Below are 72,089 nucleotides of genomic sequence, written 5' to 3' on the forward strand. Positions count from 1 at the left end.
TCCTTTTGTCCTTCCCTCTTTTCTCTCATTTTTCTTTGGGGAACCTTAATCATAGCGTCTCTCTCCCTGCCACCTTCCTCACCCAATTTTAAGGAAAAAAGAAAAACTCTTGTAAAAAATTGTCCGATAAAACATTCTCACAATGGCCACATTAAATAAATGTATGTCTTAGTCTGCACTATGAGTCTATCATGTCCCTGTTAGAAAGGGGGTAGCATGTTTTATCACGAGATCTCTGGAATCATGGTTGGTCTTTGCACTGACCAAAGTTCCTAAATCTTTCAAAGTCTTTTGTCTTTATAATGTTATTATTATATAAATTGTTTTCCTGATTCGGCTCACTTCACTCTGCAATGATTCAAGCAAGACTTTCCAGGTTTCTCTGAAACTATCCCCCTCATTATTTTGAATAGCCTAATAATCTTTCACTACATTCATGTTCAGACATTAATCAATTGATAGACATCCCCTCATTTTCAGTTCTTTGCCACTGCAGAAAAAGAGCTTCTTCAAATATTCATATACGTATGGGTCCTATATGGGCGTAATAATGGTGTACATTCAATTAAAAGATATGCACAGTTTAGTGACTTTGGTGGCACACTTCTAAATTGCTTCCCAGAATATGTGGATACATTTCTGCCCAAAGTACATTAATGTACCTATTTTCCCACAGCCCCTCCAACATTTGCTATTTTTTTTTTTGTTTTGTCATCTAAATCTGATGGTTGTGAGGGGAAAGCTCAAAGATTTCAAGATTTGTATTTTTTCCAATTATTGGTGACTTGGAACACTTTTTTCCTATGGCTATTAAAATTTTTGATTACTTCCTTTGAAAATAGCTTATTCATGCTGTTGGCCATTTACCAATTGGGGAATGTCTCTTGTTCTTACAAAGCGGAATCAATTCTTTATATGTCTTGAAAATGAGATATGTATCAGAGAAACTTTTAGCAATTTCCCCCACCCCCCAGTTAATTGTTTTCCTTGTAATTCGAACTGCTTTGGTTTTCTTTGTTTAATGGGGGGTCTGACATGTGTACTGAGGAGCTCAGATGGTGTCTCCATCCAGAAAACACTAGGGAGCAAATGGCATTTCTCCGCATGGATGAAGTTAGGGAGTTGCTTCTGGGAGAATCAAGTAAGAAAGTGCCTTGGAGAAACTGGAATATGTATAGACATTCTGTAACTGTTTATAGTTGGCTAACAACATGAGCAAGAAAAAGCATCTTTGATAGGCTGCAGAGTCATTCAAAAAGGCCTGTCATTTTCAGCTTCCCCTTTGCTACATCACTACTGGGGGATCTTGATGATTTGTGAAAGGAGTGCAGTCTATGACTTTGTAAGTTCAAATGGGTCCAAAGGGCTCTGAAACATCCTGTCATTCTAGCGTTTGGATCTGCAGTCAGCACAGAACTAATGTCCCTGATGAATTAATGGAGCAGAGCCTCAGTCAGTATCCCAGCGTTCCAGAGTTCAGATTTGTAGTCAGGGCAGCATCAATGCAATGTAAATCTGGATACTGATAAAAGCAGAAGTTTCTCCTCATCTCATCACCAAGATTTTATTCCTAGGAAGGCAGGGAAGATAGTTCATGGGGCCAGCAGAAACTATAGGTCTCCAGGGCCCTGATGGAATCTATCTACATTCATCCATGTGTTTCTGCTTTCCTGCCCCAGTCTGAGCTGCTTAGATAGAAAAAAAAAAGCCATGTATGAGGCACACGTTAGAGTTGGTTCCTGATGAATTAAAGACCATGCTAAGAACCAGGGTAGGGAAAGAGAGGACAGTCTTAATAATGCCTTATTATATTATGAAAGGGATGGGTAGAACATCCAGAAAAGGAAACAGTGATTACAAAGAGCCAACATGTCTTCAAAAACAGGCCACATCAGATGAACCTCATTTCCTCTTTTGACCTGGTTACTAAACTGGTAGATCAGGGGAATCAAAGCCATTCTTTGCAATGCTATTCATTAAGTCTAAAACAAGACTATATGTGAAGCTACTGAAGCATTTCACCAATTCATGATATTCTTTTGGATGTTGCTAGAAATTGGTGATGGTAGGTGATTTTGTGGTTAATTAAATGGCTGGACCCAAAGATTATTCATTGGGGGGGGGGTCACTGTCAATTTGGAAACTTTCTAGTGGAAAGATTTAATGATATGTGCTTGATCCTCTGTCATTTAATTTTTTTCAATGACTTATATAAAGGTATAAGTAACATCCTTATTAAATGTGCTTATGAAATGAAACTGGGGAAGATGGCCAAGGAGTTGCTTCTGGAAGAAGCAACTCCAACATGTTGGGTGCTACCCTGGACCCCAAAAGATCTTGTAAGCCTAGAATGTTGAAGAAAATCTGATAAGAGGAAATTTATTTTTTATTGGTTTAATTTTACTTTTTTTCAATGAACAAAAATTTATCTTTTCTCCTTCCCATGTCCCTCCCCACTCCCTTTTCAAAGTCTTTCTCTGCACTCCTGGTCATTAAGGCTAAGTAAGGCTTTGAAGAGATGGAGCACTCCAAAACACACCAGCCCTGTAGCATTGCCCAAACCCAATCAGCAGACATTTAAATGCAAAATCCAAAATGAAGTTAGAACCAGACCAAAACAGGAATCCTGGGGACACATTTCACAGAAGCTTTCTAAGATGCAGTAGGTCAGTGCAGCCCCATGCCTATGTTTTCATTAAAGCTCTTCAGCAAATCAGTCTTCAATCACATTATTTCATATTCACACCTGATCTCATGTTACACAGTAAATACACTGGAGGAAATCCACATCTTGCAAAGGTAATACTAAATTGACACTGATTTTGGTCAAAGGCACAAAATGTGTGTATACCCAATAAAGGACACCCATGCATTTGGCCAGATCTCCCTAAAGTGGGCAGATCTGTTCATATTTCTCTGTATCTTAGAAAATTTTACCTCATCCCAGCCTTTGCCTCCCAACAAACTAGGTGTAAAAGAGCTTCCCAAAGAACAACTTCTATACCCAGAGACCTTATGTCTTGTGCAAAGTGAAGAGTACATGGGTGGAATAGGGGAGGGTGACTCTCTCAGAAAGTAGGGGAAAGTATAGTTTTCATTATACTTTCAATATACAAAATTCCATCATGGCCAAGGCATTCTGGGATCTCTAAGACTCCTTCAGTGTGCCCAAGGTACAACAAAGGATCATAGATTTGCAAATGAAAGGCACCTTTGAGGTAATTTAATTCAAACCTTGCATTTTATATTTGAGAAAACTGAGACCTAGAGAGGTTACATTAATTGTTCTGGGTTAATGAATCAATCAAGAAGCACTTATTAAGCAATTACAATTTTCCAGGCACTATGCTATGCATGAGGAATACAAATACAACACCCCCTCTGGCCTCACTCCCCCAATTCACATGGGCACTGTCAGGTTGAGTCCTCAGAGGGGCACTCCAAGGGTAACCCTCCGAGTAACCTTATGGGTAATATGACAGCACATGAGCCTCCACTGTTGTGCTTCCTCTTAATAATAAGCCAGTAGACTTATCTCTGTGGCAAAGACATTTAATGAAATATTCCAACAAGATCAGTAGTTATAAAATGTTCACCTCCAAATCTGGGACACAATCTTCCATAAATATATGCAGAGTCCAGGGAGGTGGTAGTAGAATAAGAAAGTACAACATGAGGCACACATGTAAGGAACATAGGTGGCCAAGGAAACTCATCCCTCTGGAACTCAAGGCCTTCATTGTCCCTTCCTTTCTCCTAAGGGTCCTCTTGAAGCTTGCTTTGGGTATGATATCAAGGATGAATGAGTCCTTCTACTGCTAAGCTGGGCTGGTTTCTCTTCTGGATGAGGAGATAATAAAATTGCATTACACAGTATCTATCTCGATGAGTCAATCCATTGCTAGGATGGGTCAAGCAGATCATCTGGCTGCTGAGAAGACTCTTCTCTGGGCTTAGCTGTTGATGGCCTAGATCAGGCAGGTCACTTGACTCATGGATAACTAATGGTAGACTGGGCTGGACAGTCCACTTTGCCATTTGGACTGCTAGGTAGATCACTTGGCTGTTGGGCTCATCTAAAGAGTGGCAGCTCAGCTGGACGGGTCAATCTACTATATTCGTTTTGCCCATCATACCATGATCAACTGAAGTCTTTCACGTCTCTCAGTCACTGGATTGGCTGGTTAACTGGTTACTCGGGGATGATGTTCCTAGAAAACGGTGCAAAAATAAAACAAGTGAATGTTGACAGATTAAACCTATGGGAAATAGGAGGCTAGGTTCCCACTACCACCAAAAACTGTAATCTTTTACTAGAGATTGCTGAAACTATACCTTTCTGCATACAATTCTTTATAATAAAACATTAATTCTGTTAATATGTATTTTTTGGGGGCCAGGGGGTGAAGCAATTGGGGTTAAGTGACTTGCCCAGAGTCACACAGCTAGTGAGGGTTATGTGTCTGAGGTCAGATTTGAACTCACATCCTCCTGACTATGGGGCCAGTGCTCTATCCATGCGCCACCTAGCTGCCCCAATATGTATTTTTTCCTAACCATGAAATAACCCATTAAGTGCAGTACACAAAATAAAGTTGGCATAATTTGTTTTCTTTCCAGTAATTCCCTAGAATTCTGTGAGCTGTTGTGTTGACATTTCGATAAAATAAATTAATTTCAGACAATACTCACTTTTCATAATACATTAAATCTACAGTACATAAGTACTGTACAACAAATAAAATTCTTAAAACTAAAACATTTTTTAATCTGAATCTTATCTTCCTCTGTGTCAGATGGCAGTGTGACAGTGCTATACAATATACTCTACTGCTGTAAACCTCTACCTTGGTGGCCTTCTGAAAAGCAATGGAGAGGTTGCTGGGACTTGAATCGCTGGCTGCCGTCAGAAGACACCAAGACAGGGGAGGTTTCCACATCACCTCAGATGCTCTGTCTTTCACAGTTGGTGGGTGTTTGCCTTGGTCTCCTGACCTATAAAATGAGATGGAGAAGGAAATGGCAAACTACTCCAGTATCTTTGCCAACAAAATCCTAAATGGGGTCACGAAGAATCAGACATGACTTTGATATCTGAACAACAAAGTGACTTCTACTGTACATTTTCTCTAGTGTAAGGAAGATCCCTGGACAAGAGAACTGACTCTGAACCAGTAATAATTGCCAAACAGAAGAGGCTAGACCTCTCCTAGCTCTTGCCTGTAAGGAACACACCTCAGAGCTAAGACTCTGAGGGAGTCAAAGAAGAGAGCCTTCTGCTCATCCTAGGCTAAGGTTTATTGCTCTGTCTAAAACAACAACAACAGGATAGCACTAAAGAGAGCACACAATCTCAACATTTGTGCATTTAACTTTCATGACTTCAAGAATTCTGGTGATTTTATTAGTAACCTCATTTTCACTTTCTTGTTGGCAGTCACACACATTCTTGGCTATGTGCAATAGAGAAAAAATCAAGAGGCGTGATACATGCAAGTTTATGCAGTGACTGCTGTCCTAACAAGGCTTCATTGGTGTTGTTCATTTTACCATCGTAGAGTAAAGAACTCCCCATTAATTCAATGCATATTTTCATTGTTTGCCTTTTAAACTCAAATTTTGTGTTACAATTGTGCCCCCAAACCATCGTCTAAGTCCTTTTGGTTCTAAGCCGAAGGAAGCATGCAAAGTCAGTGATGTAGCTTAGTGAGAAAATAAAAGTGTTAGATAAAGTTAATGCAGAATGTCTGCAGGCATCAGCAGGTGCTATTGCATGGAGACCTGTAAGGATTTCACATAGAGCACAAAGCAGACTTCATTATGATCTCCAAGTATGTTTATTTTATTAGCTTTTTATTGGCATTTCCCTCTTGCTCATCAATGAATGAGTGATGGTAGCTTTGTCCACAAAAACAAAACTGAGTTTAGAAAGGGACCTTCCCTGTAGCTATCACTATAAATATGCTGCTATGTAGGGTGAGAAATCAAGAAATTCTTGCCAATAGGGCCACAAAAGACTAAAGCTTTGGTGAAACAATTCCTTGGATTTCATTTGTTCCAGTGATACCCATGGTCAAGTGTTCTTTGATTTACTATTTCTTGGATCCCAAATCAAAGGTGACCTGTCTATCCCACCTCCTCCTTTACCTCTCACACTAGTAATTACAGTGGTACATACAATGGTACTTCTGTGGGAGATAAGAGAGACAAGAAGTGTGGTAATGTAGGAAAAAATCAACTTTCATAGTTTGGAAGAGAACAGTTAGACAAATATTTCCTCAGTGATGGATTTAGCTAAATTTCCACAATATCAGGAGAATCCAATTTTCAAATCCAAAATGCTATGGAGAGATGAATGATAAGCATGAATAGGCCACCATGTATTGCTGACAATGATTTTCTCATAAGAAGTGGCATAAAAGATAACATGGAGAACATGGGAGATAAGCCTGTCGTACAGTAAGAATGAGAGACAAAAAAATGGATGGTGCGTTAAGGATAAATGCCTCTAACCTGTTAGCGGATTAGAATAGTGCCTGGGACATAAACATAACCTCTTTTAAAATTATCTATCATCTATCTATCTATCTATCTATCTATCTATCTATCTATCTATCTATCTATCTATCTACCTATCTATCTATCTATCTGTCTGTCTGTCTGTCTGTCTGTCTGTCTGTCTGTCTGTCTGTCTGTCTATCTAATCCATCTACCCGTTGGTCTGTCTGTCCATTGGTCTCTCTCCTGGGTACACCTCTCTGTGAAACTTTTATGAAAAGACAGAAGAGATTCACAAGGGCTGGAGAAACCACAGTCATAAGACTGTACATTAGAGTTATTTATCCTTCATTTTCAAAAAGGACAGGTGATATCTTATCTAGTTGTTGTTGTTGGCCCGTCATTCTCAAAGAGGACCATGGCATCAGGAAGATGATGCCATGATTTGAAAGTGAATTGGATTTAAATGGGGGAGACTGTGTAAGGTCACCAGCCTCACTTTCTCCTCTGGAACCATCTGGGTCCAGTGACAAGATATAGATGAGGACAACTGGAGATGCCTCCCTTTGTCTTGTGTGTGAATTGGATTTAAGTGAGGCAGAGTTTCACAAAGTCATCAACCTCACTTTCTTCCAGAATCATTGAAGCCCAGTTACAAGACAAAAGTCAAGAGGACTGGTGATGCTCCAGGATTCAGTGAATGACCTTGGCATCTTTGATATCTGACCAGGCTCTAATGCTCCACAGCATTTGCTTCAGCCACCTTCACAGCTATTGGAACAAATTTTTCTCATCCACCCATTCTGCCAGGGGAAGTCTTCACCTGCTTGGGATAGACCTCACCCTAACTCATGAACAGGTTTGAGGCCTATCCATTTACTTTCAACCTGTTTAGCCTATCTGCTAATCCCCATCAATGTGATCGCTCATACCAGTGAAATTACAGAGCTATCAAAATATCAAAGCCGTGCATTTAATAACCTTATGCAAATTCCACAAGCTACTTTAAAAGTCAACAAGCCAATAAGCATTTATTAAGCACTTACTATGTGCCAGACATGCTGGGAATACAAACACAAGCAGAAAGAAAGATAGCCCCTGCCTTCAAGGAGCTTACATTCTAATAGGGAAATACAACACATAAATGAGAGCTGAAAAGCAGTGACAGATGGGCATATGAAGATAACCAGCATGAGAGCATAATAGAGAAAGTCTATTAGGGAGAGTTAGGAATGCAGCATTTCTACTCGAGGAGATAAATTATGCACACTCAAAATGGCTAAAACCCATTAATTATCAGATAATACATCACTAAACCAGTCTACTGTGGAGAAAGACAATTTTGACCAGGCCAATTCTGGAATACTATGTTTAGTTCTTTGAACAATGACAAGCTGGGTTATGTAAAAGATGAGCATGACCAGGCTGTTGAGGGGTTGTGAAACTATACCATCTGGAAAAAGCCAAAGGAACTACAATATTTATCCCAAAAAAGTAAAAACTTAGGAAGACTATGACAGCTGGCCAGAAACATGTAGAAGGCTGTCATGCAGAATAGTGTAGAATCGTAGATTGAGAGCTCAAAAGGAGGTTGGGGCAACTGAGGACAAGGGAAGTAAGCTGACATGCCCAAGGTCACATAGTGTCAACACTTCTGATTGGAACCAGGATAGTTATTCATATAATAATAACAACACCGTAAACAACTTTGAAAGACTTAGGAACTCCGATCAACACAGTGACTAAACATGATGCCAGAAGAATGATGACGGAGCATGCTATTGACCTCCTGACAAAGAGGTGAAGTACTCAAGGTGCAGATTGATACATAAATATACACACATACATACACTGATTATATATTACATTGATATATAAATATACACACATACACCCATTGATTACATATTACATTGATATAGAAATATATATATGTTGATATATAGATATATTCATTGATATATAAATATATACATTGACATATGAATACATATATACATTGATAGATGTATGTATACAAACATATATGCATATATACTATACATAGCAAATGATTTCTTACAGTGGGCATTTATTATATGTGTGCATATATGTATGTATCATAATACAGACAGAGGTGTATTGTACATATAGGTTTAATATATGTATAATATAGATATATATTGTACACTCATAATACATATATACACTTACATATGTAATACGTATACACACATCTATCTATATTGAACATGGCCAATGTAGAAAATTGTTTTACACACACGTTATATATACACACCTACATATATATGTACAATACGTATAGACACACATATACATATAGTTGGTTGGTCATCGTCCTTTGTTCCCAAAGAGGATCAAAATGATATTGCTATGCTAGAGTCCAGTTTCAGTGTGTCCGACCGTGGCTGATCAGACCAACGTGAGCTTGGAATGTTCTACCACTGATTGGGCACAAATAGTCCATGTGAACATTTGGGGTGGATTCCCTAAATCTGTGCATCTTGTGTTTCTTTACAGTTATTTCAATTCTGCTTTGCTCATAGAGCACAGCACCTTCTCTGATGTGGGCACACCATGCTGGGCCGTCCTGTTCCAGTGTCTCCCATGTCACACAATCAATTCCAAAGTTCTTAAGAGAGACCTTGAGAGTGTCCTTGTATCGCTTCTTCTGACTGCCACGTGAACACTTGCCCTGTGTGAGTTCCTCATAAAATAATCTTTTAAGCAGGTATGTGTTTTGCATTTGAACAATGTGGCCAGCCCATCAGAGTTGCGCTCTCTGCAGGAGAATTTGAATGCTTGGCAATTCAGTTCAAGAAAGGACCTCAGTGTCTGATATCTTATCTTGCCAGGTGATCTTTAGAATCTTCCTAAGACAATTCAGATGGAAGCAATTTAGTGTCCTGTCATGGTGCTGTCATACTGTCCAGGTTTCACAGGCATACAACAATCAGTACAATGGCTCTGTAGACCTTCAGTTTGGTAGTCAGTCTAATACCTCTCTTCTCCCACACTTTCCTTTGAAGCCTCCCAAACACTGAGCTAGCTCTGGCAATGCATGCATCAACCCCATTATCAGTATGTACATTCCTGGTAAGTACACTACCAACGTAAGTGAACTACAGAATTCAGAACTCCATTTGTTGCAACCAATGGTTCCACGTACAGATGATGTGGTGGTGGCTGATGGAACCCCTGAGTTTTCTTGGTGATCGATCTGTGCTTTGTTGCATCTCAGCTTCAGAGGTTGTATTGAATGCAAAATCATCTGCAAACAGAAAATCATGCACCAACACTCCCTCTACTTTGGTCTTGGCTTGTAGCCTATATGACATGGCCAATATAGGAAACTGTTTTGTTTTGTTATGCATATTTGTTACAGAGGCTTTCTTTTTTCTTTTTTTTCTTCAATTGGGGATATATCCCCCTTCAGTGAAATCAGGGACTTTTTCTTGGTTGATCTGATATCTACTGAGTAGATAGATAACTCATTTCCAGTGGAAAAGTTCATTCACTCATTGTGTTTTCTAGCATGTTCTAATCTGTATGAATTCTCTAATTTCAATTTACTAGCTGCTCAGATAAATGAGTTCACTTATTATTCACTGTTTTGATGGTCTTTTGTGTAACTAGCATTTGGTGAGGAGTCATGTTTTTAGATATAAGCTTGGGGCACCCCTTCCTTCCTTAAGGGATAGAAACCAGAAAATCGCTTTGAATTTAAGGAAAAAATTATTTCTCCTTAACTATCTACATTTTAAGGAGGAGACAGATACAGTTATAGTCTAGTACCTCCTCTCATTAGAACAGAGTTCCAGACTCACATCCACTCCTTCTACCCTCTAGGCAGGAGCAAAATCTTCTTTAAATTGGTCTGGTCAAGATGTCTGTCAAAGCTGTCCCCTTGAACTTTATTTAGAAAAACCCATGTGGAAATAATCTGTGTTGGCAATGCCATATCCTATATGTTTCTTTTCTTTTCTTTTCTTTTCTTTTCTTTTCTTTTCTTTTCTTTTCTTTTCTTTTCTTTTCTTTTCTTTTCTTTTCTTTTCTTTCCTTTTCTTTTCTTTTCTTTTTTTTTTTTGTAGGCAGTTGGGGTTAAGTGACTTGCCCAGGGTCACACAGCTAGTAAGTGTCAAGTGTTTGGTCTGAGGCCCCGGATCTGAATTCAGGTGCTCTGACTTCAGGGCCAGTACTCTATCCACTGTGCCACCTAGCTGCCCCATATATCCTATACTTTTCAAGAGTGTTGCAATAAGAGATAGCCAAGTATCTCCTGAAATGATGTTTCTTGTTGCCTTTGGAAGCACAATAAAAACATCTGTCTTCCCTTTAAAAGGAGAACATGTGAGCCACATTCCTTATACCTTCTAGTTTCATTTTCTGGTAAGAATGTCAACATTGATATGATTACATAAATTCCTAATACACTGCATCACCTTCATCACTGGATGCTAAAGGAGGTCACTGTCAAGGATCTCCCATTTATAGTACTAATGACTAAGTTAATATTTCTAGACAGTATAAAATAGTGGGATTCTCAACATCCTATGCCCCCTTTTCTACCACTTTCCCACTATCACTGCAGGAGTAGAGGGGAAAGGGGGAACACACAGGCCTGAAGATCATCTGGAATTTTTATTTCTTTCCTGGCTAAAGAATTCATTAAGAAGTAACCAGCCCTTGGACAGTAGGGACAGTCTGTCAGTGGACCTATATTCAAAGCTTTCCGGCATGGGGGAACCTTGCTGGCATACCTGCACTGAGATATCAGAACAGCACTTCTGGGAAGTAAAAGAAAACAAAAATCCAAAATAAAACCTGAATCAAAGCCCATGGTTTAAATACAAATATTCTTTTTCAAAAAGAGAGTTGGGTGTGGGATTGGATGGAGTAAGTACTAAATAGCATCACACAAAAATAAAATTGACCTGTACCTTAATAGAGAGGAAATGACTAGTTCCCAATAAGGGAGACATTTCTGAATCAGTTGTCTGTGTACAGTCAGAGTATTGAACGTTATCTTCTCATAAAACAGCAAGAAGCAGTGTAGAGGAAAACAAGTTTACAGAAAGCTTGGCAAGAGACTCATCTAAGCAAAGTTATCCTGAGGGCATTTAAAGATGAAATCAGATGGAGAGCAGCAAACAAATTGGAAATAGAGAAGTTCTGTAAGATTCTTATAAGAAAATCTTTTCACCATCAGTGACAGTGGACTACATTTACACTCTAACATCCCAGGCCTTGATGTTCAGTATGAAGAAGTAGAAATGGCATTAAAAAGAAAAAAAAAAGATGGGGAAGGCAGATAGATTGGACCCAGTTTAAACAAAGAAGCTCCATGCTGGAGATCACGCAATCTTGAAGGCTATGAGATATCAGTTGTCAAGGCATCTGTAAGATGGGAGGATGCCAAAGGGGTGATCGATCACAGACTTTATTATTACCAGCAATAGATAAACAAGAGAATATCAATAACTACCAACCCATATGACTATTTCCCCTTCTCTACAATATTGTTGTGAGAATAATCCATACATGCACTGAGGGCACCCTTGATGAAGATTTGACAAGGAAACAGGCAGGTTTGGAATGATACAGCCATATAATTGTCCCAAAGTGAGGAGAATAAAATATCTCATTATATTTGTTTGTTTGTTGACTAGCAAAAATGTGTTTTCTCCTAGGTCAAGTCAACAGGCATTTATTAAGCACTTTCTATATGCCAGACACTGTGCTAAGTGTTAACAAAAGAATGACTTTCTTCTACAAGATGTTTCTCACGCATCTGTGGAAATCACAAGAGGTTCCTTGAAAGATATAATAACAGATAACTGTTCAATCGACTTTTGGTGTTTAGTATCAAGTGAAATATAGGGAGATATATGTTCATCAAGAGTGCTTGATAGGACCTCTAGGACATTTCTAATATGTTACACCAGGATCCAAACAAAAGAGAGATTCCCTATAGTTAATACGGTCCTTCAGATATTCCTGGATGACTGTGCCAACCAAGCCCCAGAACACAACAGAGCTTCCCTAATGAGCTATATAAACATTTAAATGCGTTTGGCCTAACTATCCACATAGGAAAATCGAAGTGGATAAAGATTATCTATCTTCCAGACAATGAAAAACAACCTCTAAAAATGTCTCAGCAACACATGCATCTTAGAGCAAATGAACAATGAAAACTGTTGGGGGAAATCTCTTGGGATGGATTCATGGGAGAAGATGGACAAGAGTCCCCCCAACAAGGTGAGAAATTGTAGATAGGTTGTGCTCTGTACTACTGGATGGAATGACCACATTGATGAGATCATGAATCAGTAATTTAAACCAATTCTACAAGTTCATAGGACTATAAGACCATAGGCCTAGTGCTGGAAGGGGCCTCAGGGATCACTGAGTGCAACCCTCTAATATTACAGATGAGGAAACTGAGGTCCAGGGAGCTAAAGTGAGCTGCCCAAAATTGCATATGAGAGTTGTAACTTTAAGGAATAGAAGAGATTGTGAACAAAGGCAAAGAGCCTGTAAAGTATAGGGCATTTTGTAGTTCAGTTTACCCAGAGGTTAGTGTGTGCAGCAAGCAAAATGAGGGTGAAAAGATAGGGGTTTGAATGCTTGGCAAAGCATTGAAGGTGATTTTTTGAGTAGAGTGACATGACCAGATCTATGTATGAGGAAGGTTAATCTGGCATCCGCAGGGGAGATGGGTTGAAGCAGTGGAGAAAATGGAAGCAGTGAGACTTGTTGATATACTTCTGTCACTATGTACAATGAGTTTCAGACTGCTTTGGGCAAGAGAGGCAGGGATATGGAAATCATTCAATATTTATCTAGTATTTTACTGAACAATTTCCATGTTCCTGATTCCATTAGCAGACTAACCTTTATGTTTTTTTGCTGCCAGATGCTATATTGGGTTTCTTTCTTTGTGTGTGTGTGTGTGTGTGTGTGTGTGTGTGTGTGTGGCGTGTATGTGTGCACGCACACACATGTGTGTGTTTGTGCATGTGCACATGTATTTAAGTGACACAAGGCTAATGTGCCTTCTACAAAGCGAATGATGTGTGAAAACTATGCAAGGCTATAATCATTTATCTTTTAAATGATGGGAATTTGAAACACTAGATGGTGATTGTATATACACAGCCAAAGCATAGCATGTTAATGCAATTATAGTAAATCTGGATAAGTCAGACCTCAGAGCCCTGCTGTTGAGGGCAAGAGGCCTCAGGGGCTGGAATTCCTAGTCTACCTCCCTTCAGCGATCAGACTGTCTACCTCAACTCTGTACCTCACTTTTCCTGTAGAGACAGAGACCCTACCTTAGGTCACAGATTTACCTTTCTCAAATACAGAAATAGCTATTTCAATTAGTAGTAAGGCTTAGAAACCGCTAGAATACATTGCCTTGTCCTCATTAAATGAGGATGGATTTTTTTTTTAATCTCCATGTTTTTGGGTCTGGAAGGCCTGGGTTCTAGTCCCAGCTCAGTTGCTAATTAGGCTTGTGATCTTGGTCAAGGTGGCAGTTGTACCAGATACTGGAAGATGCTTTCTAAGATTTCTCTTAGCTCAAAAATCCTGAGGCTTTCTCATTTAGCTGCACTAAAAACATTTGGGCCTTTTGCCCAAGGAAGAAATGCTGGTAATTCTACTGAACCATGAGCTACTTGAAAGCAAAGACTATCTGCCTTTCTTTGACTCCCCAGTGATTAGCATAGTATCTGATACACAGTAGATGCTTAATGAATGCTTATTGATCGACTGAGTTTTCAACTGCCAAACACCCAACACAGGATTTGCTCTTCAGATCAAACGGCATTTGCTTAAAGGGTTTAACAAATCATAGATGGAAGGGCAAATATCCTGTGCCTTTGTTTCAATGTTTAGAGTAAACGGGGCTTATTTATAATCACATTAATTTGCTATTTTTTAATGTGCTATCAGTGTCACAGGATTTAGAGCTAGAAGGGACTTTAGTGATTATGTAAGTCCAATCCTCTCATTTTAGAAAGTCATAGATAATTCTTAGGGAGTTGTCTTAGTACAAGTGATGAAGTGACTTGCCCAGGGCCACGAAGCCAGGAAATTTCACAGGTGGTATTTATGCTCAGTTGTTTCTAATGCCAGGCCCAGTAGTTTCTTCACTATATCAGATTGCCTCATCTTACCCACAGGGAAACGGGGGCCCAGAGAAGTGGCCTCACTCAAGGTCACTGGACTAGTCTGTGGCAGAGCTTCATGTCTCATCAAGTTCCTAATAAATGAAGAAGAGTATGTTGAGACCATTAGCCACAGATGCTAATTTAGTAACACTATGTGGTAGAAATGGCCTAGTGGATAGAGGGCCGACCTTGAAGACAGAGAGATCTGGGTTCAAGTTCTGCCTCTGAAACCACATGTGTGATCACAGTCAAGCCATGTGGTGTTCTAAGCCACTCTCTAAAACCAAAAATTATCGATGAGTTGCCAATTTATGTTGGTGGTAGGATTCTCCATACTGGAAATTATCTTCTTCTGTCTCCTCTAATCTTCCTATCACTTCTCAGAGTGACAACTATACAGTCTCAATAAGATGGCAAGTTTTTTAAAACATCCATGGGGGAAAAAAGAAAGTTACATGATAACATTACTATATATTTAAAAGAAATAGCAAGTTGTATATAATAGATCTGCAATTTCATGTACAGTCATCTTTTTTTCTATTCTACTATGTTATGGAAATGCTTGTTTAATTTCTTAAGTTCAGAATAAAGTAAATTTAATTTAAAAAAACCACACATGAACACATAGTGTTATTATTTCATTGGCTAAATACATGAAGAAGAAAAGGAAGATTTTTTTAAAGGATATGTGTATGTATGTATATGTATGTATATAGATACATATTTAAGATTTGCAGAGCACTTTACCAATATTATCTCATTTTATCCATATAATGACTGTGGGAGGTAGGTGCTGTTATTATCTCCATTTTATAGATGAAGAAACTGAGGCAGACAGAGGTTAAATGACTTGCCCAAATTCACACAGCTAATAAGTATCTGAGGCAGGATTGGAACTCAAGTCTTTCTGATTCCAGGTCCACTATGCTACTTGGCTTCTATACACCATTGAGGCAGAGTTAGACTTACTTAAGAAGAAAACTTGAATTGATAATCAAGTGCCAAATGAACCCAGTTACTCAATGTATTCCTAAGTTTTTTTTTCATTTATTTATTCATTCATTATTCAATTAATCAGCAAGCATTTATTAAACACCTACTATATACTATATTCTGGGAATACAAAAAAAAAAAGAAATAATTCCGGCCTTCAAGGAGTTGTCATTCTGTGGGGAAGATGTGTGTGTGTGTGTGTGTGTGTGTGTGTGTGTGTGTTTAATGAATAAACACATATAAATAAACACAATTTCATTCATTCATTGAACCTTATTTAAGCACACACTCTGCTCCTAGCATGAGACTGGGCATTTTAGGGGATTAAAAAAAAAAGCAAGAGACAACATGTTCTATGAGATCAAGTCTCTCATGATCTTCTCCCCTGGAGAGAAGAGACGTGCACGCGTGGAATAGCTTGGGAACAATTGCTCAGGAACAAATAAACAGGTGCCAGGTAATTCAGTACAGATTGCACACGCGGGTGCTGAGGTTTACGGCTAGAGGGTGCCGCCAGAGTAGGATGTGGTGAGCCAGGGTCGAAGAGGGTAAGCCTGGGGTCTAGTCTTGAACGAAGAAGAGGTATGTATTCAAGAAAGGAAGGAAAAGGGTCTACTGAGGAGGACAGGATTGGGGTGGAGAATGGTATGAATTTTCTTTTATTTCTCTATGATCTCAGAAGTGAACTTGTAAGAGGAACAGGGGATTATTTCCTGCTTCTGAGGATTGGCACAGGGAAATTTCCCAACCCTCTTTGAGGTGGTCACCCAGCCCTGAACTTAAGCCCCCAAAGTCTAATTTAGGAGCGTTAGGCATTTTAACAGAGGAATCACATTGCCTGAGAGCAGCTGGATAAAAGCATCACACACCCATTGGGATTCAGATTCAGACAGCAGTGAAAGTCCTGTAATCTCCTGACTCAGGCCCTGGAAACTGGTTCACCAATGACTCAGTGAGCTGTATATTTCCAACATGTCATTCTGGGTTTCATCACTTGGTGCATTTGGTTCAGCCAGCCATATGGCTGTTTCCGAAGAATTATTTTGTAGCTTGATTGTCTGGGAAGTGTGAGAGCTCTTGTGATTCCATGTGCCACTGTCTCCCTTTTGCTAAAGAGAGGGTCTATAGAGCATACCTCACCCCCTCTCACCACTTAGGAAACACTGAAGAGGTTTGAGGATGATTTTTCTGAACTCTCACCAGTTATCTCGGGGAAACTTTTGAAGGGGTTAGTAAAGCATAGCAGTGTAAGAATATAGGACTATTAGATTTAGAAATGGAAGATCTGCTAGTAATCATTCTACTCTAGCTCTTTATTATAGATTGTAAGCTTCCTGAAGGCAGGAACTCTTTCATTTTTGTCTTTGTATCTCCAGCACTTAGAATGGTGCCTAGCACAAACTAGGCACTTAATAAATACTTGTTGAATTGAACTAACATGTATCTTTCACAGATGATGAAACTGAGCTCTTATGATGCAGGTAAATGGAATAGGTCAAATGAGCCCAAGATAATGCCCATGTAATGACCTAGAGATCATCTAATCAAGTGGACCTCAAACTTTTTGGTCTCAGGACCTCTTTACACTCTGAAAATTATTAAAGACTCTTTAATGAGAGCTTTTAACCTAGTGCCTAGCACACAATAAGTGCTTAATAAATGCTTATTGGTGGACTCTTCCCAAAGAGCTTTGATTTAGGTAGGTTATGTCTAGGTGTGAGCTACAGCCAGCTCTAAACTGGCTTAAGAGCTGATTGTAAAATTTTCAGAGTGAGCATTAACACCTAACAAATCCCCAATCATTACACATCCTTTGTTTTACAGATGGAGAAACTGAGGCCAGAAAAATCAAAGCAGTTCAGATGGGATCACAGAAGTAGTAAATGACAGAGCCAGCTTTTGAACTAAGGTTTTCTGATTCTGGAGCCTATTCTTTGGAAGCTTGACTAATTTTCTAGTTCTTTATTTGACTAATTTTCTAGTTCTTTATTCCTTTAAAACCTAAAAAAGAAAAAAAATAATAAACAACAAACATACTTTCCACCTCACCCCTGATCTCCACCCAGGGAGGGATACTATTTACCTGGAAATTCCACTAAAGGAAGGTCAGGGCTAAAGCTCTAGCTCTCATCCAAGAAACAGGGACTTGGTTCAGAGTGAGGGCAGTTTTATTTGTTCTGCGCAGAAATTTCAGCATCAGCTCTCAGGAAATACTTGCTGACTGCCCAGAGTTGTAAGCCCTGGTATACCAGGCACTTGAAACTCTCATTCATTTTAGCCAGGAGGTGTTTGCCGCTGACCCTTCCCACTGATAATCCTGCAGTGAGCGGTGGAGTCAACTAGAGCAGAATCACTCTGTCCTTCTTCAATTAATGTACTCTAGGTATCACAGCGTAACCCGCTCCAAGGAGATACACTGAGGGCTGCTTAACATCGTTAGAAAGAGTCATACCAGGTGGAACTATATGACACCATCCCTCTGACCAGGTCAGAGCTTGGAGAGCCCATTAACACTCTATCCTCACTTGGATGGTATTGGATGCCCAAATTGTAATTCACCTCAGAATCCCATTAAGAGGAATGGTATATTTCCAGCTGGCTGTGATATCCTTATAATACCTTTCAAGGAACGGGTGATATTGGCTTGAATATGTAGCATGCAGCAAACAATCAAACATTTGTTAAGTGACTGCTATGTGCCCGGCACTGTTCTAAGCACTGGGAATACAAAGAGAGGCAAAAGATTGTCAAGAAGCTCATGATCTAATAGTATGTAAAAGACTATATAAGCTTCAATAAGGGAGTTGATTTTTCAGTTTATAATCTTTTTGTTTGTTTGTTTGAACACAATTTGTCCCCAGAGAATAGATAATGACACTTAACTCCATTCTCACAGCAGAGAGGTAGGGAACTACTACCACAAAATGTTATGTATGTTAACAGATGCAGTAAGAGCATGAGATATTTTTACTTACAAGGAGGGTTCACTTGGGATTTAGCATTTTTTCCTCTAGACATGACTGTAACTTAAAAACAAAAGGTGTCAATAAACTTTTTTTTATAAAGAAAATTGTGATCTGACTTTTAAAAAAAAATCTCATGGAAGGGGAAAAGAATGTTATGATTACAGTGACCTTGTTATTGGTGATACATTATAGGATATACTATCTTTCACTTCTAAACCTAGCAGCTAATCCTGGATGAGAATACAGTATGTTCCCCAAGGAAGTAGCAAAGGCCAGCGATAATAACCAGGTTGTCTCTCATAGGCTAGGACCTCTGTACAAAACGCAAAGCAAATACAGTCATCCATCACAGTTGTAATAGCAATGCAGGAAACCATTAAAAACAGCCTTGAAATATTTTTCTAAGGGCTAGGGCTAGTGGCCTACGGATAGTTTGGGGAGGAGGAGGGCCAGCAGATTAAATGGCAGACTGCTATGGTGCTTACATCTGACCCCTCCTGACTGTGGCCCAAAGCAGCCAGAATTTAAACAGAAGATGGTTCTAATGAGCAAAGCTGCCTTTTCAAGTCCTGCCGTCTTCCCTACCCTTCCCCCCTAACCCCCAAAGGACTTCTGTATCACAGTGCTTCTTACCAAGAGCTCTCATAACACCCCTCCCCCACTGGTATGTGACCCAGAGCAACTGCACCCACTTATCCGAAAATAAAGCCAGCCCTGACATCCAATCGGTCTTTACATTCCTGCAGTGACTTTCTTTACAATTAAATCCCACTTAATATATGATAAAATTGTCATGTTTTCCTCCCCGTGGGTCCCCTTACATATTTCACTCTCATTTTGAGAAGCCTTTTTTAAATGCTTATCTTACATAATTTCCCCCTCTCTCCTTTTTCTTTATCTACTTAGGAACAGCAAACACATTGAAAACAGGCTTTTCTAAATTGAATGTACCTTGTCATTTTCAAGGTACAGAACAAATAGACACTGACTTGGGGAAAGGGAGAACTTGTCAGCACTCGATCATTTTTCTTCCTTTAATGCCTTTTTTTCTTTTTGTGAGGCAACTAGGGTTAAGTGACTTCTCCAAGGTCATGCAGCAAGTAAGTGTTAGGTGTCTGAGGTTGAATTTGAACTCAGGTCCTCCTGATTCCAGGGCTGGTGCTCTATCTACTGTACCACCTAGCTACCCCCCTTTAATACTTTAACAAAGCAAAACACTGCTGTCCTTTTTCACTATCACTTCCTCTCTCACAGAGTCCTTCCTCTTAACAAAAAGTTAAAACCAACCAACACTGACGTGTCAGATACCTTATTTCACACCTCTGGTTCAGAGCTTCTCTTCCAAGACAAGAAAGGCATGTTTCCTCCTCAGTCCTCTGGGGTCAAGATTGGTGATTTTGTTGATCTGAGTTCATGTGGGCATAAGGAGGAAGGGAGCAAATAAACGTTTATTAAGTCCCTACTATGTGCTAGGCACTTTACTAAGCATTTTACAAATATTATCTCATTTGATAATTTGTACTTTAGTGTTGTTTTCCTTGACCTGATTGTGGTCTTTGTGAATATTATTTTCTTGGTACTGCTAATTTTATTTTGTCTCAGTTCATACCAATCTTCCCAAGTTTCCCTGAAATCTTCATATTTATCATTATCATTTATCATTATTACAATAATGCTACATTATATTCATATGCCCCAATTTTTTTAATCTATAACCTCAGGCATTGAGTACTTGCTTATTTCCAGTTTCTTGCTACTACAAACAATACTGCTATAAATATTTTTGCATATGTGGAAACTTTCCCTCTTGGTCTTTTATCTTCTTGGGAAAAATGACTACTATTGGTATCACTGAGTCAAAGGGCATGACTAGTTTAATTGCTTTTCTCACATAACTTCAAATTGTTTTCCAAAATGGTCAGACCAATTCAAAGCTTCATCAATAGCCTCTTAGTATGTCTGTCCTTGCACAACCTCTCCAGCACTTTTTATTGATTATTTCCATGTTTTATAATCTTTGCCAATTTGGAGGGCATAAGGTGAAACTTCAGAGTTGTTTCAATTTTAATTGCTTTTATTAGTGATGTGGAACTTTTTTAAAAAATAGAATTGCTGGCTATGTACTTTTTTTTCTGAAAAAAATGTTTATATCTTTTGACCTTTTGGGGAATAGCTCTTGGTGTTTTCTATCAATTCCTAATATGCCATGCACATCATATATATTTGAAGTGAATAATGTTTTCCTGAACTGACAATTTTTCTTATTCTAGTTACACTGATTTTGTTGATGGAAAAAGTTTCCAGTTTCCTATTGTCAAAATTGTTTATTTTCTCTTGTGAATTTTGCCCCAGGCCATAGATCTGAAAGGTACTTTTCTTTTCTCATTCTCCTCTGGTTCTATGTTTTTTTTTTATGATAATAGCTTTTTTTACATTACGGTCACCTCTATTTAAACCTTATTTTGCTCCAAAATTTTGCTGTCCTCTAAATTTAATTTTTGCCAACACTTTCCTGTCTTCCCTTAATTCTCAGGTAGGAGTTCTTTCTCCAGTGGTTTGAGTTCGTGGACTTACTGGAAGCTGGGTTACTACTGTATCCTATAGCTTTGCAGTCTTGCTTTTCTAATCTATTCCATTGTTCTGATTTTCTGGGTTGTTTTTGTTTTTAACCACTACCATATAATTTTGATGATTGTTGCTTTATTATATAGTTTGAAATCCAGTAATGGTAGGCTTTCTTAATTTATGTATATTTTTATTTCCCTTGAGAAGGTTGTTTTCATTCTGTCAAGTTACATAAAGTCTAATTAGGTGGCACAATGGATAGAGACTGGAATCAAGAAGACCTGTGTTCAAATCCATTCCCAAGTACCTACTAGCTGTGTGATTCTGGGCACTTAACCTCTGTTTGCCTCAGTTTCCTCAACTATAAGATGACGGGTAATAATAGTACCTCCCTCCCAGGGCTGGCTAAGGATCAATGAGTTAATATTTGTAAAGCACTTAGCACTATGCTTGACACATAGTAGGTGTTTAGAGAATACTTATTCCCTTCCCCCAGGTAATTTGATTGGTATAACATTAAGTTTATAAATTAATTTAGGTAGTATCATAATTTTTATCATAGCCCAACCATGAAAAATTAATATCTCACCAATTCTTTGTCTTCCTTTGTTTCTGTAAGGAATGTTTTGTAATTTAATGTTCCAAAATGATCCATTTCTCACCTTGTGTTTTAGTGAAAAATCAGAGAGAATGTGAGCAAGTAAGATCATTTCAATTTTATGGATGGACAAGATGAGAATGAGATCAAAGAACCTACTGGAGGGCTGAATGTCCCATAACTTTATTTTTGCTGGTGAGAAGGAAGAAAAACCACTTGGTAGAGATGCTCTCTTGGATATATTGTGTCCGGTGGGTGGTCCTGTATTGGAAGCCCACACCCTCCTCTCAAGTAGCTTACAACATGCTACTAACAGTACAGTACTTTCTACTACATTCTGAGCCAAATAGATTTTTGTGGACTGGCCTTGTGGGGGACAAACTACCATTTATTACATTGTTCCTATAGGAAAATCACTGGCTGCATAAGAAGCAAACCCAATACCATAAGGCATGTGTCCCCTTTCCAGGCATGGTTGTGACTACCTGGTGTGTAGTAAGGAGGTAACAAAACATGAGGGACACTTCTCAGTCTATGGGGATAAGGGAAGCCCATTTCCACACATGGCGTAACTACAGCTATTTGACATTCATTATTTGGGTGTTTGTAAATCAGCACATACTTATTTTATAAGATAACAAAATCCTTAGGTGTGAAGAAAGATTTTCTCATTCATTTTCTTAAGGTGAGAACCCTGGTCCAAATGAAGGCCAAAAGGAATTCGGAATTCCTGAGTCTCTGTGGAAATGCTAGAATTCTCTGTTGTCATGATTGCTTCTCAGGAAAGGGGAGGTGAAAGACTGTCATCAGTGGGAGTTTGTTTTATGAAGTATTCCAGGAAACATTGATGTAGGCTCTTAGGAAACTCAAGTTTGAGCGATGGCAGGTGGTGTTATTTTGGAGAAGAAATTAGGCATTAATAAGGATGGCTACACTATAAACCAGATGTGCACATCTTATCCTCGATGTTGAAAAGGAACTGGAAGAATGCCAGCACAATGCATGTGCACATCTTGGGATCTCTAAGAAACACAGAACTGTATCCCAAGAGGCCCATTAAGGGAGGGTAGAGTTTGTAAGCCATCAAGCTCTTAACAAGAAGTGAAAAAACTTGTGCAAACTTCAACTATCCACCTCCCTGTAGCTCCTTTCTGACAACAGGATTGGAGAGCAAATGTTCCAGCACAAGATGGAGTTTAACATGAGTGATGTAAAAAAAAAAAGTTTCCCCAGAAAGGCATTAAAACCATCAGCTGGAATGAGCATTATTAAACTTAGTACCTGCATAGCTGGAGTTAGGCTATGGGGGAGGGGGTGGGAAAGGTCCTAGAAAGAGGGTCTTTCGGAGAGGAGGAGAAGTTGACAAATAACACTTTGAGGCTTGCAAAATACCTTATTTAATTATCTCATTTAGTCCTCACGACAAACTTGAGATGTAGATACTATCATTATCACCCATTTTATGGATGAGGAAACTGAGTCTGAAAGAAGTTAAGTGACTTGCTCATGGCCTCACAGCTAGTAAGTATTTGAGGCAGGGTTTGTACCAGCTCTTCTGGATTCCAAGTCCAGCAAGCCACACCAAATGGACAACTCCCATCTATAACAGTCTCAGCATAAGAAATCAGAAGCCAGGAACTTTGCAGCTCTAATGGATGAATAAATAAAATAATGTTATTAAATACATCACCTGCTCTATCAGTAAAGAATCATTTGTTTTAAGAATCTCCTTCATTTTGAGGAAAAGATTAAGAACTTTATTTTTTAAAGTGTTTTATTGATTACTTTTGTCTTTAAATCACATTCACTGCTAGAGTTAAAAAAAAAAATCTCCTCTTCCAGAATAAACCCTCCCTAGTGACAAAGAAAAACAATTAAGCAAAACAGCCAGTTTTATTCCTTTTCAACATCAAGGATAAGATGCATACACCTGGTTTACAGTATAGCCATGTTCATTAATGCCTTATTAATGACCAAATCAGATAATTTCTATATCTGACAACATATACAACATTCTTTCCAGTAGTCCCCCTGTCTCTCTGCTCTGAGAAGGGAGATATACCTCCTTTCATTTACCTTCTTTCATTATCTGTTAAATGAGACCTTCAATGGCTTTTCAATTATTCATAATCCAGCTTCTTTGTAGTAACTTTCCATTTACATTATTGTAGTCATCAGATATATTGTCTTCTTGGTTCTGTTTATTTCACTATATATCAATGGCAGTTGATAAAGAGTCAGCTGAGGAGCCCAGTAGATAAAATGCTAGTCCTGGAGTCAGTAAGACCTGCCTGAGCTCTGACACTTACTAGCTGGTGACCTTGGGCAAGTCACTTAACTTTTACTTGCCTCAGTTTCCTCATATATAAAATGGGGATAAGAATAGTACCTACTTACCATGATTGGCATGAGGATAAAATGAGTTAATATTTATAAAGCACTTTGCAAACCTTAAAGTACTATACAAATGCTAATTATCGTTATCAGTTCCAACACATTTCCCCATATTTCTCCAAATTCTACATTTGTCTTATTATATAGTAACATTCCATTATGTTCATATATTCCAATTTTTCAAAGACATTCCCTCATTGATGGGCATACACTTTATTTCCAGCCCTTTGTTACCACAAATAGTACTTTTATCAATCTTTTGGTACGTGTTGGGCCTTTGTTTCTCTCTTTAGCTTCTTTTGGAGTATATGCCCAATGGTGGTATTGCTTGGCCAAAGGATATAGATAATTAAATAATGTTTTCCTGCATAATTATAAACTGACACTGAGAACAGTTGGACCCACTCACAGTCTATTGGTGTGCCTACCTTCCCACAGCTCCTCCAACATTGACTATTCCCAGGTTTTGTTATATTTGTCGATTTACAGACTGAGATGAAACTTCAGGGTTGTTTGGATTTGTATTTCTCTTACTATTAGTCATTTGGAGCACGTTTTCATGTGCTCACTTAGAGTTTGCAATCCTTTTGAAAACAGTCTGTTCATAGCATTTGATGACTTAGTTATTGGGGTTATAGAGACTGGAGTTGGGCTTTCATCGATACTGGTGAGGAATATCTGCTACCAATGCAGCATGACACCTTCTAGTCTAAGAGAGTTACCAAGAACACTGAGAAGTAAAATAACCTGCCCAGGGTCTCACAGCAAGTTTCTCCTTTGCTTTCAAAGAGGACCAATGACAACACAGGGTGACATCTTGACTTGTGCGTGAACTGGATTTAAGTGAGGCAGTCAGACAAAGTCATCCGCCTCACTCTCTCTTCCTGAGTCATTGAAGTCCAGTGGCAAGACAAAAAATAAGGATGACCGATGAAGGCTCAGGATACAATGGATGACCTTGGCATCTTCAATGCCTGACCAGGCTCTAAATGCTCCAGAGCACCTGCTTCAACTGCCTTCATGGCCATTGGAATAAATTGTTCTCATCTGCCCATTCCACTGGGGGAAATTTTCATATGCTTGTGGCAGACAATCTCCTTAACCATCAAAAGATGTGAGGCCTGTCGGTTACTCTCAAGCTGGTTTAGCTATCTACCAAGTTGGTTTACCAGGGTGTGGTCACTTCCATGCTATAGCTTCTTGGAGCCACAGGTGAGAATTGAGTAAGAGTTGGACACCAAAGGTGGATGAGCAACCCTGAAAAAGCCTCAACAAGCCCTCACACCAGAGGTATTAGTCCTTCCTGAACACCCCATACACCAGTATCTTTGCCAAGAAAACCCCAAAAGGGGTTATGAAGAGTCAGACACAAATAACAACAAAGCAAGTAATTGTGAGAGAAAGGTCTTGAATCTGGGTATTCCTGATTCTGAGGCTAGTTTTTATCCACTATAAAATACTGCTTCTCTTATCTGCTGAGGAATAGGTTCATATATATATTTGTGTCAAATCCCTATATATCTTGGATATCAGGCTTTTTTAGATGTATTTGATGCAAATATCCTTCCAAAGTTTCTTTTCTAAGCATGTGTATCAAGTGCTTACAAAGAATGAAGAGGTAGAGAAACAATCTGAGAAGACTCTCCTAATTAAATCAACATATACTTTGATATTCATTGACTTCAATTCGAAGATCTGAATAGGTGAGGGTGATGAGAAATAAGTTGGGAAAAATAGGCAGGAATAATAAAAGAGAGGCTCAGGACTTGAAGACAAAACAGAAGCTACATGACTATCTATTATATATAATTTCCTAAAGAAAAGAAAAAGAAAAAGGCTAAGTAGGTGATGGATCTGGTGAGCATCAAATAACATTACACGCACACAAAAAGGAAATTACTTGTGTTTTAACAGGGAGCAAACAGCTCATTACTTCTATAGGACTCTTTCTTGAATCAACTGTTTGTCTATGTGTAGTTGGACCACTGACCTTCTATAGCAAATATCAAAATTAGTATAAAGCTAAAAATGAGAATAAAAATGAGAAAAAAAATATGACTTTCAGTCAAAATAGCTCAGTTCCGGCCAATGTAAACAAATTATTGATGAGAAAACTGGATGAAAGAAAATAATAATAATAATAATAATAATAATAATAATAATAATAATAATAGCTAATATTTACATAGTGCCTACTATGTCAGGCATTGTGCTAAGCACTTCATAAATATCATTTCATTTGATCCTCAAAATAACCATGAATGGTAGGTGCTATTATTATCTCAATTTTACAGATAAGGAAACTGAGACAACAAAAGTTAAGTGATTTACCCAAGGTCAGACAGCTAATTTGAAAGTGTGTGGAACTAGATTTGAACTCAGGTCTTCATGACTCTAGTCCTGGCTATCTGTCCACTTCACTGCTTAGTGGCCCCATAGTAACAGACTATAAGAATGTAATACAGAAGTTTGGCTGGTGTGAATCAATTGATATAACAAGACCACAAGAGCCTAACAGTGCCTAAGTGAGCAAACATTTGACTTATTTGCTAAGTGGAGAGTGATGGCAGCCAAAGGCAACACCCATTTGGAATACAGACTTGTTTGAAAACTCTTAAAGAGCAGGATGGCAGAAGATTATGAAGGACATTCTCAAGCAGAAAAAAGTAGAAGGTAAAACCAGTTTAAATAAAGCTTGGCAAGAGACCCAGTGAAGCAAAATCATCTTGAGGGCATTTAAAAATGAAAACAGGCGGGAAACAAACAAAAGAAAATGGAAAACATCTGCAAATGCTTCTTATAATCATTTTTCTCATCATTAAGAGTAATAAAGCAGCCACATGGATTCTGACATCATAACTGTATGTACTTATCAAGGAGTCAGAGAAAAAAGTGGGAATGGGAATAAAAGAGGATGGGAAATGGTACAGGAGAGGAAATCCATGTTGGAAGTGACACTATTGTGAGGATGTTAAAGGTTTGATTAACAAGATATTTGAAGGTGGAGAAAATAGCAAAAGTGTTGGGGGAAAAAATCCCAGATCTTCTTAATACTGAAAAAAAAATGGTAAGCAAGAAAATCACAATTCCCAACCTCTATGCCTACTTTCCTTATTGTTATTGTTGTTCAGTCACGTCCAACTCTTCATAATCCTATTTGGGGTTTTCTTGGTCAAGATACTAGAGTAGTTTGCCATTTCCTTCTCTGGCTCATTTTACAGATGAGGAAACTAAAGCAAACAGGATTAGTGTGACTTGCCCAGGGTCACACAGCTAGTATCTGAAGCCAGATTTGAACTCAGAAAGATGAGTTTTCTGGACTTCAGGCCCAGCCTTCTATCCACTGCACCACCTAGATACCCCATGTTAAAGTCCAATGTAAAAAAGTACGAGAACTAGCCGCACTCAATCCTCAATGAAGGTATTAGTGGGAAACAGGAAGACTTTCACAAGCAGTATTCCACAGTAGACCACATCTTTGTCATTACTTGATTGACTAAAATAAATAAAGATTGCAGCAGTCTATTGTGTTTATTTCTTATTGATTATTTTAAAAAGCATTGGATTTGCTACAGCAGAGTGCTACCTTAAAGATTCTCTTCCAACAAGACGGGGCAATGCATATGTAACTACACCCACAAGCTTCCAGGGAGGAATTTGATAGCACCCTGGGAGTAGGAGTCATTATATTTTCACAAAGTTTGAGTGAGATGATGCGATCTGGCACCACCATGAAGTTTGTGGCATCCAAAAAGAATTGGAGGGAGTGGGTAGAAAAGGTAGATTACATGGCTGGTGGTAGCAGCAGAGACCAGAAAGCTAAAAACAACTGGGCTCCCTCCGGGATGTCCAGAATGATCTTTCTACATAGTCAGAGGGGGCTGTAGGGACTTGATTGGAAGAAAGATGTAATGGGTAGTGTAAGTGGTGATGGAGGGGAGAGGCTTCTTCCTCCTTCACTCTCCTCTCCCTCTGTTTAGGCAGACTTGGGAAAAAATAACCCAATATGTCCTATTTTGGTATCCACTACTGCTGGTGACATTTTGTAAACCCGATTCTCTTAATAAATAAGTTCATTCTCAATCATTACTCGAGATCAGAGAGTACATGGAAAGATGGTCCTGAAAGATTTCGTATTTCACAAACTATCTGAGCTAGGACCTTGCAAGTGGTTATTTAAGACCTTCCTGGGGCTAAATGAATCCAATTGAGTTTTATGAAGGATCCTATAACTCTTCTAAGCAAATCCTAAAATCTGAAATTGGGACTCAGATTTCTCCAGGAAGAAATGAGCCATTGGAGCATGGGACCACCGAGAGTGTGAGCACAGGTACCAGAAATAAAAGAAGGTGAAATGAGGAGAGCACAGACCCTTGGGCTCCACAGAAACACGTAGTGGTTTTATACATGCATCAACATTATTCAAGAATCTTTGAAAAATATATAAAAAATATCAGGAAAGTCATAAAATGGGAAGGCATCATAATCTCCAAAGGTGTTTGCCACTGCAACGGAGAGAGCTAGCGCACTAAGTTGAAGGCGTCTTCTGTATTATAAGATAAAGTCCTCCATATACTCCTGATTGTGGGTACATTGTAACAATTGCATTAAGGCCCAGAACACTGCAATGCCTCCTAGAATAGCCTCTGTAACCACTCCAAAGCTTCTGACCTATTTAACCATCCACACAGGAAAGACTAAGTGGATGAAGACTATTGATTGTCCAGCACATGAGATGAAGCAACTACAGAGCTTGTGCATCAGTATGTACACATACACGTACATAATACAGACATACGTGCATGCATACTTACATACACAGATCTTTGACAGATAGCAAAAGGAGGCTCCAAGAACATTAAGTGTGCCTCCCCAACCCCACCCCAGGTGAACTTATGGTAGGACGCAGACAAGACTTGTATAGGTTGGGCAGAATTAAACAGAGGATGAGAGAGGACTTGTTGCCTTCTGGAAATTTTAAATCTCTTTTGATGACCTCAAGCATCTCCAAGAAATAAATGCCCATCTTTTTAACACCAGTATTCTACCAATGTTATTTTATGGGGACTAGTCTCTCAAGAATTAAAAAATGAGCATCATTCAGAGGGGGAATAGAAGGCCTACAGTACATGTGATCCAGCTGCAATATAAGAAATAAGAGACTTCAGACACAAAAGGAGTCAAGGATATCCCCAAGGGTCTGTACTGAATGAGAAAGGCAGGCAGCTCGTCTGGTGAGAATGAGGGATAACAGTAGGACAACCTAAATGCTCCATTCGTGTCTGTGAGATGTCAAGGGAAGGTAAGCAAGGCCCCAAGAATGTTAGGCATGCCTTCCCAACCCCTCTCCTAACCCCACCCTAGGTGAACTTAGGAGAGCACATGGACAAGAGCTGCACAAGTTTTACAAGGTTAGGCAGAAACAAATGGATTGCAATTGGTGTCTGAAGAAAACACCCATGGCAGGAAAATCGCGGATTTATTTGACTGTTTGAATATGACCTTTAAAAAAAATTCAGGTTGTATATGTATTTTAAGCTTGCTCTATTGTAAGAAGTTGCTCTAAAACTAATTTCTGTCAAGATACTGTCCAGTTTCCCCAGCAATTCTTGTCAAAAGGTGAATCTTACCTCCAATAATTTTTATCCTTGAGTTTATTAAACAATGGGCTGCTATTTCCAGTCATTTCTGGGTTTTGCTTAACTAGTCTCTTCAAATGATTTACTTTTCTCCTTCTTGGGGGGAGGGGGAGAGAAAGGAGACCATGGGGGAAGGAAATAAGCATTTATGAAGTGCCTACTATCAACAACCTCACAGCAACCCTGGGAAGTAGGTGCTATTATTATCCCCATTCTACAGACGAGGAAACTAAAGCAAACATGGTTAAGTGACTTGCCCAGGGTCACACAGCTAGTAAGAACTGAGGCTGGATTTGAACTCAGGTCTTCTTGCTTTCAGGCCTATCTACTTTGCTCTGTCTACTAGTTCCCTGTAAGTAGTGTTCTTTTTTTTTCTTTCTAGGCAATGGGGTTAAGTGACTTGCCCAGGGTCACACAGCTAGTAAGTATTATGTGTCTGAAGCCGAATTTAAAATCAGGTTGTCCTGAGTCCAAGGCCGGTGCTCTGTCCACTGAGCCACCTAGCTGCTCCTGTAAGTAGTGTTCTCAAGCAAATTGAAAACAATTCAATGAATATTGTTTTAAAATACAATTTACGTTCTTATATTGCCATGTCCTCTTCATTTGACATTTTTCTTACCATTTCCAAACCCCCTCAGTTTTTTTTGGATGAGGGAAATAAGATCCAAAGAGGTCAAAGGACTTGCCCAAGGTCACACAGCTGGAGATGAAAATCAAATCATCTTGGATGACCTACATCTTGGATTTTTTTTTGTCAGAGAACTTCCCCTGCTAAGTCAACACTGAAATATGTAGTGTACAGCACCTGGCACATAATAAGTGCTTAATAAATGCTTGCTGTTTGATTCACTGACTGATAGTTAAGGGAAGTGGATAGAATATTCCAGGACCTTTTATTTTGCTTGTGATTTGAGTGGAAACATGTTGTATAGGAATTTAGGACTATAGTCATAAAATAACTTTTTCCTCCTTTTTAAAACCAAGACCTTCCCCTGCCCCTCCACCCCTGCCTTTTCCTTTTGATTTACATGTCAGGAAGATGAAAATTTAAATCCTGCTTCTGAAATTTGCTTGCCTTGTGATCGTGAGCAAGTCATATAACTCACTGAGACTCAGTTTCCTCATCTGTAAAATAGGAATAACAATACATGTAGTATTATTATTCCCACATGGATGTAAAGCTTTTGGAGAGGCTAACATGTTCTGCAAGTGTCAGTTAAGAAAACAATGATGATGATATTTATTGATAATAGCGTAATTCTGAAGACTGATAGGGTCTGTCTTCAAAGGAAGACAAGGTGATGGCCGGCTAGTGGCAATGACAAGCAATCCATTATGTAGATTCCACTTTTCTTGAAGAGAATAAAATGGGGGAAGGTCTCTTGCTATCATCCTTAATAATGGAGTGTTCTTGACAGTCCTCTGCCTGGCATTTAAAGCCTTTCACAAACTGGTCCCTTCCAATGTGAAAAATTGCTTTTACATGTAACTGGGGAAAAATAAAATACTAAATATTGGCCCCTGGCCCCTTCCTCCCTATCTGGTCTTCTGACACTTTACCCACCTCCATATACTCTATAATCCAGCACCACTGGCCTCTTTGCTACCCAGCACGCAAGATCCTCCCTCTTGGGAGTTGGTGTCTGCACTATGTGGCCCCAAGCCTGGAACGCTCTCCGTCTTCATCTTCGTGTATTGGCTTCTGTAGCTCTCAAGATTCAGCTCAAAGTCTACCTTACACAGGAGGCTTTTCCCCATCTTCCCACCCCTCCTCCACCATTAAAGTGCTTTCTCCTCTGAGATCACCTTCTATTTACACTATATATATATATCTATCTATCTTGTATTTGCTTGTCATCTCTCCATTAGAACACAAATTCCTTCAGGGCAGGGACTGTGTTTTTGCCTTTCTTTGTATGACCAACATCTGGCATAGTTCCTGGCCATAGTAAACTGCCAAGAAATACTGAGTGGTTGATTGACTGACAATCCTTTTGTAACATTCATTATAACAGTCAGTATAAGAAGAAGGTATATACCTCCTCCATGGAGCTCACATTACAATGATGAAAAAAATAACAGAAGAAGGACCCCAGAAAGAATTTAAAACCCACAGTATTCTACACATATGCACCAAAGTCACAGGGAACTTTGCTGCAAAACAGTGGGAGAAAGTTTTTTGCTTTTGTTTTCCTGTTGAATATTGGTTGTTTGTTAAAATCTTCTAGCATATGAGAGGTTGTTTTATTTTTTTCCTGCTTTTGTTGCTTCTGCCCACTAGCTGTAAGCTAGTGAACTTGTGGGCAGTGGGGGAGGTGGGGGAAATTTTTAAAACTTCATAAAAACCTCAATGTGAAATTAATGAAATTAATTTTAAAATTAATGAAAATTAATGAAAACCTTCGAATGTTGGCTGAATTTGTGGATGGTCCAAGAGGTGTAATGCAAACAAGTGGGTGATTATAGAATTATGTCTAGAATGAGAAGGAACTCCAGAGGCCATTGAGTCCATTTGAAAGATGAAGAAACTGGGGCAGCTAGGTGGCACAGTGGATACAGCACCGGCCCTGAAGTCCGGAGGACCTGAGTTCAAATCTGGCCTCAGATCAAACACTTGACACTTACTAGCTGTGTGGCCCTGGGCAGGTCACTTAACCCCAATTGTCCCCCAAAAAAAATCCAAAAGAAAAAAAAAGAAAGATGAAGAAACTGAGGTCCAGAGAGGATTCACCTGTTGGACTTCCCGGTGGACAATGGAAAGCACCTGACACTGGCAGGCAGACAACATTCAGCTCTAGAAGTGGTCTTAGCAATAACCTAGTCCAATCCCTTCATTTCATGGATGGGGTACTTAAGGTCCAGAGAAGTGAGATGAATTCACCAAGATCAGAGGCAGAACTCCAAGCAGGACCTCTTGCCTCAGTCCAGTACTTTTTCCATGACAAACCACAGTCTCTTTAGTCAGTTCTCAGTAGAGAGAGAAGCCACCTGAGAAACCCAGAAAGAGTTTAACTTAATGAAAGAAGAGTGAAGCAAATATAAACTAATTTTTCCTGCAGCTTCCATTCTCCCTTGGAAAAAGAAAAGGTCCATAGCAAAGTAAGGAAAATGAGAATCATGGCCTATGTACTGGGAATAAGACTGGCCAGAATAACCGACGCTTTCTTTTGGTCAAACACTACCGCAGTCAAAGTTAGAGAGAAAGGTAGAGACTCAGGACCATCTGGAATTTCAAGAAAAGGAGAGAAAGAGTGGGTTTTGTGAATTTACCTTGTAGGTCTTACTCAAACCTCGCTATACAGAAAAAAAAAAAAAGAGGCAGCTAGGTCTCTCAGTGGACAGAACACCGGGCCTGGAATCAGAAGTCGCTGTTGCTGTTGTTCAGTCGTTTTTCAGTTGTGTCTGACTCTTTATGACCCCATTTGGGGTTTTCTTGGCAAAGATACTGGAGTGGTTTGCCATGTCCTTCTCCAGCTCACTTTACAGATGAGGAAACTGAGGCAAACAGAGTGAAGTGATTTGCCAGGATAACACAGCTAGTGTCTGAGGCTGGATTTGAATTCAGGAAGATAAGTCTTCCTGACTCCAAGCCCAGTGTTCTATCCACTGTGTCACTTAACTGCCCCAGAGTCAGGAAGACTCATAATGACATGTCTAAGTATTGGAGCTAAGACCTAGAAGTCAAGTTCTTCTGATTCAAGTGTAGTGGGCTTTCTTCTAGACCTGGTCACTTTTCTTTCTCTTCTTCTTCCTTCTCCCCATCTCCAAGGGGCACTGTGTAATCTAGAATCAAAGAAGTAGAGTTCATGTCTTAGGATACACGTGGGATGTAGTGCCCACAACTATGGAAATGATAGTGTGCCCTAATCAGACCACAGCTGGAGTGCAGTGTTCAGTTCTAAGCATCACATTTTAGGAAGGATGAAGAATCTAGGTGGCCCAGTGGGTAGAGTGCTGGATTTGGAGTGTGACCCTGGGCACAAAGTTGTTGCAAGGAACAAATTTATTGAAATATTTCAAAATTCTTTTTAAAAATTCTTGCTTCATGTCTTCCAGGGATTCTGGAAGAGATTTGTACCCAATCTGTGATTTTCACTGATATTTTGTAGTCATTATTTTCTTTTGCATTTGAGTCTTGAGCATCTTTCTCACCATAATAGCTCATTATGGTGGGGTTCTTTTTTTGTGAGGGTCCATTTTTCTTCCCTTCTTCTTGACTCTGGACTTAGTGTTAGGGCTAGACTCTGAAACATTTCTGGATAGAAGATCTGGGCCCGTCTTGTTGCTGCTTTCTTGGAGTATTGAGTGTTGTGGTATTCAGGATCTCAGAGACAGGCTAGGGGAAAGTTAAAGTGCTCCCAAAGGGGTCTGATCCAAGGAATAGTCTGATTACTAGCCCCCTTGGTTGGTCTGAACTATGGAAGTTTCTAATGCAAGAGCAGACTGCTGCTGGACAGTCATCTGGAAAGCTTGATTGGTTCAGAGTGGCAAAATTGTAAGTTCTCCTTCCATCTGGGGTTTCTGCCTCAGTTATTCCTCTACAGGCTAGGCTCGATGTCTGAAGAAGGCATCGCAGGTTAGGCCTGAGCCCGGGGTATGAGCCATACTGCTGCTGTTGCTGCTGCTGCTGCTGCTGCTGCTGGCTTCTGAAGTTCCTCCCTATCTGAGTATTCTCTGCCAGGAAATGCTACCCCTGTGCAAAGGTCCCTTTCTCACTCATACTTGTGTCTGTGACACAGAATATGGTTGTTGTTCAGTTGTTTCAGTCATATCTGACCCTTTGTGACTCCATTTGGGGTTTTCTTGGCAAAGATACTGGAATGGCTATTTTCTTCTCCAGCTCATTTTTTACAGTAAGGAAACTGAGGCAAACTGGGTTAAGTGACTTGCCCAGAGTCACACAGCTAGGAAGTGTCTGAGGCTGGATTTGAATTCAGGTCTTCTTCACTCCAGGCCACCAGTTGTCTCACAACAGGGTAATGAGCAACAAAGCTTCAAGCTGGCATCTGTCCCCCCTCATGGTGCTCTCTTATGGGTCTGGTGGAGCTGTGATACAGCTTGGGACGTCCTCTTGCTTTGGTGCACAACCTCTCCCTGTGTGCTGGAATACTTTCCTTGTAGCATACTCCTGCCTTAACCCAGTATCCAGTATCCACAGACCTCCTTGTCTGTTTCCCTATGCAGAAGTAAGCTGGAGAATTGAATCGATGTGATTTTTTTCTCTTCTGGGTTTCCCTGTGAGGATTTGGTCTAGTACATTTTCTAGTTGGTTGGAGGAGTTTGAGGGGAGCCCACTTTATGCTTGGCTCCATGTCCCATTCTTTGTATTTGTGTTACCAGTGCCTGGCACACAGGAGGTACTTAATAAATGCTTATTGATTGACAAACTAGAAATCATCCAAGGAGGGCAATGAGGAAAGATCAGAGACAAAATCCTCGAACTAGAGCTATAAGCAACCTTAGGGATGACATCATCCAATCTCTTCATTTTGCAAATGAGAAAATGAAGTCCTTGGAGAAATTATGTGATTAGGCAAAGATCACATGAGTAATAAGTGGCAGAATCAAGACTTGAACCCAGATCTTCTCATTCCAGATCCAGTATTTTTTCCACTACATTGCTTTTCAAAACTGTATAAGGATTGCTTGAAGGAACTTCTGATATTTAGCTTGGAGAAGGGAAGATTTAGGGGGACTATGACAGCTGGCATCAGGTATTTAGATTATTAGAGGCAGCTAAGTGGTTTAGCGGATAGATGATTGGGCTTGGAATCAGGAAGACACACCTGCCTCAGATACTAGCTGTGTGATACTGGACAAAGTAGGAAACCTATCTGTGCCTCAGTTTCCTCATCTGGAAAGGGGGATAATAATAGCACCTACCTCACTAGATTATTGTGAAGAACAAATTAAATTATACATAAAATATGTATATTATATGTTTATATTATATATTATTTATAGAATATATTTATTTAGGTATCTATGTATATGTATGAATGTATATATATAATATATATGTAGTTTTTTAAAACCTTGAAGTGCTATCTAAAGGTGAGCCATGATGATGATGATGATGATAATTTGAAGGGCTGTTCAGGTAGAAGAGAGATTGAACTTCATCTGGTCATCCCTAGAGGCCAGAATGAAGAACAATAAAGAAAAGTTGGGAAGAGTCAAATTTAGGCTGGGTGTCAGGAAAAGCTTCCTAACCATTAGATCTATCTATAAATATAATGGGCTTCCCATTATTTATTTATTTATTTATTTATTTATATCATTTATTCTTTTTGCTTGGGCACAATGGCTTCTAAGAAGGGGCGTGCTAGAGTCTGCTTATACTAGCTCTCAGACCCCATTGTTAAATTTTCAATATGAGCTGGAAAATCAGCAGATCCTACCAATCAGGGTTTGATATGCTGTTTTGTCAATTGTCTAGACTTAAGAAAGTGATGGAGAAACATTTAGTTGCATAGATTGAACTTAAAAGTGTGTGGTGTGTAAGTTGGTTTGCTTTTTTTCATGGAAAGCCTGTTATTAAACATTTACCAGCACACCACCACCTTTAAGGTCCCTTCCAACTTGTGTGATCCTATAATTCTGGATCCTGGCTCTATAACTAACTGACTACCTTGGGCAGATCACTTAACTTCTATGGCCTTCAGTTTTTTCATTTTGTTAAATGAGAGGGTTGGACTCAATGGTGTCAAATTCAAATAGAAACAGATTGCTGCCAGCATGTTGACTGAAAAAAACACAAATTATGATTATCTATGTTTTATTGTATTTTTATATATATCTAATATTTCCCAATTTCATTTTAATCTGGTTCTGGCCTGCTTGAGTTTGACAGGACTAGATAATCTCAAATGTCCTTTCTAGTTCTAAATTCTGTGATCTCAGATCTTTTTGTTTTCTTCTGCTCTTCTACGTAAAAAAACAAAAAGAGAAAGTTTACTTCTTATGATTTGTTACTGTTTTCTGTCTTGCCTAGGCACTAAGATGTTGGGCCAGATCTGGTTGCTACAAAGAGAATTGCAAAGTAGCTTCAGAGAAAAGCTGACATGAGCAATCTTGCAGCCGGGCAGACACAAGATAAGAATTAGAGAATACTATTCCAGATATGGTGCACTGCCTACCAGAGTCATCACAGTCTTATGGACTGATGATAAATAAGCCTTAAGAGGACTGAGGACACATACCAATCCAAACCAATGCAGCTGGGATGCTGGCTATCATCACTTCATCATATGTTTACAACTCTAGCACATTGCCTTGCACATATTAGGAGCTAAAGAAAGATGAGTTGATGTGATTCCACTTTAAAGAGGTTTACATGCAGCATTCCAAAGACCTGAACCTGTGCTTACAACCCCAAGCTGCCATTCAGAAGACCTCTGTAGCAGTGCAGGTTTATTCAGTAGGCTTGTTTGGGATTGAGATGAGCATGCTTTCTTTCTTTACATTGTTATGAAAGGAAACTTTTCAAACAACTGAAATGTAAACGGTACATTGCAAGGAAGATAATTCTTAGCTGAATTCTTTTCAGCTGACAGTAGGGCAAGATGCTCAGATTCCAGGGTGGAGGAGACTGACAGGATGTAGACAATTCCCATCTCTGTTCTTTTGTAGGAGCTATTTCCATGCCCAAAATGCACTTTTTCCTTCTAAGAGTCCCTCTCTTCCTTCAAGATTTGCACCCAAACACCATTTTCTACATAAAGCCTTTCCTATCCCTCCCCACTGCCTTCACTTTCAAACTACCTTGTATTTAACTCTTTGTATATATTTTTACTTATTCTTTTTTAATTTTTTAAATTTTTATTTTTTCAGTAAGGCAATTGGGCTTAAGTGACTTGCCCAGAGTCACACAGCTAGGAAGTATTACGTGTGTGAGGCCGCATTTGAACTCAGGTCCTCCTGACTCCAGGGCCGATGCTCTATCCACTGCGCCACCTAGCTACCCCCTATATTTTTACTTATTCACTTTATACTTATTGCTGTATATAATTATATATTTTGAAGTAGTTAAGAGTGCTGGGTTTTTGACACTAGCTGTGTGACTGTGTCAACCTGTTTGCTTTAGTTTCCTTATCTGCAAAACGGGTATAATAATCACCTACCTTACAGGGTTGTTGTGAAGATCAAACAAGATAATGTATATAAAATGTTTTGCAAATCTTAAAGCGCTATGTAAATGTGGCTATTATTATTGTTGTGCTTGTCTTTCCATTAGAATGCAAGCCATTGCAAGCAACTGTTTCATTCTTTGTACTTATGTCACCAACCTTAAGCACAATGCCTAGCAGGCACTTAATAAATACTGTGATTGACTGATTGATTGATTTTGCCGGAGCTCTACTGGAGTCATGCCAATCCCACAACTACTGTTAATGGATCCATCACAGTTAAGAGCTTCAGAGGGAGCCAGCATAAATGGAAGCAGTACTGCATGGGGTAATGTTTCATTAGCTACACCCCGTCTTGATTTGATTGGACCCCTTAATGAGCTTTCTGAGACAGAAATTCTATATGATTCTGCAACTAGAATACTCCTGTAGGATCTCATACCCCAGGGAGCTCTGCCCCATTTCTAGGGTTCTACAGAATCACTGAATTTGAGAGTTGGAAGGAACCTCATCGGTCATCTATTCCAACCCATATTCCAAAGAGCAGGGAATCCACCATCTCTCAAGGTAGCCTATTCGAATTTTGGACCTAATCATTTGGAAAGTTTTTTTCCCCTGACATAGGGCCTAAATCTACCTCTTCGACACTTTTGTCCACTGTTCCTGGTTCTGTGGTCAAATGGCTTCCTCCATATGTCAGCCCTTCAAATACGTGAACACAGCTATCACAGCTATCATGTTTGTGCCCCCTCCCCCATTCTTCCCTTTTCCAAGCTAAACAAGCCCAGTTCTTTTAACTAATCCTTGTGCGACATGGACTCCTTCACTATCCTGAGTGGCTTTACAGGTTACCAATGTCCTTCTTAAAACTGCAACACCCAGAGCTGAATACAACACTCCTGATGCAATGTGATGAGGGCAAACACAATGGGAATATTACCTACCTATTTCTAGGATCTATGCCCCTCTTAATGTAATCCAAGGTTGCATTAGCTTTCTTAGCTTCCATATAATGTTACTGACACATAATTAACTTGCAGTCCACTAAATCCTCCAGATCTTTTTTTCTGAACAACCTTGCTTTTCCCCTGCCTCCTCAATCTTCTACTTATAAAGTTCATTTTCTTGGATGTAAGTACAAGATAGCACATTTATCTCTATTGAGTTTCATCTTATTAGATTCAGCTCAATGCTCGCTCTGGTCTATTAATTCTTTTTGATTTTCACTCTGTCATCTACCATACTAGCCATCCTTCCCAGCTTTCTGCCATCTGAAAAGTGAATGAGCATATCACCCATGTGTTTATCCAAAGCACTGATAAATATTTTAAGTACCCCAGGGCCCAGCACAAATCCCTGAGGTGTTCATGGGCATCTCTTGTCATGATGATATAAAGTCATTAAATATTCTTGAGCCCTTATATTATTGTTCAATATAAATTTCTCTCTATCTTCAGCAAGAATAACATCAAAAGCTTTGGCAGAATCTAAGGTATAGCTACAGCATTCTTCTCATCTACTAGTTCAGCAACCCTATTAAATAGGATTGGTCTGACACAACTTATTCTTGATGAAAGCATGCTGACACTTTGTATCACTGGTTCTCTTTCCAGATATTTATCAACCATCTCTTTAATGGTCTATTCCAGAATTTTCACAAGAATCAAATTCAGACTTGCTGGTCTATAGTTTTCTGACTATTTTCCCTTCTCTGTTTTTGAAAATGGAGACATTTGTCCTTCCCTAGTATTATGGTTACTCCTCTTTTCCATTTTTTGGGGTATCACTGCTAGTGGTTCAGCAATCACATCTATCAGTTCTTTCAGTACCCAAGAAGATTCAGTTCATCAGGGCCAGATGACTTGAATTCATCAAAGGCAACTAAGTACCCTCTTACTATCCCCTATTTATCTTGTATATCAATTCCGTTAGTCATTTTTGTTATGTCATTTCCAGTGTAAAGGTCATTCTCCTTGCAGAAAGGAAACAGAAACAAAATAATAATAGCTAATATTTCAACAGAGCTTACATTGTGCTGAGTGCTTTGCAATTATTATCTTATTTGATCTTCACCACAGCCCTGGGAGGTAGGTACTATTATCCCATTTTGGCTTAGGAGTAGAGGGAAGAAGCAGCTTCTGTAAGTCAGAGAGAAAGGGATACAGGACCAGCCATGACGGCAGAATGTTCTCTAGGTGTAGGCTGGCCTATGAGTCAACTTATCTCGCTCTATGAAGACCTACCTGCAGCTAAAAGAGGTCAGAGTTCCCTGCTAATGACAAAACATCCAGGACAGATTTCCACACTCTCATGCCATTAGTCTAAGGTCCAGAATTCCTCCAGAATTTCCATCTCTGCTTCTGATTGTCTTGCTAGAACAGTGAGTTGAACATTGTGTAGAAATAGTATCGTTTACATGCCTTTGGCCTTTCATGGGAGGTCTAGTCATGCAGAACTAAACAAACTCAACTGTACATGTCTTAGTACTCAGAGATCTAGTCAATCTTCTGTCTGGGCTGACTTCCTGGGTTTAGTCAAAGGTGGGCTCCTTACCCATTGGCATATTTTTATTGTTTTATTACAAGTTTGCTTCTTGTTATTATATAGTTTGTTTGACCATAACTTCTACATTGAACAAATGCTGCATCAAGTATCTTAATATGTGTTTGCTTCTGTGAACAACCAGCCATGTCATGTCTAGTCACATAATTATGTTCATTGAGATATTGCAGGTTCAATTTTCTATCTGTCTGTGGGTAGCAAGCAGAAAATAGGAAAATGGCATGAGCCATGTTAACAGGGAATGGTGATTATTCATCAGAAGTGTATATCATAGTTATAATCCGTATTAGAGTTATTAGTCATAACTGCAATCATAGCTGTAGTCCAGGCTAATTAGACTCTTGTCCAAAAAGCATGACTTTTAGGACTTGCATATAACCATTATGAAGTAAAAACAATTAGAGATTAAGACTGTACTCTGACAAAAGTTTTTAAGAGCAAATTTTAAAAACAAAGATCTATGTTACAGGTATAAATTGATATCTTTCTCACTAAACCTTACTGAAATCAGTCACCTGTCAATGTAAGACTGTTCTTATCCCAATACTTGATTAGAATGCTTCACTAGGCTCGATATCACTATTGATTAGAGAAAATGCAAATCAAAACAACTCTAAAGTACCACCTCACACCTATCAGATTGGTTAATACAACAGAAAAGGAAAATGATAAATACTGGAAGGAAGGTGGAAAAACCAGGACACTAATGCACTGTTGGTAGAGTTGTAAACTGATGTAACCATTCTGCAGAGCAACTTGGAACCATGCCCAAAAGGCATTGCTTTGATTCAGCAATACCACTACTAGTCTGTACCCCAAAGACATTTTTTTGGGGGGTTAGGCAATGGGGTTAAGTGACTTGCCCAGGGTCACACAGCTAGTAAGTGTTATGTGTCTGAGGCTGGTTTTGAACTCAAGTCCTCCTGAATCCAAGGCTAGTCTCTATCCACTGTGCCACCTAGCTGCCCCCAAAGACATTTTTTAAAAAGGGAAAAGGACCTATTTGTATAAAAACATTTCTAGCAGTTCCTTTGTGGTGGCAAAGAATTAGAAATTGAGGGGATGCCCATCATTTGGGGAATGGCCAAATAAGTTACGGTATATGATTGTAATGGAATACTATTGTGCTATAGGAAATGACAAGCTGGATGATTTCAGAAAAACCTGGAAAGTCTTACATGAACTGATGCAAAGTGAAGTGAGCAAAACCAGAAGAACAGTGCACACAGTAACAGCAATATTATATATACAATGACCAGCTGTGAATGACTTAGCTATTCTCAGCAATACAATGATTTAAGACAATTCTAAAGGATTCATGATGAAAAAAGCTATCCATCTCCAGAGAAAGAACTAACTGATGGAATCTGAATGCATATTGAAGCATACTATTTTTTACTTTCTTTATTTTTTGCAGTTATTTTTTTCTTTTAGTTTCTTTCTCCTTATATAACATGACTAATATGGAAATATATTTTACATGATTACAAATATATGACCTATATCAAATTGCTTTCCATCTTAGGGAGGAGGAAAATGAGAAAGAGAGAAAGAAAATTTGGAACTCAAAATTTTTAAAAAACGAATGTTAAAAATTGTCTTTCATATAATTGGGAAAAAAATAAAATACTACTAAAAAAGAAAATACACTGAAATCTTGTTTTAAAAAGTATATCAATGTGCTACTTAAACAGTATGGGATTGCTATTGATATTACTGTTACTGGGAATGAATATACTTTATCCGCTGAAAAAATGAGTTAACTGCATTCAATTTAAATTGTACCATTTGTATTTTGAAATCATTGTATTGCTATGGCACGTGCTGTATAATAAAAGAAAAGAAGAAAAAATGTGTCATTAGATTTGTTCTATTATTTTAGCTTTTGGGGATCTTTTGAAAAATTTATATTTATATCTTTTATTTTTGTATCACCTTTATTTGTTTATATATTCACCACACCTAAAGAGCCATCCTTTATAACAGAATAAAAAAAGAGATTAAAAAAAACTGTTCAGAAAAACTAACCTAACATATCCTATCTTACCATATCATAACCTAACATACCAACCATGTTCAATAGTATATCAAGTGTTCCACCCCCATAGTCACCCACTTCTTCAAAGACTTGGGAGAGATATACTCTCATATCTCTTCTTTAGGAAATGATAATCACTCAACATTCATTTTTAATTTTGACTGTTGTTATTCTTTCCATTTACATTGTTGTGGTCATTGTTTTATTGTTTTCCTGATACTACTTTAATTTACATCAGGTGACATGTTTTCCTGTGTTCCCCCATATTCTTTGTATTCATCATTATAGCACAGTAATTTCACACCATACCCACATATCACAATTTGGCAAGACATTCTTGAATCAATAGGCATTTACTTTGTTTCCAGTTTGAGCTGGCTGACCAGATTCCTTGAGCTTTGCTGCTCTATCTCCATCTCAAAAGTTCTGGAGATTGGGAAAAGGGTGTCTTTCTGATGCTAAATTGAGCCCCCATCAGTATGCTTCCCCAAATGATTAGCAGTTGATAACAGTTAGCTAGCCATACTTGATTAGCATTTAGAAACACATATAAAACAACAAAACAACCCTCCAACAGTCTGTGACACACTCTTCCACAAGTAAATTCAAAGTCTGGGAGAAAGTGGGCTCAAGCTTAGAGCACAAGTGGCAAAGAGTAACTTACATATAATGGTTGCAGGAAGTCCTTTTCTCCTCTTCATGGGGTCCTTATGAAGTTCCCCTTAAGTAAGGTATAGCTTTCCTGTTGGGCTTCTTGTAGAGACTTGAATCTACCTTTTTTCATCATATCCATTTTGTCCTCAGATCCCAGTGCAGACACCGCCATCAACTGTTGCTGTTATAACAACAATGATCAAGTCCCAATCCTCTCGTCTCTGAAGTTCACAAAGTTCTTCTCTGGCTAACGAGGCTGGGAGAGAGGAAACTGAGTCTAAGGTCAGGGCCTTCTCTCCACACCCCATCCCAAGTTATTCTTTTCCACTGGGGACTTTTTCTTCTTCCCACCACTAGCCACTTGAATCTCTCAGTTCCAAACTAATTTGCTATTTTCTAGATGAATCAAAGGGAATGACTAAGTTTCCTCAAACAATCTAAATCCATTTCCTAAGTAACGTTCCCTCTAGTTAATCCAATGGCTTTCAAGCACATCTAAACTGATCAAGGGCTTTTTTCTGCACTTAATGTAAAGCATATGTTTGACTCAATAGGGAAGTAGTATTGCCTGGTTAATGTATCAGGGTATAGTATCTTAATGCTTTAAGTGGTATAGGTCATTGTCTAGGCTGAACCCCACCTTTATGTATGCCTTTATTAATACACTTTTGCTAAAGATCAAAGTTGATTTCACTGGCACATATAGTTATGAGTCTACTCCAGTCTTCTCCTGAATGCAAATCAGAGCTCAATTTATTGGTCACCAGTTTTGCAACATCTTGTCCTTTTCCACAGTTTTCTAAGACTGCTGACAATATTTCAGCAATCGGTACACAAATTCTTCTATAAACCTGGCATGTAATTTATCTAGGCAAGATTTGACCTCATTGAGGGCAAGTAGGTTCTCCCTTAACATCTTGTCATTTATCTAGAGCAGGGGTGGGGAACCTGGAGCCTCAAGGCCACATGTGGCCCTCTAGGTCCTCAAATGTGTCCCTTTGACTTAATCTAAACTTCACAGAACAAAAGGTTGCTGATCTAGAGTCTCAACTTTCCATAATTCTTTTTTTTTATTGTTTTATCCTTCCCAGTCTAAAGATGATTCTTTTTGATAGGAAAAAAAAAAACAGAAACAAAATTAAAATTGTGTAGTTCTGCTCTATGTTGTCAGTTACCATTGTCTTATGCACCCTGAATGGTGACCCTATCCCTTCTTTGACCTTATTTTTGCTACCAACTTAACTAACAAAAAGATCTTTTGTTTATATAAGCATTTTCCCAGCTTATACTGAGTTTTTGTATGCTTGGCACTTTTTATAAGATGAAGGCACTCTTTTTGTTTTTATCTTTAGTTACTTACTCAGGCTTCCATCTTCTGTACATGCCTCTTTAAAATCAAATAATCAAATTGTTTAATTGTTCATTCAGAACTGAAAGCTGTCATAAACAGCTAGGTAGTATAGTGAATAGACCAGTGGACTTGGAGTCAGGAACACCTAAGTTCAAAGACATTCACTAGCTGGGCAAGTCACTTAACCTCTTACTACTTCACCTATAATATAAGCATAATTATGGCACCTGACTTAGAGGGTTGTTATGAGGATCAAATGAGCTCTTTGCCAATCTTAAAAGCACTATGTAAATGTTAGCTATTATTATAGACTTCTATTACCAAAGCAACTCATTATTGATGAATTGATATATTAATAATGTAGGAGTGGGGCTATATTGATTATCCCACCTGCTCAAAAGTAATAACCTTTGTTAGGTTAAGATCACTTCTAGATTGAATCAATCAGAACCAAATGTGAATGGGGCCTGTAGACCATTTTGAATGAATCAAAGTGATTGTGGGAGGGCCTTGGTCACACTGTATGAAATTTGTAAAAAGGGGAAGAGTTATCTCAGAACCGGATAGAGATTCTGAGGGTCTAGATTTGAAATAATGGAGCAAACATAGCATCTCTAAAACATTCCTGAGGAGCAAAGGTAGGACTGAATTGTGGAAGAGAAAGGAAATACCAGAGTCATTAGTCCTAGAGACATTTTAGAACAGAAGACTCTGACGGCAGTCCTAAGAAAAGATCAGCTATTTCCCCAATGTCCCTGATTAGTGCCTATCTACTGATAATATGATATAATCTGCTATTTTTTTTACCCAAATCTTTTATGTTAAATTGAATTTTTGTTAAAGCCCAAAGAGGTCTTTATCCCTCTCTAGGCTGTATTCCTGACTTTACAGTGTTTCTATAAACCATAAAAGTCTTTTCACCTTAGAAACTCATTTTATTCCTGGACTTCATACATTGGAAATATCTTTTGACGCTGTGGCCTCTCCCTCTGATTGGTTTGTTCCTCCCAGTACCTCCATTTTAAGGAGGACATACAGGCCAGTCATATTTTTATTCCTTTTCAGGTTGTACTCCTGACTCTGTTAACTTTCTCTACCATGTCCCCAAACTGAGTACTTTCATTCCTTCCCCCTTTCTCCTCTTTTCAGATTCTTTTTATGTGTTGTCTTCCCTCATTAGAATGTAAGCTCCTTAAGGGTAAGGACTATCTTTTTTCTACTTGAATTTGTTTTCCCAGAACTTAGCACAGTGCCTAGCATATAGTAAGTTCTTAATAAAGTCTTGGTGACTTGACTTCATAGAAACTGCTTTGGGATTTGGCAGAGGAGAGATTATTTGTAAGGATTAAAGAAGAACTTGTGAGCAGTTGGGACAAAGTTAGACCCCAAAAATAGTATTTATGGAGACAAATAGAGATAGTAAAAGAAGACATTTCAGATGAATGAATGAAAATTAATTTAGCAAAGACTTACTATGTGCCAAGCACAGTGCCAAGGAGTATAGATACAAATACAAAAGTGAAGGTAGTCCCTGCCCTCAAGGAGTTTACATTCTAATAAGAGGAAACATCTAGAGCAGGTAGGATATTTTGGTTTGGAAAGTTATAGGGATAGTGAATGGAGCCATGAGGTAGTACACTGACATACCCATTCTAGGAGCAATGATGGAGTTTATTTGACTATGATTCTAGAACTGGAAAGGGGAGGCAGTAGCAAGATGAGAGTGAAGTGAAGCATGCTGGTATCCATCCTAGATATAATGGGTGACTTGGGTAAACACCAATCAGCAAGGCAGGGCCCCAGAGTAGGAGTTCAGGCATAAGAATTTAGCTCTCTGAAGACTGGTTTCTGGCCTAGATGGCATGGTGGATGATGACATGATCAGGAATTTTTTTTTTTGGCTAGGCAATGGGGTTAAGTGACTTGCCCAGGGTCACACAGCTAGTAAGTGTTATGTGTCTGAGGCCGGATTTGAACTCAGGTCCTCCTGAATCCAGGGTGGGTGCTCTATCCACTGTGCCACCTAGCTGCCCCATGATCAGGAATTGAAGTAAAGCTTGGCCAGAGCCAGTCACATATGAAGATAAAGGAAGAAACAAGGGACTCCAGTAGTTCCTTTTTTGGAATAGCCAATAGTCCCATTTGGATGAAGAAAAGGGTGTTTAAAGAGGAATAGTAGGAAATAATATTAGAAATATAGGTTGTGGTCCAGTCATGAGGGCTTTGAATTGTAGACTATGGAGTTTAGATTTCATTTTCTAGACAATAGGAGAAATGAACAAAAAGGAGAAATGATTAGAATGATTCCTTAGCAAGATTAACTTGGTATTAGTGTGCAGGATATATCGGAGTGAGTAAAAGCTAGAGGAAGGGAGAGTAGTTAAAAGGCTACTACAAGTGAGAAGTCGCTTGTATATTGTCAATGTACTTTGAGAGGTGGGGCTCTATGTGATGAATATTGTAGGGATAGAATGAGCAGAACTTGGTAACTGATTGGATGGAGGAGGGGGGAGACAATGAAGGAGAAGGACATGCCCTAGGTGATTCCAAAGTTCTGGGCCTGGATGAAAAAAATCAAATATCCTAGAGGGGAAGGAGCAATTTTGGGAGAATAGGTGCCAAGTTTAATTTGGGATATTGAATTTGAAAGAGTGGATTTTGAAATGGCAGGACATCCAAGTAGGAGCTATCACTTTAGAATATAGAACCAGAACTAGAGAACCAGAATCAGAACCAGAACTTTGGTGAGGCTTAAGATACAGATCTGAAAATGACCCAAAAAGTTAGGAGTGTATGTGATTGTCAAGGGAGATAATAATATAGTGAGGGAAGAGAAGAGGGCTGAAAAGGAATTGATTAAATTCATTTCAGCTCAGCAAACATTTATTGAATGCTTATTCTCTTCCATGCAATGGAACTATCAAGATAAAAACAAAATAGCTCCTGTCCTCAAGGTATAGTATGTATAGAGATAAATAAATACAAAAAAAAATACAAAAATTGATATAGTTTTTGGGCTGGGAAACAGTAACAACTGGGGAAATCAGTAGATAGGTACCTAAGCTGAACCTTGAAAGAAGTATACTTCCAAGAAGTAAAGCAAAACATTTTAGGCATGAGGTACTTACTTGTACAAAGTCATGGAAGCAGGAAATGCAGTGGCATGAATGGAGTACATCAAAGTAAGCCAATTGGGCAGGAGCGTAGATTGCATGAGGGCAAGTGATACATAACCAGTCTGAAAAGATAAGCTAGACTATAGTGAGGTTATGAAGGGCTTAAAACACCATAGGAGATCCCTGGGGAATACTCCTTTTACTACCATGCAATGCTTCTTCGTTGAGCCTTTGCTGATTATATTTGGACCTCAGTTCCATATCTAGCTGGAAATGTTATTCCTAACACTGTGCACAGACACTGGCTAAGAGAACAGGTGACAGCTCCCATGGCAAGAGAAAAGTAATAACGAGTCTTCTTATTAAAAAAACTGTTTTAAAAATCTCACTGTTACACTGGCATGTCTAATTGGAAATGTATTATTACAAAAATGTAAAAGCATTTTAAGCATCACAAATAAATGTCTAGAGGTTTACAGAGTTCCAAGCTCCAGCAAACTTCTCCTTGTCTAAGACCATTTTAATAAAGCTTTCTCTACATGATGGCATTTGGAGCATTTTCTCAAGATGAAGGAAGAGAACAAGTAACCACCTTTCTAATGTCTCCAAACCTATTCCACACTCTGGCACCTTGTCAATATCAGCTTCTTCCTTTATTATTTCTGTTCTTTTTCTACAAAGCACACCAAGAATCAAAGTTGCCCTCGTGGCAGATTTCTTTCTCCTCCATCTGATAGGGTCTAGCTGTCCCGTGCTTTATTAAAATATTGTCATCAGAATCTGCTTAATGAATGTCCACAGTTTAACCCTTTAAATAGAACTCCTAAGCTGTTGTGCCAGCATGGCCTAGCTGTCTAGGAATCTTCAGTAATCTGGGGGTGCTATGGTTCATCTTGAGGTATCTCTTTCAATCAACTTTTAAGAGGTTTTTTTTTTAGTATATTGACAAGCAGAATATACAAACTTTGGAGACCCTTTTTCCCTGTGCATCCTCTTGGATTTCTTTCATTTAGAAAGGAACCAGACACTTGGATTTATTTTTGTTTGTTTGTTTTGTTTTGTTTTGTTTTGTTTTGTTTGTTTTTTGGCAAGGCAATAGGATGAAGTGACTTGCCCAGGGTCACACAGCTAGTAAGTCAAGTACCTGAGGCCAGATTTGAACTCAGGTCTTCCTGAATCCAGGGCCTGTGCTCTATCCACTGTGCCATCTAGCTGCTCCCCAGTCACTTACATTTAAACTTTAAAAAAAAAAAAAGATTGTCAAATAATCTGACGATATGTACATACAGAAAACATGCAAATGCTTTAAAAGGAAATAATTTACACATATTGTGTATGAAAGTCATTCAGTCAATAAGCACTTATTAAATATCTACTATGTGCCGGGCACTGTGCTAAGCACAACATAGATATAAACAAAAGGAAAAGACAGTAGGTCCCTGCTCTCAAGGAGCTCATCACAATCTAACTTGGGATACAACATGTACAGACAAGCTACAAACAGGATAAATTGGAGATAATTAACAGAGGGAAGGGACTAGCATTAAGGGGGATCAGGAAAGTCCTCTCTGAGAAGGTGGGATTTTAGTTGGAACTTGAAGGAAGCCAGGGAAGCTGGGAGGTGGAGATGAAGACGGATAACATTGGAGGCACGGGAGGCTATCAGTGAAAATGTTTGTAGTCACGAGTCGGAGTGTCTTACGTGAGAAGCAGCAAGGAGATCAATGTCACTGGATTGCAAAGTACATGATGGGGAGGAAGGTGTCAGAAGACTGGAAAGGTAGGTAGGGGACAGACTCTCAAAGGATTCAGATGTCTTATATTTGGTCTGGAGGTGATAGAGAGCCACTGGAGCTTATTGAATGGGGAAAGGAAGATGACATGGTCAGATCCGCTTTTTAATTTCATAGCTGAGTAGAGGATGGACTAGAGTGGGGAGAGTGGACACAAGGAGACCAGCCAGCAGCTATCGCAATAGTCCAGGCATGAGGTGACGACAATGTCAGTGGTGATAGTAGAGTGATGACAGTGTCAGAGGAGAGAAGGGGTGTGTGTGAGAGATGTTCTGAAGGTAAAATTAATAGGACCTGAAAACAGATTGGATAGGGGATGGGGGTGAGGGGGCCCATGGGCAGTGAGAGAGAGGAATTGAGGATGATAATGTAAGAAACTCTATGTATGGGAATTTCCTTTTCCAGTGCATATCACACTCCTCTTTCACAAAATTGAAACAAATACGTTCTAAAACTCACACCTTCTCAGTACCTGTTGCCCTTTGGGTCCCAAGAGTGGATATCTGAGGGCTCCTCCTAGGCCAGGAGACTTTTAATAAAAGGATTTGTTTTGTGAAGGGCTGTACTAGAGGGCCACATGTGGCCTCCAGGCTGCAAGTTCCACAGCCCTGTCCTAGACCCTTGATTTAAGGAGAGTGCCCAGGGCAGAAGCCTCATCATTTGCCACCTAGCTGCAGGACTTCATCATGTCCCTAGTGCCTGGTCCCACCCTCCCATTTTCAGCTTCCTTTTATGTGTTCTCTTTCCCATTAGATAGTGAGCTCTTTGAGGACAAGGACAGTCTTTTGCTTTTCTTTGTATCGCTTAGCCCTTAGCACACTACCTGGCTTAATGTTTACTGACTGCCTGATTTACTGTCTATGACTTAATAGATAAGTCCTAGAGTGCTGCTTGAGGCACATAAAAGATTAAATGACTTGCTCAGAGTTGTAAAAGCAACATGTCAACGGTGGCTGAATTCCTAGTGGTCAGAGGGTGCATCTATCTCAGGATAGAGCCAAGGAGACTCACAGAGTCACAACCTCACACATTCAATAGCTTGATCTAGGGACAATTCTCATCAGTGTTCACTGCCTCTCACAACCCGACCAGTCCAATTCAATTCAATTCCTTCCTTCTGGACACCTATAAATCAACACAGAGTAGTGGGTATCCCCATTCTCCTAGAAAAGAAGGATAGAAACAAACATTTATTAAGCACCTACTATGTGTCAGGCACTGTGCTAAAGGCATTTTACAAATATAATCTTATTTGACCCCAGGAAGTAGGTGCTATTATTTCCAACCATTTTGCAGTTGAGGAAACTGAGGTAAACAGAGGTTAAATGACTTGCCCAAGGGGGTCACACAACTAGTAAGTGTCTGAGGCTAGATTTGAACTAAGGTCTTTTTGGATCCAGGGCCAGTGCTCTATCTACTTTGCCACCTATCTGCATCTTTTGTTTAAGGAATAAAATAGTCCCAGAGTCGATAATAATCTAGGAGCCAATAATAAAGGGAGATGCACAAAAAGGATCCGTTGAGAAAGGAATTCCAAGCACTGTAGCAGCAGAATTCCTTAAAGTCCAGCACCATACACAAGCATCCTAACTGCTTAATCTTATAGAGTATTTGCAATGCAAATGCATTGGCAATGCCTTGACCACACACCTGTGTCAGTAGAGCTCCATGATTCCCACCAAGGATGCCCTGGTCCATTTACATTCCACCTCAACTATGTTCTTGAGTTGCAAAATACTTCTGCTAAGAAGTAGCTCTATTATTTGCTATGAAAACCCTGAACCCACAGCAGATGCTGTGGCAAGGCCAGCCCTAAACATAGGCAGAACTAGCCTGAATGATGTGATTTGAAGGATCCTACCAGGTAGCACTCCAAGAGTCTGCTCTTAGTGGGTGTGGGGATAGAATCCTATAATGTTATTTATTGCATGGATTCGATCTTTTTCACCAAATCAGAATTTCAGAGTTAGACGGTATCTCAACAGCCATTAAGTTTAATCCATACCTGAAGAGATTCCTAGCATAAACTACCTGTTAAAAAGTCACGCAACTTTTGCTTGAACTACTACACAGCTTTCTAAGGCCACTCTTTTTACAGTCAGAAGTCTTAATTATTAGAACATTTTTTCTGATGTCAAGTCTAAAGTTGACTCTTTGCAACTTCTACCCATCACTCCTAGTTCTATCCTCTGGTACCAAAAAGAACAAGTCTGGTGTCTCCCCCACATAACAGCCGCTCATATTGGAAGACAGCTACCATGTTCTCCTCTAAGTCTTTCTGTCTCCAAGGTAAATAGCCCTTGATCCTTCCACTAGTCATAATATGGCAGAGAGACTTAAGTCTTTTCATGTTCTGACCTCCTTCTTCTAGACCAGAGGTTCTTAAACTGGGGTCCACAGATAGATTTCAAGAGGGTCTGTGTACTTGGATGAAAAAAAGTACATCCTTATTTCAATATAATCGTCTTCCTTTGCAATCCCATGCATTTTCTTTTATGCATTTAGAAACAATATTCTGAGAAGAGCTCCATAGGTTTCTCCAGAACATCCACGACCAAACATTTTAAGAGATCTTATTCTGGATGTTATCCTGTTTAGAAGTGTCCTTCCTAAATGGTGGTGCCTGAACTTAAGCATTGCACTCCAGACGTGAGCTAACTAGGACAGAGGACAGTAATAACACTACTTCATAATTCATGTAAGTAAGCTATGCCTGTCTTGACACAGTCCAAGGCTGATCACTTTATTGGTTACAAGAACACACTATTGTCTCATATTCAGCTTAATGTCCTTTAAACTCCACAGATCCTTATCAGACAATCTGCCTGTCCATACATTCCTTCCCTACTCCTACTCATTATCACAATTTTGTACCGATAAAGTTAATATTTTGATACCAAAATATAAGAAGTATCATGGAACAATGGAAAGAACATTATCCTCATTTTACAATTGAGGAAACTGAGGCAGACTTTGATTAAGTGACTCAGCCAGGGTCACACAGCTATTAAGTATCTGAGGTCAGATTTGAATTCAGGTCTTCCCAACTGACTGCAGCCCAAGCACTCTAGGCACTGTGCCACCTAGTTACCCTGAGACAAAAAACCTTGGTTCAAATTCTGTTGGGAGGAACAAACAAGATTATATCTTCAAAGCATTTAATACAGTGTCTGGCACATAGTAGGTTCTTAATAAATGCTTGTTCCCTTTTCCCCTCACATTTATCTCTTCTAGCTTTATACTAATTTTGAACAAGTCAGTGGTCTGATTGTACACACATGGCTGATTTATAAATAACTGCCCTATAAGTAATGAGTAAATTCCCGTTTGTTAAAATATATTATGTGTGTATATATATATATATATATATATATATATATATTTACTTAGTGCTCACCATATTTAGTGACTACTAAGTTTTTTGTGTAAGTGTATCCACAATGTAATATAAATTCATGAAAGAGTCTATGCCATCAACAAGTCTCATTACTTATTTATTCCTGAAACATATTTATCTTGTCATCCTCATCTATTGCTACTTCTACTTTGGAATCAATGAGAAATAAAGAATATGCTGATTTAATTTGAAGGGTTTTATCTGATACTTCATAGGTTTTCTTTTTCTCTATCTTCTTCAACCAATGTGTTTGCAAAGATGAAAAGAAATGATAATAGTCGATTTTGGAGGAGCTATGCATGGTAAGATGGACACATAAATACACTGTTGGTGGAGCTGTGAATTGGTCCAGCCATTCTGGATATCTATTTGGAATTATACAGCAGAAGTAACTTAATTATCTATATCCTTTGGCACATCAACCCCACTACTGGGTATATTCTCTCAAGGATGCCAAAGACAGAAACAATGGTCTACGTACCAAAATAGTCATAACATACCTTTGTGATAGATACCAAAGAAATGGAAAAGAAATGAATGCTCATTGATGGGGGTGGGGCATGGAAAAATATAGTATATGGAGGAGGGTGTTGGTAAATATTTAGTAACTGATTCTTGGGGTGGGGAAAACGTATACACAACATACTTCTAAGGTTAATCTGTATTGTTAACATTTTCTTCATCATTTTCTGAAGTTTAGATGATTAACAAAACAATAAATCAAGCCCTGATGTAAAAAGCTGAGGTATGAGATGTAAAAGCTCAAAATGAGCTTTAATGATCAGTTCTTGTGAGCAGATTCACACCTGGGGTATATAAATGTAATAGCATATTATTGTGCAGTAAGAAATAACAAATATAAATAATTGTAGAAACATGGGAACTTAAAACCAAATAAGCAGCACCAAGAGGTATAAATGAAAGATTACTAAACAACAGTTGAATTTTAAGTGATTGAAAAACCAGCTAAGGACTTAGAGAAGAGCTAATGAAACATACCTTCTCTCTCATTACAGAAAACTGGGACAATTCTAGGACAAAATGCTGAATGCTATACATTGTCACACAACGTTTTTGTTTCAGATGTTTTTGCTTAATTGTCTTTCCTACAAGGTAAGATTTGACCTGGTAGGGGTAAGATTTGTGAAGACAAAAGACATTAATAAAACATTTTTTTCTCTTTTTTATTTTGCTGATAATTTTTGTATTTACATCACCTTCATTTCCAAATATATCCTTTCTTCACCCACCAGAAAGCCATCCCATATAGCAAAGATACTTTTTAAAGAGAAAAAATAGAGTTCAGCAATTCTAACCAATACATCAAATTGGATCTGACAGTCTATGTAATAGTCCCTTTCCATAGCTCAACACTTCTGCAAAGAAGGAGGGAAGGCATATTTTCTAGACCTGAACTTGATCATTATGATGACACAGAATTCAGTTCCTATAATCACTGCATACATCACTTGCTTGGTTCTGTTTATTTCATTCATCATCAGTTCATAAAATCTTCCTATGCTTTTCTAAATTTTTCATAGTCATTATCTCCTGTGGTACAGTTAATATTCCACTACAGTTACATAGCACAATTTATCTGTCCATTTTCTAATTGGTGGGCATCTCTTATGTTACCTGTTCTTTGCTGTCATAAAAAGCACTGCTGTAAATATTTTGGCATATATGAGGCCTTCCAAAGTGCTTATCATAGTCTTCTAATATTGGCTATTTCCAGGTTTTGCCATCATTACTAATTTGTTGGATTTGCAAGGACTCAGCTGAACTCTTTAGACATTCCTCTTCAAACAACTTTAAAATAATGCTTCAAATCAAATTTTGGAGCAGCACAACCAGCAAAAGATTAAAGGGAGACATTTTTCCAGCCTAAGACACCTTAGGTGATACACAGGAGAGGTCTATGACACTAGGGTGGGTGCAGGCCCAAGCATATCAGAGTTATTTTGATGCAAATTTTTGTATGTTAGCATGCACACATACATATGTATTATTGTTGTTCAGTCATGTCCAACTCTTCATGACCCCATTTTTTTTTTTGGCTAAGATATGAGGATGACTTGCCATTTCCTTCTCCAGCTCTTTTTACAGATGAGAACACTGAGGCAAACAGTGTTAAGTGACTTGCCCAGGGTCACACAACTTCTACGTGTCTAAGCCCAGATTTGATCTCATGAAAAGGAGTCTTCCTCACTCCAGGCCTGGGGCTCTATCCACTGAGGCACTTAGCTGTCTTCAAATATTTGAAGGACTATCATTTGAAAGAGCAATTGGACTTGTTCTGCTTGGCCCCAAAGGACAGACTCAGGAGTAACAGGATGAGGCCACAAAGGAGCCACTTGAGGCTTGATGTTAGGAAAAACCTTGGTTAGAATAATCCAAAAGGAAAATGAGGCTGCCACTGGAGGTACTGAGTTTCTCTACATTGGAGTTTTCAAGCAGAGGTCTAGATGTTGTAGTGTGGGTTCTTGTGGGGATATTCAGTCAGTCACCCAGCAACCATTCATTAAGTACTTGCTATGTGGCAGGCATGGCAAATACTAGAAATACAAATGCAAGCAAAAAGAAAGACATCCCTGTCCTCAAGGAGCTTACATTCTAATGGGGAAAGCAACACATAAAGGAAAATGGAAAAGGAGCAGAGAGAGGGAAAGATGCCCTATCTTCACTCTTATGTTGTGGACTGCAATGTACTGATTACTATCTATGTTTTATTCAAATTACCCCCAAATCTTGTATCCATGAGATTTCCCTAAACCAGAGTCAAAAAGAGTTTACAAAGGGTTATATGTTCACAAGTTTGGATTTTCTGGCAAGTCTGTGTGCCAAGTACTTATGTAATTTCTCTTCCTCTGCAAGGACTTTAAAATTCTTTTGAAGGCATTTTTCTTGTGCAATTATTTTCTTATCACTAAGCTGTTTTGCAGACTTAAAGTCTTTGGTTATTATCATACAAGCCTTAAATGTGAAATTATTCATTCGCGCACAGACTTTTTTCTTTTTGCTTGTGGTACTTCTCCAATTAAGTACCCTGAGAATTTTGTATGAAAGGCACTAGGTCCACAGGGCAATTGTACAGGCCTATCCTGGAGGCCAAGTATCATTACCAATTCCACTTCTGTAATTGCTATTATAGAAATAATAATTACTAGCCATGATTAGGATCCTTTCAGCTCACCTTAGCACTCATATATTTGAATAAAAAATTATTCTCTTTCACACATATATTGCCAGTCTTGTTCAGGAGGAGAGGAATGACTCTCTTCCACCCTAACTTTTAATTCATTTAACAGATTTTTTCCTTCAACACCTAGTAGAGTGCTCCTACTATATACAAGGGAGGAAGGGAACAATCATTTATTCAGTGCCTGCTGTGTGTTAGGAACTGTGTCAAGCCCTTTACACATATTATTTCAAAGATCTTCATGACAACCCTGGGAGGTAGTTGCTATTATGATCCTCTTTTTAAGGTTGGGGAAATTGAGTCATACAGAGCTGAAGTGACTTGCCCAGGGAGGCCTCATTTCAACTCAAGTCTTCCTGACTCCTGGCCAAGCCCTCTATCTGTTGGATCACCTAGATGCCTCAACATAGCACCCAACAAGACTGAGGGAGATACAGAAGAAATGTGAGCCCGAATCCCTGCCCTCCATCACCATGTAAACATCAACTATTGTTATCAAAGGAGTGGCATAAGCTAGAAGAACTGTCTCTCTATAGGGTTTCAGAAAAGGAGACCATCAGTGTTGAGTAAAATGTGGTAAATAAAGCCTTTATTGAAGGAGTAGAGCTGGGACTGGGCCTGTCAGAGTGGGTAAGATTTGGGCAGGTGGGAGGGAGGGGAAGGGCATTCAGAGGACAGAAACAAGAAGAGCTTGGAGTCTGTATAGTACATTCAGGGAAAAAGACAGTGACATTGGCCAGGCTAGAGCAGTGTATACACTCAAAGTGAGGTACTTTGGTCATGTTACTCTTCAACTCTAAAACCCTTGGTGACTCCCCATTGATGACTAATGAAAATATAAACCCTTAATCCTTACATTCCAGGACCTCCATAATCTGGATCCAATCTAATTTTACAACCATATCTCATACTCCTTTCTTTGGTATAGTCTATGATAGAGCTCCTTTCATGGATCATGGAGGGATTTGCATAGCTCAGTGAAACTATGAGTTGTAACACGCAGGGTTACCCAAGATACTCATAGTGGAGAGTTCTGACAAAGGGTAATCCACTGGACAAGTAAATGGCAAACCACTCTAGTATCTTTTTCAAGAAAACCCACAAACAGTATTAAAATGATTAAAGATATGACACCAGATGATAAGTTCCTTAGGTCAGAATGTGTCCAGTACACTATTGGGGAAGAATGGAGGACAATTACAAGCAGCTTCAGAAAGAATGAAGTGGCTGGGCCAAAGCCAAAAAGAAGCTGATATATAGGTGTATTTGGTGACAAAAGGAAACTCCAATGCTGTAAAGATCAATACTGCATAGGAACTTGGAATATAAGATCTTCCAACCAAGGTAAGCTGGATGTGGTCAAACAGGAGATGGAAAGATTAAGCACTGACATCTTGGGTGTCAATGAACTTAAGTGGATGAGAATGGGTGAATTTAATTCAAGAGACCATTACATAGGGACAAGAATTACTGTGGGCAAGAATCCCTTAGAAGAAATAGAATAACTTCACAGGCAAGAAAAGGGTGAGAAAAGCTGTACTGGCATATAATCTCAAAAATGACCAAATGATATCTATTCAGATCCAAGGCAAACTGTTCAACATTACAATAATACAAGTCTATGTTCCAACCACTGATGCTGAAGAGGCCAAAGTTGATCAGTTCCATGAAGAAACACAAAAACTTCTAGAAATAACACCCCCAAAACATGTCATACTCATCATGGAGGATTGGAATGCTAAAATAGGAAATCAAAAGATAACTGGAATAACAGGCAAGTTTGGCCTTGGAGTACAAAATGAAGCAGGGCAGAAGCTAATAGAGTTTTGTCAAGAGAACTGACTGGTCATAACAAACACTCTTTTTCAACAACTCAAAAGTTGACTCTACACACAGACATTACCAGATGATCAATATAGAAATCAGACTGATTATATGCTTTGCAACCAAAGGTGGAGAAGCTCTATACAGTCAGTTAAAACAAGACCAGGAGCTGACTGTGACTGAGATCATGAGCTTCTTGGTATGACCTAAATAACATCCTTTATAAATATGAAGTGAAAGTAATGATAGATTTAAGGGATTAGATCTAGTAGATAGACTACCTGTAACAATTATGGACAGAGGTTTACAATATTGTACAGGAGGCAGCAATAACAATAAAAAAAAAATCCAAAGAAAAAGGAAGAGACAAGAAAGCAAAATGGCTGTCTGCTGAGGTTTTAGCTGAGGAAAGAAGGAAAATGAGAGGTAAAAGAGAAAGGAAAAGATATACCCAACTGAATATAGAATTCCAGAAAATAGCAAGGAGAGATAAGAAGGCTTTCTTAAATAGCAATGCAAGGAAATAGAAGAAAACAATAGAATGGGAAAGATAAGAGATCTCTTCAAGAAAACTAAGAGATATCAAGAGAACACATCATGCAAAAATGGACATGATAAAAGACAAAAGTGGTAGGTAGGGACTTAACAGAAATAGAAGTGATTAAGAAGAGGTGGCAAGAATATACAGAAAAACTATACAAGAAAGATCTTAACATCACCAATCACCATGATGGTGTGGTAACTGATCTAGAGCCAAACATTCCTGGAGGCCTTAGCAAGCATTGCTAACAATAAGGCTAGTGAAGGTGATGGAATTCCAGCTGAGCTATTTAAAATTCTAAAAGATGATGCTGTTAAAGTGCTGCACTCAATATGCCAGCAAATTTGGAAAACTCAGCAGTGGCTACTGGATTGGAAAAGATCAGTTTACATCTCAAGAAAGGCAATGCCAAAGAGTGTTCAAATTACTGAACAATTGTGGTAATTTCTCATACCAATAAGGTTATACTTAAGATTCTGCAAGCTAGGCTTCAGCAATATATGAACCAAGAATTACCAGAAAAAAACAGGCTGGTTTTTAAAGGGGCAGAGGAACTAGAGACTAATTGCCAACATTCACTGGATTATGGAGAAAGCAAGGGAGTTCCAGAAAAACATCTACTTCTGCTTCATTGACTACACTAACGCCTTTGACTGCGTGGATCACAACAAAATGTGACAAGTCCTCAAAGAGACAGCACCAGATCATCTTACTTGTCACCTGAGGAACCTGTATGTGGGCTAAGAAGCAACAATTAGAACTGAACAGGGAACAACTAATTGATTTAAGATTGGGAAAGGAATATGACAAGGTCGTATATTGTTACTTAACTTATTTAATTTATATGCAGAGTACATCATGTGAAATGCCAGGCTGGATGAATTCAAAGCTGGAATTAAGTATGCCAGGAGAAATCTCAACAATCTCAGATATGCAAATGCTACCACTCTGATGACAAAAAGTGAGGAAGAATTAAGAAGCCTCTTGATGAGGGTGATGAGGGTGAAAGAGAACAGTGCAAAAGCTTGAAGCTTAACATTAAAAAAAAAACCTAAGATCATGGTAACTGATCTAATTGTTTCTTGACAAATAGAAGGAGAAGAAATGGAAACAGTGTCAGATTTCATATTTTTGGGTTCAAGGAACACTGCAGACTCCGACCGTAGCCATGAAATTAAAAGATGCTTGCTCTTTGGTAAGATCTGGATAGCATACTAAAAAGTAAAGAATTTACCTTGTCAACAAAGGTCTATGTAGTCAAAGCAATGGTTTTGCCAGTAGTAGTGTATGCTTGTGAGAGTTGGACTATAAGGAAAGTTGAGTGTCACAGAATTGACACTTTTGAATTGTGATGCTAAAGACTTTTCAGAGTCCCTTGGACAGCAATGAGATCAAATCAATCAATACCTAAAGAAATTAATTCAGACTATTCTTTGGAAGATCAAATGCTGAAGCTTAAATACTTTGGCTACATAATGAGAAGGCAGGACTCATTGGAAAAGACCCTGATGTTGGGAAAGATTGAAGGTAAGAGGAGAAGGTGATGGCCAAGAATGAGATGGATAGATAGTGCCATGGAAGCAACAAACATAAGCTTGGACAGACTTCAAGAGATAGTGGAGGATAGAAGGGTTTGGCATGCTATGGACCATAGGGTCATGAAGAGGTACCCAAAGAACTGAACAACAACAGCAACAGTGGTAGAGTTTGGTCAGAGAGAGCAAGATTATTTGTGATATGGACCCCTTAGGCGGTCTGATGAAACCTCAGAATACTTTTTAAAAATTTTTAAAAATTTATTATTTATTTTTAACATTCTTTTCTTTTTAAATTTTGAGTTCCAAATTCTCTCCTTCCCTCCCACCCCTTCTATACCCCCTGAGAAGACAAGCAATATGATATCAATTATACTTGTGAATCATGCAAAATATATTTCCATATTATCCATATTTTTTTAAAAAGCAAGAAAAATAAAGAATGAGAAAATTATATTCCAATTTGCACTTAGAGTTCATCAGCTCTTTCTCTGGAGTTGGATAGCATTTTTCATCATGAGTCCTTCAGAATTGTCTTGGATCATTGCATTGATTAGAGTAGCAAAGTCTTTCACAGTTGATCATCATTACAACATTGCTGTTACTGTGCACAATGATCTATTTCTTCTCGCTTCACTTTGCATCAGTTCTTAGAGGTCTTGCCATGTTTTCTTGAAACCAACCTCTTCATCATTTCTTATAACACAATAGAATTCCATCACAATCATATGCCATGACTTGTTCATCCATTCTCCAATTAAAGATCATCCCATTTATTTCCAATTCTTTACCATCACAAAAAGAACTGCTATAAATATTTTTGTACTGATAGGTCCTTTTCCTTTTTCTTTGATCTCTTTGTGATACAGATCTAGTAGTGGTATTGCTGGGTCAAAAGGTCTGCACAGCCTTTTGGGAGTAGTTCCAAATTGTTTTCCACAATGGTTGGACAGTTCCCTACCCCACCAGCATTTCATTAGTGTACCTATTTTTCACTCATCCCCTCCAGCATTTGTCACTTTTGATAGGTATGAGGTGATACCTCAGAGTTTTTTAATTTGCATTCCTTTAATTGATAGTGATTTAGAACATTTTTATATGACTACAGATAGCTTTGATTTCTTCGTCTGAAAACTACCTGTTCATATCCTTTAATCATTTTATCAATTGGAGAATGACTCTTATTTTTTACAAATTTGACCCAGTTCTATATTCAGTATATATTTGGGAAATGAGGTTTTTATCAGAGAAATTTGCTATAAATTTTTTTATATTACTTCATTGTTTATGGAACATTTTAGCAAAATGTGGTTTCCCTGATTATGTCTTTTAATTAGGTCTATTTTTGCTTTTGTTTTGTCCGAAATCATGAATGCTACCCCAGTCTTTTTTTTTTACTTCAGTTGAAGCATATTAGATTCTGCTCCAGCCCTTTATTTTAACTCTGTGTGTGTCTTTCTATTTCAAGGATGTCTCTTGTAAACAATATATTGCTGGGTCCTGGTTTCTAATCCATTCTGCTATTTCCATTTCATGAGTGAGCCCATCCCATTCACATTCACAGTTATGATTACTAACTAATGATTGCTAATGGGAAGGAAGATTCCCTCTATCCTATTATCTTCTGTTTCTTTCTCTCTCTTTTTTATCCTGTCCCTCCTTAAAAGTCTATTTTGCTTCTAACCCCTGCCTCCCATAGTCTGCCCTCCCTTTATCATCTCCCCCTTTCTCTTATTCCTTTATTCTCCTATTTGCCTACTGGGAAGTTACATTGTTTTGTGTGTGTGTGTGTGTGTGTGTGTGTGAGGCAGTTGGGGTTAAATGACTTGCCCAGAGTCACACAGATAGTGATTATTATGTATCTAAGTCCAGATTTGAACTCAGGTCCTCCTGACTCCAGGGCTGGTGCTCTATCCACTGCACCACCTAGCTGCCCCAGAAGTTACATTTCAACACATAACTATGTGTGTGTGTGTGTGTGTGTGTGTGTGTGTGTGTGTGTGTATATATTATTCTCTCTTTGAACCAATTCCAATGAGTGAAGTTCAAGCATTGCCTGCCAATCTTTCCATTTTCCCATCCATTGTAAAAATTCTTCCTTGCATGCCACTTTTATGTGAGAAATCCCGCCCCCCCGTTCTACGTCACCTTTTCCTATTGTTACAATGCATCCCTTTCCCCACCCCTTCATTTTTTGGGGGAAATCATTCCAATATAATCAACTCATTATCATGCCCTATGTCTATGCAAACTCCTTTTTATTGCCCTAATAATGATAAAGTTCTTAAGAGCTACATGCATCATCTCCCCATACAGGAATGCAAACAGTTTAACTTTATTATTATGATTACCCTTATGATTACTCTTTCATGCTTATCTTTGTATCTTTGTATCTTCTCATGGGTAGTCTGTCTGAATGTCAAAGTTTCTATTCAGCTCTGATCTTTTTCATCAGTAATTCTTGAAAGTCCTCTATGTCTTTAAACATCCATTTCCCCCAAAGAATTACACTCAGTTTTGCTGGGGAGGTGATTCTTGGTTGTAATCCTAGCTCCTTTGCCTTCTGCAATATCATATTCCAAGCCCTCTGCTCCTTTAATATGGAAGCTGCTAAATTTTGTATGATCCTGACTGTGGCTCCTCAATATTTGAATTGTTTCTTTCTGGCCGCATAAAGTATTTTCTCTTTGATCTGGGAGCTCTGGAATTTGACCATAATATTTCTGGAAGTTTTCATTTTGGGATCTCTTTCAGGAGGTGAGTGGTGAGTTCTTTCAATTTCTATTTTACTCTATGATTCTAGGACATCAGGGAAGTTTTCCCTGGCAATTCTTGAAATATAATATCTAGGATCTTTTTTGATCATGACTTCAGGTAGTCCAGTAATTTTTAGATTATCTTTTCTCTACACATTGTGTGATGACTGACTTTGATAGACTTGGCTCTTCTCATCAATGTGAGGATCTCAGACAACTCCAAAAGACTCATGATGGGAAATGCTATCCACATCCAGAGAAAGAATTATGAAGTCTGAATGCAGATGGAAGCATATTATTTGCTCTCCTTTTTCTTTTGTTGTTTTGTTTTATTGCTTCATTCTTGTTGTTCCTCCCATCAGTTCTAATTCTTCTTTACACCATGACTAATGGGAAAATATGCTTAATATGAATATGTAATGGAGCCTGTATCAGATGGCATGTTGTCTTGGGGAGGGGGAAAAGGAAAAAGGAAAGGAAGGGGGAATTTAAAATTCAAAATCTTATGGAAGTGAATATTGAAAACTAAAAAAGAAATTAATTAATTATTTTAAAAAATTATCTCTCCTCAATCTGTTTTCGAAGTCAGTTATTTTTTCCAATAAAAATGTCCACATTTTCTTCCTTTTTTTTATTCATTTGAATTTGTTTTATTGTTTCTTGAGGAATTATTAGCTTCCACTTGTCCAATTCTAATTTTTGTAAAATTGTTTTCTTCAGTGAATTTTTATACCTCCTTTTCCATTTGACCAATTCTAAGGAATTCTTTTCTTCAGTGAATTTTTGTGCCTTTTTTTGCCCATTAGGCCAATTCTATTCTTTAAGATTTGTTATTTTCTTTAGTATTTTATATGCCTCTTTCACCAAGCTATTAATTCCTTTTTCATTATTTTCTGGCATCACTCTCATTTCTTTTCTCAATTTTTCCTATACCACCCTTACCTTTCTTTAACTCTTCCAGGAATTCTCATTTGGCTTGGGTGCAATTACCATTTTTCTTTTTTGTAGCTGTTGTCACACTATTTTCTTCTGAGTTTACATCTTGGTTTTCACTGCCACTGTAGTAGCTCTTCATGGTCAAATTTCATTGTTGTTTGCTCATTTTTCTAGCCTATTTCTTGGCTTTGAATTTTATGTTAAAGTTGAGTGCTGCTCATCTTGAGGTGTCCCAAGCTTCAGGCTTTTTCACACTGTTATTTTCAGAGCTTGTTCTGGGGGTCTGCAAGTTTTCAATGCTTCCAACATGATGTGATGAAGGGACAGGTATGGTCACTGCTCTCTTGGTTTACACTCTGGTCTTTAACAAGGAAGAGCCACTGGGCCCCTGCAGCTGCACATCTCAGTGCTCCTCTTTGCCTTGGAACTGTAATCTGGGGCCCTGCTCCCTTGTGACTGACACCAGTGCTCCTCTGCTTTGGAACTGGGACCCCAAAGGGCACATAGGCAATAGAGTTGCCAATCAGCTCCAGTGTACCCAGTGCCGCAGAGTCTCCTACAAAGGATCTCTTTCTAACCAGTTGTCTGACCCTTTACCGCCTCTGGTCTGAAACCTTCCAAAGCTGCTGCTACTATTGCTGTGGCTGCTTTTGCCCTTCTCCCCAGCCCCACCACAACCCTGCCCCCATCCCATATGTGGGCTCTGGACAGACTTCCATCAGATCCCCACCCTAGTGTTACAGACTTCTCCTGCCTACCTCTTAAGTTTTCTTAGGCTGAAAAAATATCTCACCTCTACTTTTTGTTGGCTCTGCTGCTTCAAAATTTGAACTGAAGCTTTATTTTAAAGTGGTTTGGAGGGAAATGTTGGGAGAGTTCAGGTGGGTAGTTGCCCCTAATTTCTCATCTTAGTTCTGCCCCATAAATCCAGAATAATGCTTTTAAACAAATAAAATGCATAAGATTACCAACTAAACTAATTACATTGAAGTATGGTTATTAAAAAACAAAAAGAAACACACAAAAGTTTTAACAACTCCAAGTTAAGAACCTCTTCCCTAGAGGGAGGAGGGGAGAACATATAGATAGAAACAGCTAGAATAACTGATGAACCCATTAAATGCAACCCCTGACACTAGCAGAATTGTATCTATTCTTCTGTCTCTCCTTATGTAGCTGATTCCTGTTTAGAATATTCAGTGGTGTTTGGGATATGCTCACTCTAAATTAGTGCATTTTTAAAAGTTTTTTTTTAAGTTCCCTTTCACTACCTCAATAAAAAGGATCTGGGTTCAAATCTTGGTTCTGCCTCTTTATACTTGTGTGACCTTGAACAGGACATTTAGCTTCTCTGACCATCAGTTTCCTCATCTGTAAAATGAAATGGTTGTAAATAGATGACTCCTAAAGTCCCTTCCAGCTCTACATCTATAATCCTACAAGTTATTTTTGTGTTTCCTGTGCAAATAGTAGGTGCCTAATTAATGCTTGTTCTAGTCAACTGAATTGTGTTATGAAGTAGTAGAAGATAAAATTAGCTAAGTCCAGTGAATCCATATTATTGAGGGCTTTGAATGTCAGATTGAGAAGCTTTGATTTAATCCTGTGAACGGTGAATGGCAAATTCTAAGAGGATTATAAGCATGGTAGTGACATACTTTAATAAGTTAATAACCTGTGATATTGTCAATATGCATATCCCCTCCATGAATGGACTTTTGTTATAGTCAAAATATTCATAATTTTGCAGCCAACCCAGTGACAAGCCTCCCTCAAATGATCCTTGGACATCACAGACAACCCATCACCTAATTTTTATTCTAACCTTTCTCAGAGTAGTTGAGCTTGTGCCTCTGAAAAAATGAGTTTAGCTTAATCATCAGGTATCATCTACCTCTGTGCTACAATGAGGTAGCCTAGGCAGTGTTGGTACAGTGGAAAGCACACTAGCTCTTCAGAGGACCTAGGTTCAAATCCTACCTCTGACACTTATTACATGTGTGACCTTGAGCAAGTCACTCAACCTCCAAGGGATCTCTGCTACTGGGAAGCTAGAGAATGATCTGAGCCCCTGAGCTCTGAGCTGCAGTAGGGCTAAAATAAGGCTAGAACCAATATTGTAAGCCCCTAGGAGCAAGGGACCACCACACTGCCTAAATTGGCCCAGAATGAAAATAACAGGGAGATGATAATGATGATGGTGATGATGATGATGATGATGATGATGATGATGATGCGTGTGTGTGTGTGTGTGTGTGTGTGTGTGTGTGTGTGGTCTCTGAGATCTCTTCCAGCTTTAAATCTATGATTAGAATAGGATCTCAGTAAAGATACCAAAATGACAGAAAAAAAACCTTTTTTAATGAAAAGTAATCCAGTAGTGGTATTTCTACTATTACTATTCTACTATTTCTATTAAAAGGAAAAAGATTTAGGCAAGGATAATAGTAAAGACATTGATGCACCAATTTCAGGTAAATAATGGGCCATAGATAATGAAGGAAAAGGCGAAGATAATTCTGAGATTTTAAGCCTCTGAGTGAAAATACAGTTTATTCCTTCCTTACACTCTTCCCCATTGGCCCTCACCAACCCCACCCTCCCAAGAAAAGATATTTTAATGAGAAAGAAAAAGAGGGCAAGAGTTCTTTTAAATATACCCACCCCCCAAAAAAAACATAAAAACTCCTGGTATTGATTGGTGAGTTGATGAAAATATCTGACATCTTACCTAAATCTGTCTTTGGAATTACATTCAGTGTTTTAAGGTTAAATCTACAAGGTTTTTATTTTTCAAGGAGAAAAGATATAAATTATAGGCCTTCCATTTGAGATTATGAATCAAAGTTATATCGCTCCTTATGTACTCACAGAATTATGTTCTTTTCTTTAGTGGGAGGTAAATCAAATCTTTCATAGCATGTGATCATGTAATGAACACAATCGTGAAGTCTTAATTTTAACCTTACTTTTATTTTTTTTTATATAATGTCCATTATTCTTCAGTTATGATGAGTGGAATTTGGTTTTTTTAGACTATTTTGAGCTTGACCACAAATACAAAAACATAAAAATTATTTTTGTAAAACCTCACATAGTGTCCTGTCTTGCTTTGCTCCTGGGTAACTGCTTTTAATTTCCAATTCTATAGGTGAAGTTACCTAAAATGTAGAATTTGGGGGTTATAGAGGAGGAGGGTGGGTACTAATGTATGAACCAGTGTCTCTCCTCCAGCAGAGACAGACCCTAGGCTCTGAAACTGCAAATAGGCTACAAATTAAGGTTAATCCTAACCTTTGTACTTTAATGAGACTGCACTTCTAACACCACATTGCTATTTAGAAGAATGCTGTGTAGAACAAAGGTTCCTACCCTGGGGGTTGTGGACTCATGGGGTTGGGGGGGGATTAGTTGAGGGGGATGATAGCCTTGAGCCAGGAAGTTATAATGGGAGGTCTGAGAATCCATATGACAAAAAAAAAAAAAGCAAATCTAACTTGTTGAAGCAATAAAATATATTCAGGTTTCTCTTAATATTTGTCAAATGCATGCAGATATATTTTGCCATTCATAAAATACAAATTTATTTTAAATTTGTTATTGACTTTGCAGTAATTTTTGTAATGATGTAGTTTCTCAATCAATGCATATTAATAGTCAAACTAAAATCAAATAGGGATCCATGAGATTGTTTTACATTAAAAAATGGATCCTTATCTTTGAAGTGGCTGGAAGCCACTGCTCTGGACATATTTAACTTAGATTTCAGCAAAGGATTTGACCAAAATTTTTATGCTGTCCTTATTGATAAGACAGAGAGATGTCTGCTGCACAGTTAGGTGAATTTGGATCTGGTCAAATGACTGGAATGAAAGATCAGCTATTAGTGGTTCAAAGTCAATCTGTCAAATACTAATTCCCCAAAAAGCAACTCCAAAAACATCAGTAACTACCAACACTGTGTCTACTTTCCTTTCCTACCTACCCAATATCTTTATGAGAATCATCAATACACAAATCAATGGTGTCTCTAATCAGGAAATTATTAGCGAACTAGCAGGCTTTCACAAGTAATATTCTACAATGAATCACATCTCTACTATTTTGCAGTTGACTGAAAGATGTGGAAAACATTCTGAACTTACTGGTTTTTTATATTATGAAAAAGCATTTAATTTGGTAGATCAAATACTACATTAAAGTTCTCTTTCAGTAAGGTGCCTACTATCTATACATTAAAATCATTCAAGATTCCTCGAAAAATATAGTAGAAAAACTCCCTTTCAGTGACCCTTCCTTCAAAAACATAATGCAGGGGCAGGTAGGTAACACAGTGTATACATCTTCTCAAGTTCAAATCCAATCTTCAACACTAGCTGTGTGACCCTTAAACCTATTTCCCTCAGTTTCCTCATCTGTAAAATGAGTTGGAGAAGGAAATGGCAAACACCCCAGTATCTTTGTCAAGAAAATCCCATAAGGATTCAGAGTCAAACCCAACTAAAATGATTAAACAACAACAAAAGAAAATTTAAAAAGATGCATACTCACCAAAGGTGTTTACCTCTATAATGGAGATCCAATCCCAAGTCCAAGTTAAAGAGGATTCCCTATGGATGGGGAGGGAATGTGTTTCTATTTGCCAATGATAGTGTGCTGGTTACACCTAGTCCTAGAATATTGTACCCTCCTTCCCATATAGTCCATACCTTCTGCTGAGGTTTCTTAAGTAAGAGAAAAACACTCCTTTCCACTCATTCATTTGATTGACTCTCATGGTTCCCTGCCTTCCCATGTCACCTCCTGGGGCACTCTAGTGACTAGGGCCAGACTAGACAAATTACAGAGAATGTTCAAGAAAATACCAGAAACATTAGCAGAAAAGAAAGGGCAACGCTTGTGGCCACTGCCAATAACCTATCCTGACTGCAAAGGCTAGTAGGTCCCTATTAAAAATAGATATTGTAAGTATGATCCCTACTTTAAACATAAGGAAATTGAGACTCTAGAGAGAAAGTGATTTGCTTGAGGTCACTCATCTAGAAGCTAGCAGAGTAGAAACTAGGCTTTCTCACTAGAAAGCTAGTGTTTTTTCCACTACACTTAAATGACTAATGATCTATAAGGTCCCTTCTGGCTCTGATATTTTATAAATTCTGTGATTTTTTTTTAAATGACTTGTTCTGTGACCCGAGGAAAGTCACTTGAGTTGAATTTCCTCATCAGCATAAAAGGAGAAAGTTAGGTGAACTCCACCATGAATTTAAAATTTCCAAGGCAAAGTAATGAACCTGGAGAGTATGGGATGTACTCAGTTGGCCTTAATTCATTTTTCAGTGCAAGCAGAAGGTGTTGTCTGGACTAAAGCTACTTGGTTAACCTTGCTCATGAGTGACAAGCTAGGCTATTCGTCTGGATTCTTGCCTTTGCACTCCATTCCTTAATCTTCATTTGTAGAACTAATGGGGCAGAGGGGAGAAGGAATGGGTAGAATCAAGGCCCAGGTCAATGCCAGACAAAGACTTACTGAGTGTCCTATGACAAGAGATCATAGAATTTGGAGTTAGAAGAAATTGTAGAGGTTATCTACTCCAACCCCTTTTTCATCAGGCCTAAAAATTAAGTGACTGACCTAAGGTCACATAAATAATTAACGGCAGAGTCAGGATTGGAACCCAGGTCCTCTGACTCTAAATGCTGTTCTTTCACTGCCCTGTTGAGTTAGTTAAATGGATTTGTGGTCTCATCAATTTAGATGTTCCCTCCAATGATAATAATAATAGAAAATTATTTATTTTATTTTATTAATAACAATTATTTTAAAACAACAATATTGGTGACATGATAATGATGATGATGATACGTGTTAGCTAAATGGCTCAGTGGATAGAGTCCTAGATTTGCAGTCAGAAAGAGCTGAGTTCAAATCTTGTCTCAGATACTTATTAACTATGTTACTGTGGGCAAGTCATCTAATCTGTTTGCTTCAGTTTCCTTATCTGTGAAACGGGGATAATAAGAGCATCTACCTCCCAGGGTTGTAGAGAAGATTAAATCAGCTAACATTTGTAAAGTTTAGCACAAATCCTGGCACATAGCAGGCTCTTAATAAATGCATGTTTCCTTCCTCTAATGATAATAATAATAACACCAGTAATGATGACATGACCATGATAATGATGATGACAATGAGTTGCAGCTAGGTGGTAGAGTGAATAGAGTGCTGCAACTGGGTTTGGAAAACCTGAGTTCAAATCCAGCCTAAGTTGCTTAACCTTTCCTGGCCTTGGTTTCTTTATCTGTAAAATTAGTATTGAAATTAGCACCCACCTCATAGGAATATTATGAAGATCAAAGTAAATAACATATGTCAAGTGCTTTGCAAACCTCAGAGTGCCCCATATACATGATGGCTATGATGATGATAATTACATAGATCATAATCCACCAATGCTTGTCTGCCCTCTGCAACACTCACCCATGTTCTTCCCTGTATATACAGAGAGGGTTGGGGAGGGGGTTGTGGAATGGGCAAGGAAGTAGTCCATTTGCTGGGAGCCTTCATTCACAGTGCTAAGATACCAGTGGAGCACACAACCTGTCTGGTGGTTATCCCTCCCTAGGGCCATTGACCAACCATCTGGTTTTTTCAATCAGACCTTTCTTTGGTAACATCCTTTGCTTTGGTTCTTCTTTGTAGTCTCTTATTCACTGTTACTGACTGCTCACACCCATCAAGCACTTTTCTATCACCCTTGAGTGATACTCAATATATCTATATTATTTCTTGGGGTCTATAATATTTCTTGATCCATAAGCATATATCAACCCTGGTAAAATATTGGTATTGAGGATAACAGGCTTCATTCCAGGGAGGAATTTTGGGTCATTGAAGGGAGCTCTGAAATTTCCCATCAGCAATCCTGCTTTCTTTCCTCTGCGTACTTAATTCTCTACCTTTTTCATTGTTTGTTTGCGATGCTGTCCAAGGTGTACGTATACAGATGGATTAGCTCTACATGTTCTTCATCTATCTTCATGTTACAGTCTGAATGATAAGTATTATTTGTTCACTTAGTTTTTCCCGTGTGGATGATTAGACTAAACTCTTTTGAGTGGTTATAGATTGTATCTGGGAGGCTCGGCAACATTCCAGGGCATGCTGTAACCAGCATTATGTCCTCTGTGAAAAGGTACATTCTGAAGCCCCTTACCACTCACAGGGAATTCCTACTCAGCTTGAACTCTGCTCTAAATTTCTTCCGTGACTGTGACAAGTGCTTTTAGTGAGTATATATCCCCTTGGTTTGTACCTTACCTGATATCAATAATGCAAAGGAAGGAGAAAGAAAGGAAGAGAAGTTAGTAAGCATTTATTAAGTACCTGCTATGTGCCAAGCACTATGCTAAGTGCTTTACAAATACTATCCCATTTGGTCCTTACAACAACTCTGAGAGGTCAATGCTATCATTATTTCCATTTTACAGTTGAAGAAACTGAGGCAGACAGAGCTTGCCCAGGGTTACTCTGCTAGTAAGTGTCCAAGGGCAGGTTTGAACTTAGGTCTTCCTGACTCAAATGAGATTATTTTTGTTGTTATATCTTTCAAGGAATCCTGAATAATTTTTATGGATTTATGAGACAAACCTCGTTGGAAAAGAGCTTTTAATGTAGTGTTTTTCCCTATGAAATCAAATGCTTTTCTATAATCAATGAGCAACAGCCACAGTGGGATGTGGGATTCTCTTCATTTTTCAGTAAGTTCTACTATGGAATAAACCTAGAAAGCTTGCCTGCTCCCTATTGATACCTTCATCAAGGCTGCCTTTGATGTGTGTGTGAGATTATTCTCATAAAGAATTGTACATAGATGGAGATGTGGGCATGTAGGTAGGTAGTTTTGACGTCCTTTTAACTGATTGTTATTAATAAAGTTAATTTTTCTCTTGCTTTTGGTATTTTTTTCTCCTTCAGATACTTTATGAATTTAGCCTTACAATTGAGTCACCTACAGAATACATCTCCTCTAAGTACACTTTGTCTGCTTTAGCTGCTCTTGATGTCATTGTTCTCATTAGTGGTGCCTCTCCTTTCCGAGCACATCCAGGACCAGAGGTGAAAAAGCTTTGTTATAAAATATACTTGCAGTTTTCCCCCCATTTTTTTCTACGTCTTATCATCCTACTTCCATTTCCCTCTTTAAAAGCCCTTGGGATGACTTTGCTGACTTGGGTCTGTCATCAAATGCTCTTTAAACTGGCTTTTACCATCCCCTGTTTCTTTCTGTTTTATGAGGTAATACTGTTTATCATCTTCTATCATCCTTTCTATTAGACTTCACCAATTATCTTATACTCTAAACCAATACTGCCCTTGATGGCCATCAATCTTCCCTTGGCAAGTAAGGCAAATGTTTACTGATTG

The 72,089-nt window shown here is 38.6% G+C and overlaps 1 long non-coding RNA gene across 1 annotated transcript; it reads right to left on the reverse strand.

The window, feature by feature from the left end:
- Positions 1-2,456: 2,456 nt before the first annotated feature.
- LOC110195934 (uncharacterized) lies at positions 2,457-48,903 on the reverse strand. Its single transcript, XR_013485744.1, has 4 exons — positions 47,696-48,903; positions 43,227-43,472; positions 4,848-4,995; positions 2,457-4,211 (listed from the first exon to the last, which is right to left on the reverse strand). It is a non-coding gene; the product is annotated as an uncharacterized LOC110195934 (long non-coding RNA).
- Between the last annotated feature and the right edge of the window lie 23,186 nt (positions 48,904-72,089).

The sequence above is a fragment of the Phascolarctos cinereus genome, unplaced genomic scaffold (genome assembly GCF_003287225.1).
Source record: "Phascolarctos cinereus isolate Bilbo 61053 unplaced genomic scaffold, phaCin_HiC Scaffold_4;HRSCAF=312, whole genome shotgun sequence".
NCBI lineage: Eukaryota > Metazoa > Chordata > Mammalia > Diprotodontia > Phascolarctidae > Phascolarctos > Phascolarctos cinereus.